Raw genomic sequence first — 72,089 nt, 5'->3', positions numbered from 1 at the left:
AACCCCTTCACTGCTAGCCATAATACACGTGTGATGCGCAGCGGCATTTAGCGGCCTTCTAAATACCAAAAAGCAACGCCAAAGCCATATATGTCTGCTATTTCTGAACAAAGGGGATCCCAGAGAAGCATTTACAACCATTTGTGCCATAACTGCACAAGCTGTTTGTAAATGATTTCAGTGAGAAACCTAAAATTGTGAAATATTTTACGTTTTTTTTAATTTGATCGCATTTGGCGGTGAAATGGTGGCATGAAATATACCAAAATGGGCCTAGATCAATACTTGGGGTTGTCTACTACAATACACTAAAGCTAAAATTAACCCTACAAGCTCCCTACATGCTCCCTAATTAACCCCTTCACTGCTGGGCATAATACACGTGTGGTGCGCAGTGGCATTTAGTGGCATTCTAATTACCAAAAAGCAACACCAAAGCCATATAAGTCTGCTATTTCTGAACAAAGGGGATCACAGAGAAGAATTTACAACCATTTGTGCCATAATTGCACAAACTATTTGTAAATAATTTCAGTGAGAAACCTAAAGTTTGTGAAAAAAATTGTGAAAAAGTGAACGATTTTTTTTATTTGATCGCATTTGGCGGTGAAATGGTGGCATGAAATATACCAAAATTGGCCTAGATCAATACTTTGGGTTGTCTACTAAAAAAAAATATATACATGTCAATGGATATTCAGGGATTCCTGAAAGATATCAGTGTTCCAATGTAACTAGCGCTAATTTTGAAAAAAAAGTGGTTTGCAAATAGCAAAGTGCTACTTGTATTTATGGCCCTATAACTTACAAAAAAAGCAAAGAAGATGTAAACATTGGGTATTTCTAAACTCAGGACAAAATTTAGAAACTATTTAGCATAGGTGTTTTTTGGTGGTTGTAGATATGTAACAGATTTTGGGGGTCAAAGTTAAAAAAAGTGTTTTTTTTTTAAATTTTTCCTCATATTTTATAATTTTTTTATAGTAAATTATAAGATATGATGAAAATAATGGTATCTTTTGAAAGTCCATTTAATGGCGAGAAAAACGGTATATAATATGTGTGGGTACAGTAAATGAGTAAGAGGAAAATTACAGCTAAACACAAAGACCGCAAAAATGTAAAAATAGCCTTGGTCCCAAACGGACAGAAAATGGAAAAGTGCTGCGGTCATTAAGGGGTTAATGTATGAGGGTAATGTTATTACATGTTTTTGAAGGTATTGGTCCACATAATATGACAAATTGTATGTGAGGTTGCCTATTCCAGCAATAATCGGACGCCCTGGTGGATTATTTTTATTCTTGTGTATTTTTGGTAAATGGTAATAATGAGCTATACTGGGATTTTGTGTTTTCAAAAAATCTTTTTCATTTTTGTTTAATATCTTTAAAGAGAAACCTTTATCTATAAGTTTGGTATATGCTTGTAAGTATGTATTTGTTGGATCTTGGTGTAAAATCTTGTAGTAATTGTTATCCCCCAATATCCTATTCGCCTCTCTGAGATAGTCTTCTATATTTTGAATGATTATTCCGCCGCCTTTATCGGCATCGCGGATGATGATGTTGGGATTATTCTGTAGACTTTGAATAGCTTTTTTGTGGCTCAAGAAGGAATAATTTTTCTTTTGTTTTTTGGAGTGTAATATTTTATCGAAATCTTCCAAAACCATATTCTGGAAGAGTTCGATATAATCTTTTTTTACATTGATGGGATTAAAATTTGATTTATTTTTAACATCGGTATGTATGTATTCGTCAAATAGATGGGTAGTAAGTTCCTCGGTTTGTGAATAAATGCAAGTTATGTTATTGTTGGATGGCATAGATTCAGTTAATATGACTTGTATATTAGGGTTGGCTATTTTGCTGGATTTTAATTTTTTATTTGCAAAATATTTTTGCAACGTCAATTTTCGTGTGAAATGATTGAGGTCTACAAAAATATCAAACATTTTGGGTGTATTAGGTGGACAGAACGATAGGCCTTGTTTTAAAACTCTTTTTTCAGGAATGGATAATTCGTAGGATGATAAATTAAAGATCCCTTGATCTAGTCTGGATAATTTCTTTTCCTTGGTGGCAAGGGCTCTACCTCTAGAGCCTCGCTTTCTGTGATGTGGGGTCTTTTGCCTGCTCTTATTATTGGGCTCTCGTTTCTTATATTGGGACCTATTCCTAAAAAATGGGCAGAGTTATTGCTGGTACTGGGAGTTTCAGAATCTGTAGCTGGAACTCTGGGTTCTGATGACAGAATACTGAACCTATTTGGATGTTCATAGTATTCTTGTTGTCCATTTGAATGTATTTTAGAATGTTGTGTGTTAGAGTTATTAACCCTCGGTCCCATATGATGGGATTTCTGATAATTATAACTGGGTGAATTTTGGTCTGCTAGAGGGTATCGATCAGCAATATAGTTAGATGATTCAAATGTTCGATTTTTAGGATTGTAATGTGTTCTTTCTGATTGATGTACATGCTGAGGCTCTTGTTGGTGGTGTCGTTGAGTTTGATAGGATTGATACGATGGGAAAGAGGAGAAAGATGAGTGTGAACTATGTGGTCTATTGGGATAATAGTTGGGGCGTGATTGATATTGTGGTGAACCGTGCTGTGGTGCATGTTGTCTATATTGGTTAGGTGTATTGTTATATCCTCTATTGTTTGTCCAAGAATTTCTATTATTGTAACCATTGTGTGGTGTTCTAGAGTGGTGTGAGAAATTTTTGTTGTCTGAATGATAGGAAAAATTGGAGTAATTGTCTGAGTGGTTCTGGTAGTAATTGTTTTGTATGGTTTTTGGCTTTTTCCCTTTTCCATATTGGACAGTTTTCCATTCATTCTGGGTGTTATTGGAATTACTCTTATTTTCTTGTGTGTCATTCTGACGATTAAAAGAATACACACAGTTATTAACATAATCTTCGTGATCTCTCTGTAGTTTTTTATTTTTGATATTAACTATGTTCTCCTGATATCTGTCTGTTCTCTCATTGATGTCTTTATTAATTTTGGTATAATCTGGATTTTGTTGATATACCTTGAGATCAGTTTGAATTTTCTCTATATTATTGCTACTCTGACTATATAGTTTTCTTCTGTGGTCTATTAGAATTTTGATTAGGTTCATGGAGCATTCGTTTAAAGCTTCATACCATCTTTTTAGAATTTCTGGGTCCTCTTTGAATGAGCAATGTTTTAATAATCTTAGGCCCCTTGGTATATATTTGATTTCTAAATATTTCTCTAAAGTTGTTAAATCCCACCAATGTCTATGTTCTCTGTTAATCTCTTCCTCCAATAAATAAAAAAGATCTCTCATAGGTTTTATATCATGTGTGTCAGATAATACTTCTGCAACTGAAATGTCTTTTGACAAGTTAAACCCCATGCGCTTGGAGCTTCTTTCTTCCTTGGATTGCATGTTTTTTAATGCTAATGAAATGTAATCCGTATGTAGGGGTGTGACTAATCTGTAAAGTGACTCAGTAGTGATATGTGTGAGTGTGTGTGTTAAAGTGAGGGAATGTTTGTGAGAATGTAGGTGAGAGTGGATTTGTGAGAATATATGTGAACTAGTGTGTGTTTATTATATTTCAAATTGAGCGTGTCCAACAAAGCGTGTCCAACAAAGAATTGTATCTATTCCTGAAAAAAGAGTTTTAAAACAAGGCCTATCGTTCTGTCCACCTAATACACCCAAAATGTTTGATATTTTTGTAGACCTCAATCATTTCACACGAAAATTGACGTTGCAAAAATATTTTGCAAATAAAAAATTAAAATCCAGCAAAATAGCCAACCCTAATATACAAGTCATATTAACTGAATCTATGCCATCCAACAATAACATAACTTGCATTTATTCACAAACCGAGGAACTTACTACCCATCTATTTGACGAATACATACATACCGATGTTAAAAATAAATCAAATTTTAATCCCATCAATGTAAAAAAAGATTATATCGAACTCTTCCAGAATATGGTTTTGGAAGATTTCGATAAAATATTACACTCCAAAAAACAAAAGAAAAATTATTCCTTCTTGAGCCACAAAAAAGCTATTCAAAGTCTACAGAATAATCCCAACATCATCATCCGCGATGCCGATAAAGGCGGCGGAATAATCATTCAAAATATAGAAGACTATCTCAGAGAGGCGAATAGGATATTGGGGGATAACAGTTACTACAAGATTTTACACCAAGATCCAACAAATACATACTTACAAGCATATACCAAACTTATAGATAAAGGTTTCTCTTTAAAGATATTAAACAAAAATGAAAAAGATTTTTTGAAAACACAAAATCCCAGTATAGCTCATTATTACCATTTACCAAAAATACACAAGAATAAAAATAATCCACCAGGGCGTCCGATTATTGCTGGAATAGGCAACCTCACATACAATTTGTCATATTATGTGGACCAATACCTTCAAAAACATGTAATAACATTACCCTCATACATTAAGGACAGCTCTCATTTGTTACAGCTTCTGAACAACATCAGTATAGAAGACAAAAATCTATTGTGGATAACATGCGACGTTAGTTCGCTGTATTCTAACATCTCACACACATTAGGTTTACAAGCCATTAAACATTTTCTCAAAAAAGACATTTATTTACCAGACCAACAATGTGAATTTATTTTAGAAAGCATTTTATTTATACTTCAACACAATTATTTTATTTACCAAGACACTTTTTATTTACAGACTAAAGGTACGGCCATGGGGACCAGGTTTGCCCCTAGTTTTGCCAACCTATTCATGGGACTATTTGAAGAAAAATATATATACTCGGCAGACTTGGGGGCAAGCCTGGTCTTCTATGGCCGCTATATAGATGACCTGATTTTTCTTTGGGGGGGGGATAACACTACAGCATTGAATTTCATAGATTACCTCAATCAAAATGACATGGGGATCGAATTCACTGCCAACATTCAAACATCCAATATTGAATATTTGGATCTGTATTTAAGCATTGATGATAATCAAATCAAGTCAAAAACATATTTCAAAGACGTTGACAGTAACAGCTTTCTCAACTATAACAGTAACCACCACAAAAAGTGGTTACGCAATATCCCCTATAGCCAATTCCAAAGAATCATACGCAATTGCACAGACCATAACACTTTTTTGGAACAAATTAAAATCCTATACAACAGGTTTTAAGAAAAAGAATACCCCCGATATCTACTCGATAGGGCTTTAGAAAGAGCATCATTAATAAACAGAGATGACATTCTTACTAATACAAAAGACAATAGCAAATCACATAACACAATGATGAGAGAGACTCTTTTTATAACACAATTCAATTCTGATTTTCAACAACTAGAACATATATTATATAAACATTGGCATATCATCCAAAGAGATCCTATACTAAAACATCTGGTAAAAGACAAACCGAAAATAGTCTATAGGAGAGCTCCCACATTAAGAAGCAAACTAGCTCCAAGCAAAAAAGTCAAACATATTCAGAGGGCAAACAAAAATCACACTCAAACACGAAATAAAGGTTTATTTGGCTTATGTGGGTTGTATAAATGTGGTAAATCGGGTTGTGGGACATGTAAAATTATCAAATCTGGTATAAAGAATTTCAAATCTACAGTTACAGGAGAAAATTTTCAGATTCCCATTTTTTTTCAACTGTGAATCCTCTTATACAGTATACCTCATGGAGTGCATATGTGGCCTCCAGTATGTAGGTCGCACCTCAAGAACACTATGTACGAGATGGGGGGAACATCATCGAAATTGCAAGAATTGTAAGAAAAAGAACATCAAACATAGCATACCCCATCATTGCCTGACAAAACACAATGGAAATCCTTACATTTATAAATACATTCCGATAGATTTTGTTCCAAAAAACAACGATTACAATAGATTACTTAAATTAAGACAACGGGAAACATTCTGGATATACCGGTTAAGAACATTATATCCATTGGGATTGAATGCCAATTTAGATCTGGCAGCCTTTAATTGACCTTTTTTTACTGCCACAGCAAACCAGCCTTCCCCTTAACTTTCAAGCATTTACACCTTTTTTTAATGCAGCATACAATCTATTAACATATCCTTATTTATTTTTCTGTTCATGTCCACTCATTGTCATTTTTTGTTCAACGGACCAATACATTCACATGTCATTACAGATACACTCTTTACTATTTTGCACACATCGTCATTCCTTTGAACCAGAGACCAATACATTCACTTGCCTGTCATTACAGATACAATTCTTAACCCTCTTGTGCACTCATCCATTATGGACAAACTAATATCAGTTCATTCATACATACCACACATACACCATGACCATTCCTATACACAATACATACTATTATCATTATAGTTTACATACATTCACTAAGATAAGATATAGGTCTAAAACTCTTTTTGAGAGACACATATCTTTCATCAACATTTGCATACACATCATTTGTTCCCACAACATCAAGGCTCAGTCATTATCTATGTCAACCACATACCAAATATATTCCCAACATCACCTTTTTAATTTAATCACAAAAAATTAGAAATCTACACAAATAATCCGAGATGTGCTTTAATAATTTTGATATTGCACTGGAATACTACCATAAATCAAATATAATTAAAAAAGAACGACCATAATCATAAATATTTCCGTTCAACCATGTAAATTTCACTTCACATGTTTAGGTCATAACTGACAATACACCAAATTCATAGATTAGACCAAAAGGTATTTCACTAACACCTAATATAGTCTAAAGCAACATGACACGCAAGAATACATCAAATTCATAGATTAGACCAAAAGGTATTTCACTAACACCTAATATAGTCTAAAGCAACATGACACGCAAGAATACATCAAATTCATAGATTAGACCAAAAGGTATTTCACTAACACCTAATATAGTCTAAAGCAACATGACACGCAAGAATACATCACAGTTTCCTCCATAACAGATAGTTTACAAAAATAGACAAGTTTTAGATTTATGTATAACAACAAATAGGAATCAACAAAAGATGTTCATGGGGCACATCGTTCAGCATCTATTGAAAGATGCCTATGGGTTACTTTGTTAACCTCTTTTTCGTATCAATTTAACACACAAATTTTAGTTAGATTAGTTCTTACATATTTGCATTATTTATATATAAGTTTACATTTCAACATTATCATCCTGAACATCTATTGAAAGATGTCTATGGGTTACTTTGTTAACCTCTTCCTCGTATCAATTAACACACAAATTTTAGTTAGATTAGTTCTTACATATTTGCATTATTCATATACAAGTTTACATTTCAACCTTATCATCCTAAACTTAAGTTTATAAAGCGTTGATATACACCTTATGTATTGCTTGTTGCAAATTTTTTAATATGCAACACAGAATTTAAGTTTATTCTTATTACAATACTATCATCCTGAATTCAAGTTCATAAAGTGCTGACACATGTCTTCTACATTGCATGTTGCGAATGTCCCTTTAATATGTAACACAGCATCTAGGCTTACCACCTTTTTTCACTATTCACTATACAATGACATCTATATTATATATATTGTGTGCAATTTTTTGGTATATTACATTTCATGTCTATTGCAATTATTTCAAATCGAAACCTTCAAATTGTGATTATATAAAAAACGCTGACATACACCTTATGCACTGTTTGTTGCAAATGATCCTCTAATATGCAACATAGCATTTAAGCTTCTCTTTTTTTATAACACTATTATCCTGAATCCAAGTTTATACTGCATGTTGCAAATGTCTCTTTGCAACATGCAGTATAAAACAGAGCATTTAGGTTTACTATTTCTTAATTTATTATACTATGGCATCAACATTATATATATTTTTTTGGTATATTGTTTTTCATGGCATTTTGTGTCAACTGTAACTATTTCAAATCGAAACCTTGAAACTATGAATGTACTTTTTTCTTTTTAAACATGTGGTGTTGTTAAATCGAAGGCCTCTCTCTTTTTTAGCTAAAGTTTACAGCTGTTTTTATTCCAAAATAATCATGACCTTTCCATGCTGTTCATATTCACACTAATTGTAACACCTGTCAAGCCCTTTATCCGGCTTGCTCAGTTGAATCATGCAATGTTTTTCATTGGTTTGCAACTTTTGTGACAACTTCCTTTTTAATCAAACAAATGTGTATAAATTGTACAAACTTGTAACATTTTTTATTCGCTTTGATATCTGAAGAAACGACCCTTGGCGGTTGAGAAACGCGTTATAATAAAGCCTTTTAAAGATTTCTTTTAAAACCTGGAAGTTGTACATTTCTTATGAGTTACAAACCCAATTGAATAATACAGGGAAGCAGCTGAACAAAGAAACGCTCACAGCACGATTCCCTGACCCAAGGATTAGCTCCGGGAAGGATCGTATCCAACAGTGTACTAGCCACTGACTAAAGTGCTAGCAGGCGAGATAGTACTGGTCACAGCACAGTACCACAGTTATTGGTAAGCACATTACCTCTCTGTCTTGTGTTATCCTTTTCTTTTTTCGAAACAATATCACGCTATGTGGCGCCCTCTTTATCTTCATTTCTAAATAGTTATACCCTTGCTCTCTGGGAACAAGAGGAGCTGCCTACACAGAAACACAGAAGATTACCGTACACATACGGACTGCCATTCATATTTGTTCAAAACAGTGGACTGAGCGAGAGCACTCGACGAAGACTAAGACCGAGTGGCTAATCGTGAGAACATTATACACTCTGGGATCACAGATCCAATTTCTATGTTTGTCTTATTTGTTTTTAAAAATAGCGCGCCTTCCTATCTCCTTGTGAGATACTATACCAATCTTTTTTACATTTGCTTTATATTCATTATATAGTAAAGAAAAAAACTTTGTTTGGCGTAATTTTTAAAATTACAATTTTCATTGTGCTCTTTTGTAGTGTGGGACTCTCCTTCTCATATAAAAAAATGCAGTATTCGCCCCTTAACAAGACACCCTGTTTTTAGGGTAAAAAGTGACGTTTGATAATTCCACCAGGGAAATTGAATTACTGGCAAGCATTCTTAAATTATATCGACAGCCCAGAGACTTTCAGATAATCGGGCCCTTCGTTTGCATATCACATGAGTAGTAGATTTATTTTTTTCTCACAAAGTTAGTTTTATTTTCCTTCCCACTGCATCATGTGACAGTCATAAGCCAATCACAAAATGAATATACATATATTCTGTGAATTTTGCACATGCTCAGTAGGAACTGGAACCTAAGGAAGTGAGAATATAAAAATATTTTGCATATTTAGAAAATGGATGTGGAATGGAAAGTTGTTAAGAAATATGCGTTTTATATGAATCATGAAGTTTTATTGTTTTACTTTTTCTTTAATAGGCAATGTGAGGTCAATCAAGATCAATAGTAATATAAGTGTTCAGTTATATTTATTTGTAGAGGCAAAAACTAAATAAAGCAAGTAAGAGAAATATTTAATACTATGGGGCCGAATTATTAAAGTCTGGCGGACATAGGCCTCAATTTATCAAGGTCTGTCGGACCTGATCCGACAGTGCGGATCAGGTCCGACAGACCTTGCTGAATACAGCAAGCAATATGCCGTATTCAGCATTGCACCAGCAGCTCACAAGAGCTGCTGTTGCAAGCCACACCCTGCAGACTCGCGGCAAATAGGCCGCCAGCAGGGGGTGTCAATCAACCCGATCGTACTGCTCAGAGCAGGCGGACAGATTATGGAGAAGCGGTCTTTGTGACCACTGCTTCACAACTGCTGTTTCTGGTGAGCCTGCAGGCTCGCCAGAAACACGGGGCATCAAGCTCCATTCGGAGCTTGATAAATATGCCCCATAATACGCTGTACCGTATCATGTCTGCTGGACATCGCTGAATGCGGACAGCATACGCTGTCAGCATTCAGCATTGCACAAGCAGTTCTAGTGAACTGCTTGTTCAATGTCGCCACACTACAGATTTGGGGGGCAATCGACCGCTAGCCGGGGGTGTCAATAAACCCGATCGTATGTGATCTAGTTGATTGCTGTACACCGATCAAGGGCGGTGGATCCAATTAACTCCTGTTTCCGGCAAGCCTGAAGGCTCACAGGGAAGCAGGGCGAGTTGGCCCCATTCGGGGCATAGTAAACCAGCCCCTTTGTGTTGTAAACTTACATTTTACCTTTGACATTTACATTTAACTAGCAAGTTTAAAGGGAGATTAAAAACTGTTGTGCACAGCTGCAAAAGAATAGTAACTACTTACTATGTTATTGCATTTCATCTTGTTCCTGCAGCTCTTTACGAACCAGTTCTCCTGTCCTAATAGCTTAAAGTGCCAGATACTGAAGCTCCGCCTCTTTGTACTGGGGGCTGCCATATTGGAGCTCAGGTATTCTCACAGCCTGTGACAGAAGCTGTGCACACTCACAGATCTGTAATATTATCTATTTTTTTACAGCTGTATAATGTGCTTCAGGTTAGTGTGTATGATAATTCATGTAAGCTTTACATTTTTGCATTTTTTACACAATTTTACAGTTGCATAACACATATTTAAAAAAATTAAGCTGCAGGCACAGCAAAAATATACAGCTCCAGCTTTGTATCATACACCCTAACCTGAAGCTCAATATACAGCCTTAGAAAAGGCAATATTACTGATCTGTGAGTGTGCACAGCTTTTGTCAAAGGCTGTGAGAATACCTGAGCTTCAAAATGGCAGCCCCCAGTATAAAGAGGCGGAGCTTCAGTATCTGGCACCTTTAAGCTATTAAAATAGGAGAAAGGAATTTAAAAAGAGCTGCAGGAAAAGGATACAATTCAATAAAATAGTGAGTATTAACAATTCTAGGGTAGCTGTGCCTGGCAGTTTAATGTCCCTTTAAGTTTAAGACATCTTGTAGAATTACCAAAATGAATTTAGTAAAAAAACAGAGAATAAAATGTATATATATATTTATGGATATGCTCACTGTAACATACAAGCAGGGACAAGTCATGTAGATCTATGTCTCCTGCAGGCACATCTTCTCTAACTGCCTAGACTTTAAGCATAAACTATATGAGCTGTTCCATTTGCAAATCCTTTTTGTGACTGGTACATTTTGCAGCCAGCCATGGCTAAAGCAACGTAAAGACAAACACCATGAAGCCTCATCAGGAAGCTTTAGGGATTTAACTAGAGAACTGTTGCAGTCATAGATCATTACTCACTTGAGAAGAGTTGACAAAGATGGAGTGAGACAACAAAATGTAATAAAAATCAATTGCCATTTCCCTGAGAAAGAATTAATTATCAGAGACTTTAAAATGTGTTTTTGTCAAATGCTTACATTAATGCTAATAAAGCATGGACTAATAGAAAGCAACTCTAAAAATATAAAAAAAAAACATAAAAACAGAAATAGGAAATATGATTCTAAAGGTTTTCTTGTTAATTGTTTGAAAGCGGTTCACTCACTCATGTAAGAAATCTAAGAGTTCAGCATAACTTTCTGCCTTATGATTCTGCTTGTTACAATACAGAGTATCTTGGGACATCTAAGACATGATTTTCAACTGTCCTTGAAAGTGGGGGAGGCACTCTCCTGTCTTTTGATGCATATCTGTAGCGATTTACAGTATATATATATATATATATATATATATATATATATATATATATATATATTTAATGTTTCAGTTACAGTGTTTGTAAAATATCTAATTACTATATATATATATTTTTATATATATATATATATATATATATATATGTATATATATATATATATATATATATATATATATATATATATATATAAATATATATTCATGTTAGATAACATTCAAGTGCTAAGCAGATGTAGCGCAAACATTCTCTTCAAGTAGTGGAGTTTTGGTTGTTTTTTGCTATACACCTGCAATATTTTTTAATGCACAACAGAAAGCAAAAACAAATACGGCTAGATTTAGAGTTTTGTCGGTAAGGACCCGCGTAGCTAACGCCGGCTTTTTTCTGGCTGCACATAAAGGCTGCGTTAGGCTCCAAAAAAGGAGCGTAGAGCATATTTAACGCAGCTTCAACTCTCGATACCAGAGTTGCTTACGCAAGCAGCCAGCCTCAAAAACGTGCTCGTGCACGATTCCCCCATAGGAAACAATGGGGCTGTTTGAGCTGAAAAAAACCTAACACCTGCAAAAAAGCCGCGTTCAGCTCCTAACGCAGCCCCATTGTTTGCTATGCGTAAACACTTCCTACGTCTGCACCTAACACTCTAACATGTACCCCGAGTCTAAACACCCCTAACCTTACACTTATTAACCCCTATTCTGCCGCCCCCGCTATCGCTGACCCCTGCATATTATTATTAACCCCTAATCTACCGCTCCGGACACCGTCGCTACTTACATTATCCCTATGTACCCCTAATCTGCTGCCCTAACATCGCCGACCCCTATATTATATTTATTAACCCCTAATCTGCCCCCCACAACGTCGCCTCCACCTGCCTACACTTAATAACCCCTAATCTGCGACCGGACCGCACCGCTATTATAATAAAGTTATTAACCCCTAATCCGCCTCACTAACCCTATAATAAATAGTATTAACCCCTAATCTGCCCTCCCTAACATCGCCGACACCTAACTTCAATTATTAACCCCTAATCTGCCGACCAGAGCTCACCGCTATTCTAATAAATGTATTAACCACTAAAGCTAAGTCTAACCCTAACACTAACACCCCCCTAAGTTAAATATAATTTACATCTAACGAAATTAATTAACTCTTATTAAATAAATTATTCCTATTTAAAGCTAAATACTTACCTGTAAAATAAATCCTAATATAGCTACAATATAAATTATAATTACATTGTAGCTATTTTAGGATTAATATTTATTTTACAGGCAACTTTGTAATTATTTTAACCAGGTACAATAGCTATTAAATAGTTAAGAACTCTTTAATAGTTACCTAGTTAAAATAATTACAAAATTACCTGTCAAATAAATCCTAACCTAAGTTACAATTAAACCTAACACTATACAATCATTAAATTAATTAAATAAAATACCTACAATTACACCTAACACTACACTATCAATACATTTATTAAATACAATATCTACAAATAACTACAATGAAATAAACTAACTAAAGTACAAAAAATAGAAAAGAACTAAGTTACAAAAAATAAAAAAAATCTACAAACATAAGAAAAATATTACAACAATTTTAAACTAATTACACCTACTCTAAGCCCCCTAATAAAACAACAAAGCCCCCCAAAATAAAAAATGCCCTACCCTATTCTAAATTACTAAAGTTAAAAGCTATTTTACCTTACCAGCCCTGAACAGGGCCCTTTGCGGGGCATGCCCCAAGAAGTTCAGCTCTTTTGCCTGTAAAAAAAACATACAATACCCCCCCCAACATTACAACCCACCACCTACATACCCCTAATCTAACCCAAACCCCCCTTAAATAAACCTAACACTAAGCCCCTGAAGATCTTCCTACCTTGTCTTCACCATACCAGGTTCACCGATCGGTCCTGAAGAGCTCCTCCGATGTCCTGATCCAAGCCCAAGCGGGGGGCTGAAGATGTCCATGATCCGGTAGAAGTCTTCATCCAAGCGGGGCAGAAGAGGTCTTCCATCCGATTGAAGTCTTCATCCAGGCGGCATCTTCTATCGACATCCATCTGGAACGGAGCGGCAGCATCCTGAAGACCTCCGACGCGGAACATCCATCCTGGCCAACGACTGAACGATGAATGACGGTTCCTTTAAATGAAGTCATCCAAGATGGCGTCCCTTGAATTCCGATTGGCTGATAGGATTCTATCAGCCAATCGGAATTAAGGTAGGAATATTCTGATTGGCTGATGGAATCAGCCAATCAGAATCAAGTTCAATCCGATTGGCTGATCCAATCAGCCAATCAGATTGAGCTTGCATTCTATTGGCTGTTCCGATCAGCCAATAGAATGCGAGCTAAATCTGATTGGCTGATTCCATCAGCCAATCAGAATATTCCTACCTTAATTCCGATTGGCTGATAGAATCCTATCAGCCAATCGGAATTCGAGGGATGCCATCTTGGATGACGTCATTTAAAGGAACCGTCATTCGTCATTCAGTCGTCGGCCAGGATGGATGTTCCGCGTCGGAGGTCTTCAGGATGCTGCCGCTCCGTTCCAGATGGATGTCGATAGAAGATGCCGCCTGGATGAAGACTTCAATCGGATGGAAGACCTCTTCTGCCCCACTTAGATGAAGACTTCAATCGGATGGAAGACCTCTTCTGCCCCGCTTGGATGAAGACTTCTACCGGATCATGGACATCTTCAGCCCCCCGCTTGGGCTTGGATCAGGACATCGGAGGAGCTCTTCAGGACCGATCGGTGAACCAGGTATGGTGAAGACAAGGTAGGAAGATCTTCAGGGGCTTAGTGTTAGGTTTATTTAAGGGGGGTTTGGGTTAGATTAGGGGTATGTGGGTTGTAATGTTGGGGGGGGGGTATTGTATGTTTTTTTTACAGGCAAAAGAGCTGAACTTCTTGGGGCATGCCCCGCAAAGGGCCCTGTTCAGGGCTGGTAAGGTAAAAGAGCTTTTAACTTTAGTAATTTAGAATAGGGTAGGGCATTTTTTTATTTTGGGGGGCTTTGTTGTTTTATTAGGGGGCTTAGAGTAGGTGTAATTAGTTTAAAATTGTTGTAATATTTTTCTTATGTTTGTAGATATTTTTTTATTGTTTGTAACTTAGTTCTTTTTTATTTTTTGTACTTTAGTTAGTTTATTTCATTGTAGTTATTTGTAGGTTTTGTATTTAATGAATTTATTGATAGTGTAGTGTTAGGTTTAATTGTAGGTAATTGTAGGTATTGAATTTAATTAATTTATTGATAGTGTAGTGTTAGGTTTAATTGTAGGTAATTGTAGGTATTTTATTTAATTAATTTAATGATAGTATAGTGTTAGGTTTAATTGTAACTTAGGTTATGATTTATTTGACAGGTAATTTTGTAATTATTTTAACTAGGTAACTATTAAATAGTTCTTAGCTATTTAATAGCTATTGTACCTGGTTAAAATAATTACAAAGTTGCCTGTAAAATAAATATTAATCCTAAAATAGCTACAATGTAATTATAATTTATATTGTAGCTATATTAGGATTTATTTTACAGGTAAGTATTTAGCTTTAAATAGGAATAATTTATTTAATAAGAGTTAATTAATTTTGTTAGATGTAAATTATATTTAACTTAGGGGGGTGTTAGTGTTAGGGTTAGACTTAGCTTTAGGGGTTAATACATTTATTAGAATAGCGGTGAGCTCCGGTCGGCAGATTAGGGGTTAATAATTGAAATTAGGTGTCGGCGATGTTAGGGAGGGCAGATTAGGGGTTAATACTATTTATTATAGGGTTAGTGAGGCGGATTAGGGGTTAATAACTTTATTATAGTAGCGCTCAGGTCCACTCGGCAGATTAGGGGTTAATAAGTGTAGGCAGGTGGAGGCGACGTTGTGGGGGGCAGATTAGGGGTTAATAAATATAATATAGGGGTCGGCGGATTTAGGGGCAGCAGATTAGGGGTACATAAGGATAACGTAGGTGGCGGCGCTTTGCGGTCGGCAGATTAGGGGTTAATAAGTGTAGGTAGCTGGCGGCAACGTTGTGGGGGGCAGGTTAGGGGTTACTAAACATAATATAGGGGTCGGCGGTGTTAGGGGCAGCAGATTAGGGGTACATAAGGATAACGTAGTTAGCGGTCGGCAGATTAGGGGTTAAAAAAATTTAATCGAGTGTCGGCGATGTGGGGGGACCTCGGTTTAGGGGTACATAGGTAGTTTATGGGTGTTAGTGTACTTTAGAGTACAGTAGTTAAGAGCTTTATGAACCGGCGTTAGCCCAGAAAGCTCTTAACTACTGACTTTTTTCCTGCGGCTGGAGTTTTGTCGTTAGAGTTCTAACGCTCACTTCAGCCACGACTCTAAATACCGGAGTTAGAAAAATCCCATTGAAAAGATAGGATACGCAATTTACGTAAGGGGATCTGCGGTATGGAAAAGTCGCGGCTGAAAAGTGAGCGTTAGACCCTTTTTTGAGTGACTCCAAATACCATAGTTAGCCTAAAACCAGCGTTAGGAGCCTCTAATGCTGGTTTTCACGGCTAACGCCAAACTCCAAATCTAGGCCATAATGTTTTATCTTTAAACAAGCTAAATGTAAAAGCTGTATTTCTGATTGTGTTCAAGCACAACCAATGGCTTCTAATATGAGTGCAATGAGTGTGCTACTACTGCTTCCCATTGAAAGTAAATGGCACTCTGTTCAACAAATAATTTCATTTTGTATTCCTAAATCAGTGGCTTTTTATGCACCTTTAGATTGTTTCAGTATAATTGCCTTAAAGTTTACCCTTATTTACCCTCAGCTTATTTGAAGAGAACTGTTTTAATAATTAAAGTCTGTAAGCAGACCTGATTAGCCATTATATGCTGCCAATTTCTGTTGTTTCTGTATCAACCAATAACACAGGCAATTTTTAGACATTTGTATTCCTATTTTCAGATTTCTCATTAATATTTATCCAAATTTTTCTCCTCACCTTCTTATTTATTATAATATCTTCCACGATTGCTAAGAGAAAGCAATCAAAACTAGACAAGCCATCTAAAATTGTCTCCTCAAAATCATTGTCAATAAGCAACTTTTTTAAAATGTCAACTCCAGCATTGAAGATGAAAGTTAAAATCAATTGTGTCCCCACTTCACTTCAAGGTATTGCAGAAGACACACTGGAAACTGCCTCAAATTTGCTTACCAAAGCTAACTTATTAACTTTACCTACTAAAGACGACATGGAGGAAATGATATCCAGAGTGGTTCAAGGCCTCAAATAGGAATTTGCAGATCTTAAACAATAATCAAGACGTTATAGCATGTTTCTTAAAGAAACACTAAATACAGTAGAATTTGGATAACTGACAAATACACAATAAAAGGACATTGCAATAGTATTTACTAGGATTATGAAATGAGCAGAAGAATAGTTCTGGCAAATTTCAAAGTTAATACTATTTCCCTCCCCTATATCATGTGACAGCCATTAGTGATTTACAATATATATATATATATATATATATATATTCAAAGGTGGATACAGCGCCTATATGTCCAATATACTGATGTGGTATGTGAGGAATAAAGGATGGGAAAAAGCAAATAAGAACATAGAAAATAAAAGAAAAAATAAAAGAAAAATATATATATATTAAAATAAAATAACAATAAAAGGTCCAGCTAAAAATAGCATATAAAATATATAAACTCTGAAACGATGTTCATATGAGTCCTAGAAGTAATATAAATCGTAGTGAATCTCCAGATGTAGTGGTTGTATAGATATAGTTGGTATATAATACCCTTACCAGATATTACCTCAATCGAATGAGGTAAGTATGCCGCACTGGGGGTATATATAGATGATTGGGTTTCCTCCTTGTATCCTGCTTGTGGTGTTCGTTGACCTCTTGGAGTATGCAGGGATATGCCTCTGATGATGAATAGATCCCTTATACTTCCTATGGATTCGTGGTTGGCCTCTTGGAGTGCTCTTTCTGCTCTGGTATTAACTTTCTCCGGCGTGAGGATACCCAGGGAGACACAAAGGAAATATATAGTGTAATACCGTTTATTTTCTTAAAAAAGCATAAAGATACAGTTTATATCGCACTCACATTTGACATCCTCAAACAGTATGAGGTATGTATATGGCACATATAATTTAGAGGAATCCTTTCCACAGGTTAGAATGGGATACAAAATCCCCAGTCACAATTACAGACCTCGCAAAGAATTTGCATACAGCTGTGGTGTATTTCAAAGTAAGCAAAGCAGTGCAGCATAAATGGCACATAAAGCACCGCTAGTGAGACTAGCTGCAAGGAGGAGCACAATCTTATCAAAAGACAACAAAATGGAACATGAATTAAAATGTGTATACAAACAAGTCAATTCCCTAACGCGTTTCAAAGGTTTGAATCCTTCTTCTTCAGAGGGTTAGATGGAAAGCTGGGCCGTTATCGGTTGTTTTGTACGCTTCGGGCGGCGGCACGCCCTCAGCGTATAATTGGTCATATGGGCCCGCGTTACGTGACGTTAGTTTCACGTTTGTTTGAGTATGGTGAGTATACTGCTTTTGTGTATTGGTTGGTTACACATCAGTACACGTGATTGGGCAAAAACGTATCCTGATAGGTCCAATACAGCAAAGATTTATGGGATATGTAGTTTTCAGGATACTTAATATTTTCAATTGTCATTTTTGAAGACATTCTTATCGATATATTCATATAGTGTGATCGGTATTTTTGTATGATTATTATTTTATGATACATACATATTGCTTGTTTATTTAAAAGCTCGTATATGGTTAGGTTTTGCTTTATAGGGTATTTATTGTACGCTCCATTACGTTTTGGAATACAGTATATATAAGGGACATTTCGGTATAATAAGTTTCTTATGATTATTAAATTATATGTAGCCCCTTTGAGTAGTTATTATTTCGTCTATAGTAAGAATATATCTTTAGTGTATATTTGAGTCCTGTTCTTATGTATATGATATAAGCTATAACTTGATACATCGTGATTCTGGAGTCCAGGGCTTAGACTGATCTCATAGGCTAGTTAGTATCTGCATATTTATAGTTCCTGTTTTATATATTACTCAGATCATTTGGTCACAAAGTAGTTAGTGTGTCATAATAAATACGTATCTATGTAACACATTATATTTTTGTTGGTATTAGTTATGGAATAAATGATACTATAATGTATGTTATTAGTTCTTAATCTTGTAAAAAATGAATTGATATGAGTGCCACATACATGTTGTTACAAGAGTTACTGCATACTCTGTAATTTTAGAATTATATGACTCACTGGATAAGGAAAGCTGCTATATCTATGTCTTTATTGAGGCCTTTGGGGGTCATGGAATCTAGTTTGTGTATCCATTGTGTTTCCCTTCGTCTTAGATGGAGTTCTCTACTTATACCCTCCGGGGGATCCCTGATGTGTTCAAGTATAGTGCCTCTCAGACATGCTGGATTAGAATTGTGTATTAAACGAAAATGGTTTGATACACTATGTTTTTTGAAGCTACTTTCTATATTTCTAATGTGTTCCAGAAGTCTGGTCTTGTAGGGTCTAATAGTGCGCCCTACGTATTGTAGCCCACAGTTACATTCGATTAGATACACTACATAATCTGTTTTACAGTTAGTAATTGAATCCAATTCCCAGCTTTTATGGTTTGAGAATGAAGTAATTTTTTTGGTGGGTTTATTATTATTGTAGTGATGTTTGCAAGCCTCACAATTGAGACGGTTGCATTTAAAGAAGCCTTTTGTCTTGTTTTGCAGCCAGTTGGTAGTTTTTATAGTTTTGTTTGTTGATTTTAATTTACTTGGTGCTATGGTTGCTCTGATATTTTTGCCCTTTCTAAAGACTAGTTTAGGGTTATTTTTAGTTATTTCATTCAAAAGGGTATCCTTTTTCAATATATGCCAGTGTTTGTTTAAGATGGTTTTAATGGCATTAGCACCTTCATTGTATGTTGTGATCATTAGTGGTATGTCTTTTCGTTTTTTGGTATTTTTATTAAGATTTGTTAGTAGTGTATTTCTATCCATTTTATTTACCTTATTAAATGCCTTGTGTATGTTATCAGCTTTATATCCTTTGTTTAATAATTTATTAGTTAAAATATTTGATTCATGTAGGAAGTCTGTCTGTCTGGAACAATTTCTTTTTATGCGTTGAAATTGACCATATGGTATGCTTTGTATCCAGGCCGGATGATGGCAGCTGGTAGCTGTTAAATAACTGTTACTATCAGTAGCTTTGCTGTATAATTTTGTTTGGATGGAATTTTCTTCATGATAAAGTATGAGGTCAAGGAATTCAATTTCTTTTGAATTAGTTTTATCTGTAAATGTTAAATTAAAATCATTGATATTGATGTGGTTTACAAAGTCTTGGATTGTGTTGTTATTGTCCTTGTGTTCCCATATTATTATGATATCATCAATAAAACGAAAATATGTTTTGATGTTATCTATAAAGGGATTATTGTCCCAAATATATTTGTCCTCCCACATGCCCATATATAGGTTGGCATAGCTGGGGGCGAATTTCGTCCCCATAGCTGTGCCACCTATTTGGAGGAAATATTCATTATTGAAAGTAAAGTAGTTTTTTTGTAGGATGAACTTAGCAGAATCTTTTATGAATTCGATTTTATTTGTTTCTAAATTGGATAATTTATTAAGCCAATAGTCTAGTGCTTCTATGCCTTTGTTGTGAGGGATATTTGTATATAGGGAGCTGACGTCCAACGTGAGCCAGCAAAAGTTATCTTTCCATTTGATATTAGATAGTTTGCTTATGGTGTCAGGTGTATCTCTAATGTGTGATAAGAGTTTAGGTACCAGAGGTTGAAGATATGAGTCTATGTATTCTGACAATTTGGTCGTGAGTGACCCTATTCCAGAAATAATAGGTCTTCCAGGGGGATTAGTGTTTGATTTATGTATTTTGGGTGTATGGTAAAAGGTGGCTACTTTCGGATTAGTGATAGATAGAAAAAGAAATTCATAATTATTAATTATGTTTTCATGTTTAGCGGTATCTAGAAGATTTTTATATTCTCGTAGATAACAATCTGTTGGGTCAGTTTTAAGGGATCTATATGTTTCATTATCACCCAGTAATCTCATAGCTTCCTTGATGTAATCTGCTCTGTCCTGTATGATAATCCCTCCTCCCTTATCCGCTTCCCTTATTACTATTTCATTGTCTTCTTTTAGTTGCTTTAAAGTAATCTTTTCTTTTCTAGTGAGATTATCTTTTTTTATTTTGTATGTTTCGCACATTTGTAGCAGGTCTTCTTGAACTAACTTTTCAAATACCGGAATGTAATTCCCTTTAGAGTGTGTAGGGAAAAAGGTAGAGATAGGTTTAAAATTAGAATAAGAGGGAAAGTTTACAGTTGCTGTACTAGAGCTAGATACAAGATCATTGGCCATAGGATTATCATTGTCATTTAGTAGTGCTTCTAGATCTATTAGAGCGTTTAGATCTTTGTCATCTAGTTGTGATGGAACTATAGTGTCCATATTTGTTGATTTGTCTTTTTGTATTTTTTGGAAGTGCCTGTTTAGCGTTAACTTCCTGATATATTTATGTAGGTCTATGAAGAGGTCAAAGGGATTCGGTCCCTTAGTGGGAGCAAATGCTAGACCTTTCTTTAGGAGGTTTAGTTCCTGCAGTGAAAAGGTTTTATGTGTTGATAGGTTAAATATTTTAACTTCTGAATATGAATCAGAGGGACTATATTTTACATTTTGGTTGATCTTATTCTTTTTTGATTGCATTCGTTTTCCTGCTCTACAGCCTCTTCTTCTGACTCGTCTCTTCTTCTCTTTTGGTGATGTGGTTTTATTCTCCAGTGTGGAATGTTGATGTTCTGTTCTTGTTGAAGTGGTGTGTGTGGGTGTGAGTCTCTGGGTGTTGTGTTCTGATTGTTCAGTTTGTGATACCTGTTGTATGGTTGATAGGGTTGTTGATATGGGGGGGGATGATAAGGATATTGTGGAGGCTGTGGATGATTGGTGTATGCCTGTCTTCTGTAATTGGGGGAGTGTTTGTATGACTGTCTGATATGGGTGTTGGGAGGATACTGGGGAGGTGGGCGTGGTCCTAAAAAATGAGGGTTATAGTGACTATTATTACGATTAGTATGTTGATATGTTTCTTTAAGATTTCTATTGCGAGCTATGTGGGGTATGTGTTTGGGGAGCGTAGTATTGTGTATACTTTTGTTTCCTCTATTGTGTTGTTCTTTGGGATCTAAATAGTGTAATGAAAAACCTGGTGAATATATTTCCTCATAATTGTCCTCATTTATTTTATCATGAGATTCAGCTTCTACTCCTGTATTGTGGTTTTCGTAGCTGAAACCTAGGTTGTGTGAGATATTATTATCTTCTCTTATTCTTTCTTTATGTAGGTTTAAATCTTTCATGAATTTATCTCTTTTTCGATTTTCTACTATTTTTTCATACCTCAAAATTTTATTTTTGTTCTCATTATCGAGCTCATTGTAATATACGTCTCCTTTGAAGTTGTTTAATCTTTGTCTTATGTCAGTGATCTGTTCTGTTAGGGTGTCTACTTTTTTATCCCTGTATTTGATTAGAATTTTCATAAATGTAATGGAGCATTGGTGTAGGGCTGTATCCCATTCTGTTAGTAGCTCAATTTCTGTATCCTCAAATATAGGTGTTTTAGTGAGTTGTAGACCCTGAGGTACAATATTGTATTTGATGTATCTTTCTAGAGTTAAGCTGTCATACCAGTTTTGCAGTTGCTTCTTACTTAGTTTTTCTAGCTTTTCGAATAGTTTTTTTGGATTTGTGATTTCCAAATTGGTTTCTAGGGTAAATTGTTCCTCATTTATTGATAAATTTCTGCTTTTGTTTTTCGGATCAAAGTATGCCCCGTATTCCAGATCCATGATCTAGATACTAATCTAGGGTATCTGTATATATATATCAAAATGCAGTTAGATCTATCAATTGCAATGTATGAAATAATCTAAGAAGTTACTGTTGGTAGTTTGAGTTAGTGGTGTCTATGACCTACAGCCTAGAGTAACAATTGAACCTAAGTAAGGAACTAAAAATATGTAGAAATAAGTAAAATGTGTCTCCTCAGTGTACTGAGTTGACACAAGTGATACTCTGTTGTGGGCGCTGGTCAGAAGGTGTATAGGAAATAGTGGCAGCTGTATAGGACATATACTGGGAGGGTTGTGAAGCCCTAGACAGTAAAAGAGAATATATATTCAAAGGTGGATACAGCGCCTATATGTCCAATATACTGATGTGGTATGTGAGGAATAAAGGATGGGAAAAAGCAAATAAGAACATAGAAAATAAAAGAAAAAATAAAAGAAAAATATATATATATTAAAATAAAATAACAATAAAAGGTCCAGCTAAAAATAGCATATAAAATATATAAACTCTGAAACGATGTTCATATGAGTCCTAGAAGTAATATAAATCGTAGTGAATCTCCAGATGTAGTGGTTGTATAGATATAGTTGGTATATAATACCCTTACCAGATATTACCTCAATCGAATGAGGTAAGTATGCCGCACTGGGGGTATATATAGATGATTGGGTTTCCTCCTTGTATCCTGCTTGTGGTGTTCGTTGACCTCTTGGAGTATGCAGGGATATGCCTCTGATGATGAATAGATCCCTTATACTTCCTATGGATTCGTGGTTGGCCTCTTGGAGTGCTCTTTCTGCTCTGGTATTAACTTTCTCCGGCGTGAGGATACCCAGGGAGACACAAAGGAAATATATAGTGTAATACCGTTTATTTTCTTAAAAAAGCATAAAGATACAGTTTATATCGCACTCACATTTGACATCCTCAAACAGTATGAGGTATGTATATGGCACATATAATTTAGAGGAATCCTTTCCACAGGTTAGAATGGGATACAAAATCCCCAGTCACAATTACAGACCTCGCAAAGAATTTGCATACAGCTGTGGTGTATTTCAAAGTAAGCAAAGCAGTGCAGCATAAATGGCACATAAAGCACCGCTAGTGAGACTAGCTGCAAGGAGGAGCACAATCTTATCAAAAGACAACAAAATGGAACATGAATTAAAATGTGTATACAAACAAGTCAATTCCCTAACGCGTTTCAAAGGTTTGAATCCTTCTTCTTCAGAGGGTTAGATGGAAAGCTGGGCCGTTATCGGTTGTTTTGTACGCTTCGGGCGGCGGCACGCCCTCAGCGTATAATTGGTCATATGGGCCCGCGTTACGTGACGTTAGTTTCACGTTTGTTTGAGTATGGTGAGTATACTGCTTTTGTGTATTGGTTGGTTACACATCAGTACACGTGATTGGGCAAAAACGTATCCTGATAGGTCCAATACAGCAAAGATTTATGGGATATGTAGTTTTCAGGATACTTAATATTTTCAATTGTCATTTTTGAAGACATTCTTATCGATATATTCATATAGTGTGATCGGTATTTTTGTATGATTATTATTTTATGATACATACATATTGCTTGTTTATTTAAAAGCTCGTATATGGTTAGGTTTTTCTTATGATTATTAAATTATATGTAGCCCCATACATATAATTTAATAATCATAAGAAACTTATTATACCGAAATGTCCCTTATATATACTGTATTCCAAAACGTAATGGAGCGTACAATAAATACCCTATAAAGCAAAACCTAACCATATACGAGCTTTTAAATAAACAAGCAATATGTATGTATCATAAAATAATAATCATACAAAAATACCGATCACACTATATGAATATATCGATAAGAATGTCTTCAAAAATGACAATTGAAAATATTAAGTATCCTGAAAACTACATATCCCATAAATCTTTGCTGTATTGGACCTATCAGGATACGTTTTTGCCCAATCACGTGTACTGATGTGTAACCAACCAATACACAAAAGCAGTATACTCACCATACTCAAACAAACGTGAAACTAACGTCACGTAACGCGGGCCCATATGACCAATTATACGCTGAGGGCGTGCCGCCGCCCGAAGCGTACAAAACAACCGATAACGGCCCAGCTTTCCATCTAACCCTCTGAAGAAGAAGGATTCAAACCTTTGAAACGCGTTAGGGAATTGACTTGTTTGTATACACATTTTAATTCATGTTCCATTTTGTTGTCTTTTGATAAGATTGTGCTCCTCCTTGCAGCTAGTCTCACTAGCGGTGCTTTATGTGCCATTTATGCTGCACTGCTTTGCTTACTTTGAAATACACCACAGCTGTATGCAAATTCTTTGCGAGGTCTGTAATTGTGACTGGGGATTTTGTATCCCATTCTAACCTGTGGAAAGGATTCCTCTAAATTATATGTGCCATATACATACCTCATACTGTTTGAGGATGTCAAATGTGAGTGCGATATAAACTGTATCTTTATGCTTTTTTAAGAAAATAAACGGTATTACACTATATATTTCCTTTGTGTCTCCCTGGGTATCCTCACGCCGGAGAAAGTTAATACCAGAGCAGAAAGAGCACTCCAAGAGGCCAACCACGAATCCATAGGAAGTATAAGGGATCTATTCATCATCAGAGGCATATCCCTGCATACTCCAAGAGGTCAACGAACACCACAAGCAGGATACAAGGAGGAAACCCAATCATCTATATATACCCCCAGTGCGGCATACTTACCTCATTCGATTGAGGTAATATCTGGTAAGGGTATTATATACCAACTATATCTATACAACCACTACATCTGGAGATTCACTACGATTTATATTACTTCTAGGACTCATATGAACATCGTTTCAGAGTTTATATATTTTATATGCTATTTTTAGCTGGACCTTTTATTGTTATTTTATTTTAATATATATATATTTTTCTTTTATTTTTTCTTTTATTTTCTATGTTCTTATTTGCTTTTTCCCATCCTTTATTCCTCACATACCACATCAGTATATTGGACATATAGGCGCTGTATCCACCTTTGAATATATATTCTCTTTTACTGTCTAGGGCTTCACAACCCTCCCAGTATATGTCCTATACAGCTGCCACTATTTCCTATACACCTTCTGACCAGCGCCCACAACAGAGTATCACTTGTGTCAACTCAGTACACTGAGGAGACACATTTTACTTATTTCTACATATATATATATATATATATATATATATATATATATATATATATATATATATATATATATATATATAATTTTGATTTTAGTGGCCCTTTAAGCTTTTCTAAAAGAAAATCTACTGGGGAAAAGACTTATGTGCACTGCAAATCTCCAAAGAAAATATCCACATTCTGCACAAAGATGAGATTTTATTTACTGGAAGCAACTTCCACACAGACCTTCACTCATTTGAAACATCTGCCTCCTCTGATGCAACAGTTGCAGGGTCAAAAACTCTAAGGTCTTCTCTTGCTAAGCCCCAAAAACCCTTTGGAGCAAAGTTGCTAAAAAAATGGCCAAATAAAAAGACCTTATCTGCAAGCACTACAAAATCATCTTCAGTCACCTGAAGACATTTGGTTTGCTGAGCTAGTCTATTGTTCTTCTGGCGCCACACCCATCTTTTGTTTTTTCTGTGTAGTCCAATTGTTGCACCTTTTTGAGAAGAGCAACTAGTGGGGTAGACTGTTGCTGTTTAAACAGGACCAGTTCATAGACTATTGTTTTTTGTTGAAAATTGTAGCTACTTTTCTTCTCACATTTCTGACACTTCTAATGGATTTTGGTAAAGCTATTTAAATAGCTTTACCAATGCAGCAACCAGAAATCTATCTCCTACTGATGAGTTCCAAAAAGAACGAAACAGGCTTGTCTAGTGAGTGATTTCTGGTTTGCTGTAATAATCCTGTTAAAAGGATCGCTGTGTCAAAACAGTATTTTGAAGCAAAAAAAACTGAGAATTTGCATATCTAATTTGCATATCTTACCCACAATTCTCTTGTGCATTGGTAACATTGTATATTAAGAATTTCTGGGGAAAAGCAAGCAGGGATACTTGCCTAGATGTGCTAATTTCCTATGCAAATATTTACATTGATTTAATTTTGAGACATGGAGGATTTTAATTTCAGTTTTTTATCTCCCCCCATAATTTTAATGAGAATATTAAAGGATAGAATAACAGAACATCGTAATGATATCTCTAATGCAAAAGAGGGAACTATAAATAGTAACATAGCTTTACATTTTAAATTATGCCATTACTGCTCTACAGACGACCTTAAAGTAATATGGATTGAAAGATGCTCCCTGTATGGTAGTATTGGCGACATTGATAACCTGCTACTTAGAAAGGAGGTAGCATGGATTTATAGGTTAAAAACTTTGTCACCAAAGGGATTAAATGAAAAATTTGATTTTGCCCCTTTTTTGTGAAACTGATGTTTTGACACTATTGGGTTATCTATAACTGATGTATTATCATTTTAATTATGTCTCTCTTTCTGACTCTAAAAGCTCATGATTGCGCCCAATGGTCTAATGATGTATTTGAAAAAGCATTTGTGCAAATTATTTCTGCTTTAATGCTAAACAAGCAAAAGTGGCTAAACATATAATTGCTTGGCAATCTGGTTTACTATATTGTCACTGCAACTGTTATTATTTTTAAGTAATGCAACGTATATACAATATATTGATACAAAAAAAGTTTCTTTATGATTGCCAGTATAAATCACACTAACTGTATTTCACCAATCCAAAACACGGGCTGTGTTTAAAAGGACCACATATGGAGATCTATGGTATAAGCCCTGAGGAAGCCCCTATGACGTTTGGTCACGTGGGGGGATGAAACGGCCGTTGGCGTGTGACGTCATTTCTCACAGCTGAGAACCGGATCCTTGGTTTACTCGATGCATGCTGCAAACAAAGCTAACAGCCACGGAAGAAAAACAAGTCTTGTTTCCGGATAAAACTGCTCCTAAGGATCTTAAAGGAGGAGGACTTCTAATACTAACAAGTCTTTGTAATGTATAAACGGACTTACGAGTTCATGCATTCTATAATGAAATGTACTTTCTAAGGAAAACGAGTGGTAAAGAACACTATGCACTGCAGTTCTAATAGTGCTGGATTGGAACTGAAACGTCGTTTAAAACTGCATAAGCAATACATCTGAAATGATCTATTTGTTTGCTATGACAATGTGTGTTCTTATATATGGCTGTTACTACGCACTTATTGTAATTTGAACCTATATGTTTCCATGGTAGTGTATACCTTTTTGGGAAATTGGTGCTACCCTCTGGTTGGGGAGTTGTTCATTATATTTAGTGCGTACAAGTGTTAAGCATGTATTATCTTTTTAATATTGCTTTAAAATACAGTGTTATGAAGTAATTGGCATAGATCCTCAGGTGATTTTTTAACTCATGATAACAGATTTCCAATTTTTATTGGGTTATCCTCTGAGAGACGTGTTGCCATTTAACTTATTACTGTGTGATGCATTATTTTGCATAGATCCCCAATATTATCCATGGTAGCAGATTCCTGTGGGCTACAGGGCTACCCTCTGGTAGGGGTGTTGCAATTAAGCATATAAAATATAGACAGTGCTTGTATCGAGTTAACTTTAAGTGAGCTGGCCAGCTTTTATATTCATTTAATACATTTTATTTAAGATGTATCAAAGTATTTGCACAAAATAAATTAATTGGAACTTGATGTGTGTGTGTGGTTTCGCTTAGGGGACCCAGCTGTTGTATACTCTACACCGGAGCAGGGTTTACCTGACTATAATAAATTCTAAAAACTTTTTTCAAAATGTGTCATTGACTAAGTTATTTTGCATTATATTTGAGTGCTGAAATCGCTGGCTTTTGTAGGGGGCAGGATAGTGGCCTCCTTTGTTTCTTTCTGTTTTTAAAGTTTATATATATATATGCACACACATATATATATAAAATTTATTAGATATGCATTAAAAGTTCACACAGAAACTGAGTACATATACACTCACTCACGGATTACTGATAGACAAAAAGGTGATGTCATCTGACGCGTTTCACGCCGAAAGGCGCTTTCTCAAAGATAGTTTAGGGAGTGTTCTAAGTGAGACTAAGTAGCCATCACTCGATACAGTCACACCCACAAACTAATTGACGTATTGTTACCGTTGTACAAGATACGGTAATGCCAGGTTGACAATTGTTATTCATCAGATCAAACTTGAACCGTTATATTAACATAGCCTAAAGCTAAACAAGTTTTGAGGCATAACTGCAGGCAACAACTGAAACTAGAAAATAAAAAGGAGACACACTAAGCTAACTCTTATATCGTACATGTCTTACTTGCACTTAGACTGGGGCAGCATTATAATTTAAAGTCACAAACATATGTGTAAACATATTCCTATATATATGCTGGAGTGAGATATACACAATGAAATTGGGAGCGTAGATATTCTGACTCAGATAGTTGTAATAATGATCTATCCCTTGCTGAGACCTCTATGCCTGGCCTGTATAAGAAGATACAATCACTGCAGACAATCTTTGTCAGATAGCTGAACTCACCAATACCTTGTCAATCCACAAAGTTGCTTTATTCTGAATATCAGGTTACAGCAGATAATGAATACAGCAGATAAATGAATGGTTAAAGTATTTTGCGGTCAAAAGAAGATACTGATCGTAGCTTGCAATGTATTAACATGAGTGCTTGTTACATGAGGCTGTTAGCTGCAGCCATGACACAGGAAAAACATCATAAAACTACAAGGGCGGAGTAATACACAAAAAGGAAATGCATAATAAGGTCAGAGGTAAGACATACAGAAACAGGAGCATTACCAAAAAGTGTCTCTAGATGGCAGTACAGAACAAACACAGGGAAACCTTGAGAACAATAGCATAAAAATATATGATTTCTATAACAACATGAACATAATAGAGGCTATGTAATATTCTATGCCTCATTGAGGCAGCACACTCCCCGTCTGGCATAATAAATGTCACTATTTAAAACATAACGGAAGTTATGCATAACAGTGTAATTTGCAGAGATGTCTTGAAGACCTGAAAGATATAAAAAGAACATACATATAATGCAACAACAACAATAGTATAAACTTCAATTGTGTCAATTAAAGTTCAAGATACTTCCTTCTTGAAGTCACAGGAAGAATCCAACAGCATACATAAGTAAGTTCAGTCTCCAAAGGGCAAGAGCAAGATAAGTTCCGTGATCGGTCTGATGAAAGTTTTTATAGTCCCTTGTCTTGCAACTTTCACCTCCACCTTACGCACCTTTCCATCATCACTAGGAATGCTCTTTACAATCAGTCCCATGGGCCATTCGATTCTTTCAGCTTGCTGGTCCTTGAGGAGAACAAGATCTCCAACCTTGATGTTAGGGTTCAGACGTTGCTATTTCCTGCGTCCTTGCAGAGTAGAGAGATACTCCATCTTCCAACGATTCCAGAAGCAGTTGGCAAGGTGTTGTACTCGCTTCCACTGATTGTAGCACAGATTTCCTGTTTTAAAGTCTCCAGGGGGAACAGGAACAGACCCAAGCTTCTGGGTAAGAAGAGTAGCTGGAGAAAGGAGAGTTGGGGCCTCTGGATCTACAGAAACTGAAACAAGTGGTCTTGAATTGATTATGGCAGATGCTTCTGTCAGGAAGGTGGTTAGAATCTCATGGGTGAGTCTTGTGGATTTCAAGTCCATAAGCATGGAGTCCAGTATTTTACGGGTGATGCCTATCATTCTCTCCCAGGAGCCACCCATATGGGAAGAATGAGGAGGATTGAAAATCCATGTACAGCCCTTTTCAGCTAAAAGGTCATGAATTGGCCTAGAGTTGAGATGTAGCTCTCGACAGGCTCCAACGAAATTAGTTCCACAGTCAGATCTTAATGTTTTGACTGGTCCTCTGATGGCAAGAAATCGCCTTAGAGCATTTATGAAGCTTGAGGCATCCATATTTTCTATTACTTCAATGTGTACTGCACACACACTCATGCAAGTGAACAGCACTGCCCATCGTTTGCTATTTGCTTGGCCACCGGAGTCGAACACTACCCTGATTTGTTTTGGCTTATGTGGATGATACACTCCGAAGAAAGGCAGGTACTAGCACTCTTGGAGTTTTTGAAGTGGTGGAGCTGGCTCGGAATGATCATTGTCAAAGAATGGGTTCAGGTTAGCTATAGGACTGTTTTTTGGAATGCCCCTCTTGTCACGGATACATTTACTTTCTGAGCCAAAGACAACCTGTTGTACACTGCGTATTATGAACAGTTCACTTTCAGCAATATCCTTTGCAGAAAGAAACCTTTGGCACACGTGCCAATCTTGACAGTGAGCATCTGTGGGCTTTGTGTGAAAGTCGTGTGCAATGTGGACTAACCTTGCAATGGTATGTACAAGCCTTGTCCACTTGGAGAAATGTTCAAAGCGTTGACAGCCCAAGACGAGTCTTTGTTCAGTTCTGGTGACAAGGGTTTTTACTTCAGGACAAATCTCTGGATCGTTGTCAGGTTCTAGAAGACTGAAGACATCAGCTGTGGTTTCTTCTGGATGATCCAGCAGGAATTCAGGGCCTGTTAACCAAGAATAATTTGCAAAGACACTTGCAGACACTGGCCTGGTGGCATGATCTGCAAGATTAATTTCAGATGGAACATAATGCCATTGTTTGGGCTTAGATGATTTCCTGTCTTCAACTGACAAGGCTATTTTGTTGTCATCACTTGTAGTACAAAACACTGTGGTACCCAGATTGTCATCACAAAGGATAGGAGTAACATCAGGTATTTGGATGATGTCAGGAGGCTTCTCCCTTACTTCATGATGGCGAGAGCACTGTTTGAAGTGGGATGCACGTCCATTTTCTGATATGTAAGTTTTGAAGGAGTGGATCTCAGATGACGTACGCATACTATTCAAGCATACATCGCCCACTATCACCCAGCCTAGATCAAGTCTTTGTGCATAAGGGGCATTGTCAGGTCCATTGCACTGCTCGCGTACTTTATGTACTCGGAGAATGTCTCTTCCTAGCAGGACCAAGATTTCAGCATTCATGTCCATTACCGGAATCTCATCAACAAGGTGCCTTAAGTGAGGATGGTGATAGGCAGCCTCTGGAGTAGGAATCTCTTCCATTTCGCCTGGTATCTGGTCACACTCGACTAATGTTGGTAGGGGTATGCCTTCATTTCCTTTGATATGAGAGACCATGAATCCATTGGCCCTTCTGCCATAGGCCTCTACACGACCAGAACAGGTTCTGAGAGTATACGGTGTTGCATTACCCTCTATGCCGAAGATCTCAAAGAATTTGAAAAGCATACATTCTAGCAACTTTCTCAGGTTGATCCTGTGGGTAAATCTTGACTAGACATACCTTGGCACAGCATTTGTAGTCTAAGCCTTCTCCACAGACTTCTGTACATGCAGAGGAAACACTCGCTGTGACTGGAGCACGACTTTGTTGCTCCCCGCCATGAATTGAGACAGGGGTGGAGTCAGTTAGCTGCTGTGGGTTGTCTGGAAGTGGAGTAGGATGCATAGCTGTAACGTGTCTGTCGCTACTGCATTCTGTGCACTTTATAACATCTTTACAGTCTTTAGCAAAGTGACCATAAGAAGCACAACACCTATAGCATACTCCAAGTTTCTGGAGAATCTCCCTGCGCTCTTGTAAAGTCTTTGCCCTAAGCCCACGATATTTCTTAAGAGTGTGAGGCTTCCTGTGAATAGGGCACTGACGATTAGGGTCTTTATCTCTCTCGCCTGAGTCACTCTGGTTTGCAGGAGAGGATACGGGTGATGAGATGTCTGTCCTTTTAACATATATTGCTATATTAAAGTCTCTACATTTAGCTGCCGTGTTATCATACCTTGATGATGATGTTGGTAAGGATGATGAAGCAGGCAAGTTGGGTTCACAGAAGCTGAAGCTGGGATCATTTCTCATCCAGGCTTGATCGCTAATGTACCTGCAAAAGTATGAAAATGGAGGAAAGGATACGTTATATTCTCTTTTGTATCTTGAGCCCTGTTGTGCCCATTTCTCTTGCAGGTTATATGGCAGTTTAGACACCACAGGATTGACACCATGAGCAGTGTCCAGAAAGCTTAATCCAGATAGACGTGGGTCTGTCTTTGCCAACTCTAGCTCCATGAGGAGGTCACTTAATTCTTGGAGCTTGCGATAGTCTTTGTTTTCTATTTTTGGGAAGTTTTGCAGTCTCTTGAACAGAGCACTTTATATGGCTTCAGAGCTACCATAGGCTTGCTCAAGTCTTGCCCATGCAGCAACAAGGCCTGCATCTGGGTGGTCAACATGTACTGTTCTCAGTCTTTTAACACGATCTGCAGATTCCGGCCCCAGCCACTTTATGAGCAAATAAAGTTCCTCCTTGATTGTAAGCTCGAGATCAGCGGTAGCAGCCTTGAAGGTTGATCTCCAGGCCCTGTAGCTCTCTGGACAGTCGTCAAACCTTGAGAGGCTTGTGTTAATGAGCTCACGGCGTATCATGTATCTGGCAAAGTCAGTCAAGTCTGATCTCTCACTCTTTGGTGCCAAAGTAACTTGAGGAACCCCTTGGGTGTGAAAGTTCTTTGGTGAAGAAGGGTGAAGTTTACCAGGATAAAATGATGTTGCAAGAGCATTCAACTGTGGTGTAGTCTCTAAGGCTTCTCCTAGCTATGGCTTGAGCTTCGGCTTGTCACTGGAAGTCACCTTATTGTCAGCGGGAGGTTATGCGGTTTGCTGCTTAGATGCAATTGTGTTGTGGATTTGAAGAGGCTCAGGCATTTGGTGCTGAGAGGTCTCTGTGTTGAAATTGAGAACGATGGTGTTAGTAGTAGGAACAGGAGATGACTCTGTATCGTTGCAAATATTATGCTTTAGCACGTATTTACTAGTGCGTTCAACTGGGTCTTCCAGATCTGCTGGGATATGGTAATCTGAATTAGCACTTTCTCCCATTGCTTGTTCAAGGACTTTCAGCCTTGCTAGGGCTGCTGCTTCTTTCTTTTCCATTTGCAAAACCTTTATTTGGGAATCCACCTCTGCTTGCTGGGCAGCCATTTGTGCTTCCTGGGCAGCCCTTTGTGCTTTCTGGGCAGCCCTTTGTGCTTTGCTTTGGGCTTCCATTTCTGCTTGCTGGGCAGCCATTTGTGCTTCTTGGGCAGCCATTTGTGCTTCCTGGGCAGCCCTGTGTGCTTTGCTTTGGGCTTCCATTTCTGCTTCCCTTCTGATAAAGGAGCTTTGCACTTTTTTTGATTCCGCATCAGCACGGGCCTCTATTAGCTTGTCGCTTAACTTCTGGAGCGAGAGGATCTAGAAGAACGTGCAGTAAGCTTAGTTGATGTGGATCTATGAGATCTGGTTTCCTGCAGTTGAGCAATGCCTTTTTTTTAGCCGTTTGCACTAAGAGATCTCTATGTTGGTCCAGTGCATCAGTCCTAGTCAGTTCTGCTGAAGAGTCCTCTATATTAAAGTCCTGTAAGAAGGCTGTGTATTTTGCAGACAGCCGCTGGTAGCGTTCATACGCAGCAGATAGGTGATCTATAGAGTCTCTCAATTTGGCTGGTTGATCATTAAAGTGTGACAAAACTGACATGCATTGTGAAGTTCTGTCCTATAGGTCTGACAGATTGCTGGAGAACTCATCTCTAGTGCATTCATAGTTTTCTCTGAGTTTATGTGTTGGTTTTATTGTACGTTTGGGTCTTACACTCTGTTCAGCAATATCTGCAGGATCTGCTCCCTGTATGTCTGTGGGTTCAGAGGCATGATGTATCTGCGTAGGTTCGGCTATAAAAGAGTGCTCAGAGCCTTGTCTAGACATTTTTTAAAGTTTTGCAAAAAATGGTACTGTCTCTTTAAGAAGGCAAACAGCAGCTTAGACAGGTGGGGTAACAGTTCAATACAGAGAAACAGTTTTCAACATTCAGATGAAGTGCAGTAAACTTGTGCGACATGTGCTTTCACAAGATGGCGGATGACCCTGAGCTTGATTGCAGATTAAACACACACATATACATAGCAGGCTGTAGGAATTCTATGCATCTTTTGACTATTCTGACTCAGATAGTTGTAATAATGATCTATCCCTTGCTGAGACCTCTATGCCTGGCCTGTATAAGAAGATACAATCACTGCAGACAATCTTTGTCAGATAGCTGAACTCACCAATACCTTGTCAATCCACAAAGTTGCTTTATTCTGAATATCAGGTTACAGCAGATAATGAATACAGCAGATAAATGAATGGTTAAAGTATTTTGCGGTCAAAAGAAGATACTGATCGTAGCTTGCAATGTATTAACATGAGTGCTTGTTACATGAGGCTGTTAGCTGCAGCCATGACACAGGAAAAACATCATAAAACTACAAGGGCGGAGTAATACACAAAAAGGAAATGCATAATAAGGTCAGAGGTAAGACATACAGAAACAGGAGCATTACCAAAAAGTGTCTCTAGATGGCAGTACAGAACAAACACAGGGAAACCTTGAGAACAATAGCATAAAAATATATGATTTCTATAACAACATGAACATAATAGAGGCTATGTAATATTCTATGCCTCATTGAGGCAGCACACTCCCCGTCTGGCATAATAAATGTCACTATTTAAAACATAACGGAAGTTATGCATAACAGTGTAATTTGCAGAGATGTCTTGAAGACCTGAAAGATATAAAAAGAACATACATATAATGCAACAACAACAATAGTATAAACTTCAATTGTGTCAATTAAAGTTCAAGATACTTCCTTCTTGAAGTCACAGGAAGAATCCAACAGCATACATAAGTAAGTTCAGTCTCCAAAGGGCAAGAGCAAGATAAGTTCCGTGATCGGTCTGATGAAAGTTTTTATAGTCCCTTGTCTTGCAACTTTCACCTCCACCTTACGCACCTTTCCATCATCACTAGGAATGCTCTTTACAATCAGTCCCATGGGCCATTCGATTCTTTCAGCTTGCTGGTCCTTGAGGAGAACAAGATCTCCAACCTTGATGTTAGGGTTCAGACGTTGCTATTTCCTGCGTCCTTGCAGAGTAGAGAGATACTCCATCTTCCAACGATTCCAGAAGCAGTTGGCAAGGTGTTGTACTCGCTTCCACTGATTGTAGCACAGATTTCCTGTTTTAAAGTCTCCAGGGGGAACAGGAACAGACCCAAGCTTCTGGGTAAGAAGAGTAGCTGGAGAAAGGAGAGTTGGGGCCTCTGGATCTACAGAAACTGAAACAAGTGGTCTTGAATTGATTATGGCAGATGCTTCTGTCAGGAAGGTGGTTAGAATCTCATGGGTGAGTCTTGTGGATTTCAAGTCCATAAGCATGGAGTCCAGTATTTTACGGGTGATGCCTATCATTCTCTCCCAGGAGCCACCCATATGGGAAGAATGAGGAGGATTGAAAATCCATGTACAGCCCTTTTCAGCTAAAAGGTCATGAATTGGCCTAGAGTTGAGATGTAGCTCTCGACAGGCTCCAACGAAATTAGTTCCACAGTCAGATCTTAATGTTTTGACTGGTCCTCTGATGGCAAGAAATCGCCTTAGAGCATTTATGAAGCTTGAGGCATCCATATTTTCTATTACTTCAATGTGTACTGCACACACACTCATGCAAGTGAACAGCACTGCCCATCGTTTGCTATTTGCTTGGCCACCGGAGTCGAACACTACCCTGATTTGTTTTGGCTTATGTGGATGATACACTCCGAAGAAAGGCAGGTACTAGCACTCTTGGAGTTTTTGAAGTGGTGGAGCTGGCTCGGAATGATCATTGTCAAAGAATGGGTTCAGGTTAGCTATAGGACTGTTTTTTGGAATGCCCCTCTTGTCACGGATACATTTACTTTCTGAGCCAAAGACAACCTGTTGTACACTGCGTATTATGAACAGTTCACTTTCAGCAATATCCTTTGCAGAAAGAAACCTTTGGCACACGTGCCAATCTTGACAGTGAGCATCTGTGGGCTTTGTGTGAAAGTCGTGTGCAATGTGGACTAACCTTGCAATGGTATGTACAAGCCTTGTCCACTTGGAGAAATGTTCAAAGCGTTGACAGCCCAAGACGAGTCTTTGTTCAGTTCTGGTGACAAGGGTTTTTACTTCAGGACAAATCTCTGGATCGTTGTCAGGTTCTAGAAGACTGAAGACATCAGCTGTGGTTTCTTCTGGATGATCCAGCAGGAATTCAGGGCCTGTTAACCAAGAATAATTTGCAAAGACACTTGCAGACACTGGCCTGGTGGCATGATCTGCAAGATTAATTTCAGATGGAACATAATGCCATTGTTTGGGCTTAGATGATTTCCTGTCTTCAACTGACAAGGCTATTTTGTTGTCATCACTTGTAGTACAAAACACTGTGGTACCCAGATTGTCATCACAAAGGATAGGAGTAACATCAGGTATTTGGATGATGTCAGGAGGCTTCTCCCTTACTTCATGATGGCGAGAGCACTGTTTGAAGTGGGATGCACGTCCATTTTCTGATATGTAAGTTTTGAAGGAGTGGATCTCAGATGACGTACGCATACTATTCAAGCATACATCGCCCACTATCACCCAGCCTAGATCAAGTCTTTGTGCATAAGGGGCATTGTCAGGTCCATTGCACTGCTCGCGTACTTTATGTACTCGGAGAATGTCTCTTCCTAGCAGGACCAAGATTTCAGCATTCATGTCCATTACCGGAATCTCATCAACAAGGTGCCTTAAGTGAGGATGGTGATAGGCAGCCTCTGGAGTAGGAATCTCTTCCATTTCGCCTGGTATCTGGTCACACTCGACTAATGTTGGTAGGGGTATGCCTTCATTTCCTTTGATATGAGAGACCATGAATCCATTGGCCCTTCTGCCATAGGCCTCTACACGACCAGAACAGGTTCTGAGAGTATACGGTGTTGCATTACCCTCTATGCCGAAGATCTCAAAGAATTTGAAAAGCATACATTCTAGCAACTTTCTCAGGTTGATCCTGTGGGTAAATCTTGACTAGACATACCTTGGCACAGCATTTGTAGTCTAAGCCTTCTCCACAGACTTCTGTACATGCAGAGGAAACACTCGCTGTGACTGGAGCACGACTTTGTTGCTCCCCGCCATGAATTGAGACAGGGGTGGAGTCAGTTAGCTGCTGTGGGTTGTCTGGAAGTGGAGTAGGATGCATAGCTGTAACGTGTCTGTCGCTACTGCATTCTGTGCACTTTATAACATCTTTACAGTCTTTAGCAAAGTGACCATAAGAAGCACAACACCTATAGCATACTCCAAGTTTCTGGAGAATCTCCCTGCGCTCTTGTAAAGTCTTTGCCCTAAGCCCACGATATTTCTTAAGAGTGTGAGGCTTCCTGTGAATAGGGCACTGACGATTAGGGTCTTTATCTCTCTCGCCTGAGTCACTCTGGTTTGCAGGAGAGGATACGGGTGATGAGATGTCTGTCCTTTTAACATATATTGCTATATTAAAGTCTCTACATTTAGCTGCCGTGTTATCATACCTTGATGATGATGTTGGTAAGGATGATGAAGCAGGCAAGTTGGGTTCACAGAAGCTGAAGCTGGGATCATTTCTCATCCAGGCTTGATCGCTAATGTACCTGCAAAAGTATGAAAATGGAGGAAAGGATACGTTATATTCTCTTTTGTATCTTGAGCCCTGTTGTGCCCATTTCTCTTGCAGGTTATATGGCAGTTTAGACACCACAGGATTGACACCATGAGCAGTGTCCAGAAAGCTTAATCCAGATAGACGTGGGTCTGTCTTTGCCAACTCTAGCTCCATGAGGAGGTCACTTAATTCTTGGAGCTTGCGATAGTCTTTGTTTTCTATTTTTGGGAAGTTTTGCAGTCTCTTGAACAGAGCACTTTATATGGCTTCAGAGCTACCATAGGCTTGCTCAAGTCTTGCCCATGCAGCAACAAGGCCTGCATCTGGGTGGTCAACATGTACTGTTCTCAGTCTTTTAACACGATCTGCAGATTCCGGCCCCAGCCACTTTATGAGCAAATAAAGTTCCTCCTTGATTGTAAGCTCGAGATCAGCGGTAGCAGCCTTGAAGGTTGATCTCCAGGCCCTGTAGCTCTCTGGACAGTCGTCAAACCTTGAGAGGCTTGTGTTAATGAGCTCACGGCGTATCATGTATCTGGCAAAGTCAGTCAAGTCTGATCTCTCACTCTTTGGTGCCAAAGTAACTTGAGGAACCCCTTGGGTGTGAAAGTTCTTTGGTGAAGAAGGGTGAAGTTTACCAGGATAAAATGATGTTGCAAGAGCATTCAACTGTGGTGTAGTCTCTAAGGCTTCTCCTAGCTATGGCTTGAGCTTCGGCTTGTCACTGGAAGTCACCTTATTGTCAGCGGGAGGTTATGCGGTTTGCTGCTTAGATGCAATTGTGTTGTGGATTTGAAGAGGCTCAGGCATTTGGTGCTGAGAGGTCTCTGTGTTGAAATTGAGAACGATGGTGTTAGTAGTAGGAACAGGAGATGACTCTGTATCGTTGCAAATATTATGCTTTAGCACGTATTTACTAGTGCGTTCAACTGGGTCTTCCAGATCTGCTGGGATATGGTAATCTGAATTAGCACTTTCTCCCATTGCTTGTTCAAGGACTTTCAGCCTTGCTAGGGCTGCTGCTTCTTTCTTTTCCATTTGCAAAACCTTTATTTGGGAATCCACCTCTGCTTGCTGGGCAGCCATTTGTGCTTCCTGGGCAGCCCTTTGTGCTTTCTGGGCAGCCCTTTGTGCTTTGCTTTGGGCTTCCATTTCTGCTTGCTGGGCAGCCATTTGTGCTTCTTGGGCAGCCATTTGTGCTTCCTGGGCAGCCCTGTGTGCTTTGCTTTGGGCTTCCATTTCTGCTTCCCTTCTGATAAAGGAGCTTTGCACTTTTTTTGATTCCGCATCAGCACGGGCCTCTATTAGCTTGTCGCTTAACTTCTGGAGCGAGAGGATCTAGAAGAACGTGCAGTAAGCTTAGTTGATGTGGATCTATGAGATCTGGTTTCCTGCAGTTGAGCAATGCCTTTTTTTTAGCCGTTTGCACTAAGAGATCTCTATGTTGGTCCAGTGCATCAGTCCTAGTCAGTTCTGCTGAAGAGTCCTCTATATTAAAGTCCTGTAAGAAGGCTGTGTATTTTGCAGACAGCCGCTGGTAGCGTTCATACGCAGCAGATAGGTGATCTATAGAGTCTCTCAATTTGGCTGGTTGATCATTAAAGTGTGACAAAACTGACATGCATTGTGAAGTTCTGTCCTATAGGTCTGACAGATTGCTGGAGAACTCATCTCTAGTGCATTCATAGTTTTCTCTGAGTTTATGTGTTGGTTTTATTGTACGTTTGGGTCTTACACTCTGTTCAGCAATATCTGCAGGATCTGCTCCCTGTATGTCTGTGGGTTCAGAGGCATGATTTATCTGCGTAGGTTCGGCTATAAAAGAGTGCTCAGAGCCTTGTCTAGACATTTTTTAAAGTTTTGCAAAAAATGGTACTGTCTCTTTAAGAAGGCAAACAGCAGCTTAGACAGGTGGGGTAACAGTTCAATACAGAGAAACAGTTTTCAACATTCAGATGAAGTGCAGTAAACTTGTGCGACATGTGCTTTCACAAGATGGCGGATGACCCTGAGCTTGATTGCAGATTAAACACACACATATACATAGCAGGCTGTAGGAATTCTATGCATCTTTTGACTATTCTGACTCAGATAGTTGTAATAATGATCTATCCCTTGCTGAGACCTCTATGCCTGGCCTGTATAAGAAGATACAATCACTGCAGACAATCTTTGTCAGATAGCTGAACTCACCAATACCTTGTCAATCCACAAAGTTGCTTTATTCTGAATATCAGGTTACAGCAGATAATGAATACAGCAGATAAATGAATGGTTAAAGTATTTTGCGGTCAAAAGATGATACTGATCGTAGCTTGCAATGTATTAACATGAGTGCTTGTTACATGAGGCTGTTAGCTGCAGCCATGACACAGGAAAAACATCATAAAACTACAAGGGCGGAGTAATACACAAAAAGGAAATGCATAATAAGGTCAGAGGTAAGACATACAGAAACAGGAGCATTACCAAAAAGTGTCGCTAGATGGCAGTACAGAACAAACACAGGGAAACCTTGAGAACAATAGCATAAAAATATATGATTTCTTAACTATAACAACATGAACATAACAGAGGCTATGTATTATTCTATGCCTCATTGAGGCAGCACAGTAGATATTACCTACATCCTCTTTTAGGTCATTTCACAGCATCATATATTCCAAAAGGTTCTTTTGTCATTTGCAAGGAACATTAATATTAACCCAGTTATAAGGGCTTATTGTTATTGCATACATTATTTGCTTCCAAAAAGACTAACGCTTTAATCACATTCCATGAAGACATGGTGGTATCAGAGAGTAGCTCTAAAGGACTATTGTAACATCTACAGTCAACAAATAAAATGTTAGCAAATACAAATTTAACAAAAAAGAAAAAAAGGAAAAAAAAGAAAAAGAAAAACAACACATATAAATGAGGAGAGACTTATGTCAAAAAAACATATTCATTACATCTATATGAGAGAACATTTGTTATGTTTCAAACATGGCTCTGTTTGTTATAAACAAAACCAGAGAATTTGTACACTTATTCTGATTTCTATTGTATGCCTATACATCAGTAAACAGAGGTGCTATTTTATTGCAACCTGTATATAGCTAAATTGCCTTTTTCTTAAACAGAAGTATAAAATACTACTTCAAAAATGGAGCTATTTGACTACAAATCTTACTCAGTTTGTATGTAAATAACACAACAAAGGGAGAAATAAACATTGTATACTATATCATGAGGCGATAAAAATTGTCACTGATGTTTCTATGGGAAACCTTAAAGGTAAGTATAATATTATGAGTTGTCATTATTTATAATCCCTGATAGAGATCTAAGTCCCATCTCAGATTGATACCCTTTGGTTCCTTAGTTTCTAAGATCCACTGTACTTCAACATCCAACAGTTTTTTGTATCTATTACCACCTATTTTATTTAAAGGAATATAGTCAATGGCTTGAAAACTTAAAGCTTTTTTATTTTCTGTGTGTAAAATAAAATGTTTGGCTACTGGAGTTTTGGGGGGGGGGGTCCCTTTCGAAAGACATAAGATGTTCACGTATCCTATCTTTCAAATTTCTACTAGTAGAGCCTGTGTATTGCTTTCCACAGACCTCACATGTAATTACATAGATAACATACTTGGAGCAGCAGTCCAATCTATATTTTATATTATGTGTAAAATTATTTGCTGTCGATACAATGGTCTCCCCTGTTTTGCAATGCACACATATGTTACAGTGTCTACCACAGCGAAAGAATCCTTTCCTAGCTAACCATGTCTCTTTAGTTTTGGATTCAGAATTATAGACATAGTTAATCAGGCGACTGCCAATAGTGGATGCTTTTTTTGGAATAAACTTGATGCCCTTGTCTAAAAAGGCCTTACAATCTTGATTGAGTCAAAATTTCAAGATTTCTATTTATTATGCTCTTGATGTTACCAAATTGATTACTGAACTGTGTAATAAATTTCATGTCATCTGTCGATATTGACTTATCATTTCTTTTGTTCTTTTGATTTCGTAAAAGTTTATTTTTATCCATATCTCTAACTTTTTGTCTAAGTTGGTACAGAATTTCTTTTTTATAGCATCTTTCTTCTAGTCTATTAATTAGATCCAGAGAATGTTTATCATAATTTTGTATGTCACTGCATATTCTCCTTATTCTAATTAGCTGTCCCTTAGGGATGCCTATATTTAGATGTTTAGAGTGACAAGAGTCTGCTCTTAAGATTGTATTCCCTGCAATTTTTTTCCTGTACAGTTCTGTGGATATCTTTCTTTCTTCCCCTTTTAGCTGAATATCAAGGTACTCTATAGAGTGTTTATTAAAGGGACACTATACCCAAACATTTTCTTTCATGATTAAGGTAGAGAATACAATTTTAACCCCTTAGTGACCAGAGCACTTTTCCATTTGTTGACCGTTTGGGACCAAGGCTATTTTTACATTTCTGCAGTGTTTGTGTTTAGCTGTAATTGTCCTCTTACTCATTTACTGTACCCACACATATTATATACCGTTTTTCTCGCCATTAAATGGACTTTCTAAGGATACCATTATTTTCATCATATCTTATAATTTACTATTAAAAAAATTATAAAATAAGAGGAAAAAATGGAAAAAAAAACATTTTTTTCAAACTTTGACCCCCAAAATCTGTTGCACATCTACAACCACCAAAAAACACCCATGCTAAATAGTTTCTACATTTTGTCCTGAGTTTAGAAATACCCAATGTTTACATGTTCTTTGCTTTTTTTGCAAGTTATAGGGCACTAAATAAAAGTAGCACTTTGCTATTTCCAAACCACTTTTTTTAAAAATTTGCGGTAGTTACATTGGGACACTGATATCTTTCAGGAATCCCTGAATATCCCTTGACATGTATATATATATTTTTAGAAGACATCCCAAAGTATTGATCTAGGCCCATTTTGGTATAAGTCATGCCACCATTTCACCGCCAAATGCGATCAAATAAAAAAAAATGTTCACTTTTTCACAAATTTTTTCACAAACTTTAGGTTTCTCACTGAAATTATTTACAAACAGCTTGTGCAATTATTGCACAAATGGTTTTAAATGCTTCTCTGGGATCCCCTTTGTTCAGAAATAGCAGACATATATGGCTTTTACGTTGCTTTTTGGTAATTCGAAGGCTGCTAAATGCCACTGCGCACCACACGTGTATTATGCGCAGCAGTGAAGGGGTTAATTAGGGAGCATGTAGGGAGCTTGTAGGGTTAATTTTAGCTTTAGTGTAGTGTAGTAAACAACCCCAAGTATTGATCTAGGCCCATTTTGGTATATTTCATGCCACCATTTCACCGCCATCTGCGATCAAATTAAAAAAAACTTTAAATATTTCACAATTTTAGATTTCTCACTGAAATTATTTATAAACAGCTTGTGCAATTATGGCACAAATTGTTGTAAATGCTTCTCTGGGATCACCTTTGTTCAGAAATAGCAGACATATATGTCTTTGGCGTTGCTTTTTGGTAGTTAGAAGGTCGCTAAATGCCGCTGCGCATCACACGCATATTATGTCTAGCAGTGAAGGAGTTAATTAGGTAGCTTGTAGGGAGCTTTCAGGGTTGATTTTAGCTTTAGTGTAGAGATCAGCCTCCCACCTGAAACATCCCACCCCCTGATCCCTCCCAAACAGCTCCCTTCCCTCCCCCACCCGACAATTGTCCCCGCCATCTTAAGTACTGGCAGAAAGTCTGCCAGTACTAAAATAAAAGTTTTTTGGGGGGGTTTAGGTTTTAAAAAAAAAAAAAAATGTGTCTGCTGTGTAGGACCCCCCTTAGCCCCCAACCTCCCTGATCCCCCCCCAAACAGCTCTTTAACCCCCCCTCTGCCTTTATTGTGCAGCATATTGGGTACTGGCAGCTATCTGCCAGTACCCAGTTTGAAAAATAATATTGCATTTTAATTTTTTTATTTTATTAAAAATGTTCTTTATTTCTGTAGTGTAGCTGCCCCCCCCTCAACATCCAACCCCCCACCCTCTCCCAGATGCATTGATTTTCAAATCCCACCCTCCCCAGTCCTCTCTCCCACCCTCCAGATCTACAGCATATTGATGCTGAAACAGATCTCTCGTGCGCACCCGCATAAGATCCCTCCCCCCTCCTCCACCAATGACTGCCCACCCGCCTCCCTGGATGAGCTCCCACCCACCAACGATAACGGCCATCGATAGCCGATGCAGAGAGGGCCACAGAATGGCTCTCTCTGCATCAGATGGCTAAAAACAGTTATTGCAGGATGCCTCAATATTGAGGCATCACTGAAATAACATGAAAGCAGCTGGAAGCTATCAGGATCGCTTCCACTGCTTTCAAAGACCAACGACGTATGGGGTACGTCCTTGGTCATTGACTGCATTTTTTTGCAGGACGTACCCCATACGTCGTTGGTCGTTAAGGGGTTAAACAACATTCCAATTTACTTCCATTACCTAATTTGCTTCATTCTTTAGATATACTTTAATGAAGAAATAGCAATGCACACGTTGAACCAATCACAGGAGGCATCTATGTGCAGCTACCAATCAGCAGCTACTAAGCATATCTAGATATGCTTTTCAGCAAATAATATCAAGAAAATGAAGCAAAATAGATAATAGAAGTAAATTAGAAAGTTATTTATAATGTTATGCTCTTTCTAAATCATGAAAGAAAAAAATTTGGTTTTCATGCCCCTTTAAGCTGATAGGTAAACTTTAGATTAATTTTGTTTGTTTTCTAAACAATAACACTTCTAATCTAAAGTTTACCTATCGGCTTAATAAACATTCTATAGAGTACCTTGATATTCAGCTAAAAGGGAAGCTAAAAGGTTAATATTAATGTTCCTTGCAAATGACAAAAGAACCTTTTGGAATATATGATGTTGTGAAATGACCTAAAGGAGGATGTAGGTAATATATACGCTCCCAATTTCATTGTGTATATCTCACTCCAGCATATATATAGGAATATGTTTACACATATGTTTGTGACTTTAAATTATAATGCTGCCCCAGTCTAAGTGCAAGTAAGACATGTACGATATAAGAGTTAGCTTAGTGTGTCTCCTTTTTATTTTCTAGTTTCAGTTGTTGCCTGCAGTTATGCCTCAAAACTTGTTTAGCTTTAGGCTACGTTAATATGACGGTTCAAGTTTGATCTGATGAATAACAATTGTGAACCTGACATTACCGCATCTTGCACAACTGTAACAATACGTCAATTAGTTTGTGGGTGTAACTGTATCGAGTGATGGCTACTTAGTCTCACTTAGAACACTCCCTAAACTATCTTTGAGAAAGCGTCTATCGGCGTGAAACGCGTCAGATGACATCACCTTTTTGTCTATCAGTAATCGGGTGAGTGAGTGTATACGTACTCAGTTTCTGTGTGAACTTTTAATGCATATCTAATAAATTTTCAACAAGTGTTTTACTAAAGTGCTTTGTGCATAGTATCTTAAATTAGCCTGCATCAATTGCTACGTGCTGCTACTCAAGAATACTGTAATTTATACTTATGCTTTGTGGGAGTCCTTCCTCCTTTGATATATTTATTCACAGTGTACTGCCTGAGCTGGCCTCCCCCACGCTGAGTATCGGATCCCTGGATGAGCAGTCTGCTCCATGCTGTGCGGACGGCGGCGTCTAGGCTCCCAAGCTAAGTAATTAGATATAGCCGTACCTTACCTTAAGTGCCTTTGTTATATATTTATATATATATATATATATATATATATATATATACACACACACATGTATACATGCACATATCCAAATATATAGGCAGCACAACACCTTGTTATACACCATATCCCTATTTAACTCTTTTAAAACTTTGTTTTTTAAAACATTTTTCTCTGGTAAATCTGTTTTACTGTGGCCCATGCTATTTACATACTTTGATGCCTTCCCAGTCTAATACCTTGCAAACTCAGTTTTAAACACTGAGCCATTGTGTTTGAATTTGTTTAGACTATCTTTTTTATATATTTATATCATGTGCTACTTTTCTTGAACATCATTTTGGTTTTCTTTTTCTTTTACAAACAAGCCTTATACAATATATAGTTGGATCTAAAATAGAGTTTTTAAAATATTCCCACTGTTGTTGCACTGTAACCTGTGCCATCCCTTTTAGAGAAGCATTTAGGTATTTCTCCATGTAAGAAAAAAACAACTTTTCTAAAACTTAAAAACTTTAAACTTTAAACCTTTTTTTATTATTATTATGGTTTCACTGTTCCTTTCCCTGAATATTAAACCATACAGACTGATGATCACTAGACTCTAAGTTCTCACTCACAGACACTTCCGTTATCCTGTACGTGTTGTTAAACCATACAAATTAATTTCTGTATGACAATATCTAGAGTTTAAAATTACTATTTTTATTCAAGAAAAATATTTTGCAAATGATTTTCAATTAATATACTTCAAGAAAAATTGTAAAAAGTCTCTGATATATAACTTCAAATGTATTTTTCAGCTTCTGCATAATGGAACTAATCTGGTTTATTGAATTGTTAAGTAGGAATACATTTTGTGGTTTGTCATATATTTCAAATACAAGTGCATTTGTCAGATTGTAGCCTTGGGCTGTTCAACTTCATATATGCTAAAATGATTCCGAATAAAAAGAGTTCTGCATGATAAAATAAAACAAGAATACATTACCAAAGTACTGAAACTGGAAACTAACCTAAATTAGATTATACAACAATCCTCAATGTTTTGACAGACTTGACAAACCAATGACTAAGGAATCATGGGTAAAAATCACAAACAACTTTGAGCTGAATATAATTGTTCAAAACTCAGTTAAGTATAATACTGTACTCTTCGAGGTTTACATTTTTATTTTGTTTTCATTATTTAGAAACATTAATATTAGTGAATAAACTGTTCTATCTAGACATGGAACAAGTCTTATAAAAAAATGAATTAGTTAAAAGATAAAATAAAAATATTACTTCCCTCCTCACACCCAGTACTTATGTATAAGCTCATCATATGAGCTTCAGGCTTAGTGCATACAAATGCACACAGATACATCCTGATACAAAAATATACAGTACTTTCCTATAACTATTAAAATCCATCACTGACATTTATATGAATAGTTCACTGAAATATTTATGTATTTATTTAGATTGATTCTTTTATATACATACATAATAAATCCTCTGAGTTTATGCCTGATATACCAGTGCATTCTAATAGTAAAGTATTTATTCAAAGGGACAGTAAACACCAGAATTTTTGTTGTTTAAAAAGGTAGATAATCCCTTTACTACCCATTCCCCAATTTTGCATAACCAACACAATTATAATAATATACTTTTTACCTCTGTGATTACCTTGTATCTATGCCTCTGCAAACTGCCCCCTTATTTCAGTTGTTTTGACAGACTTGCATTTTTAGCCAATCAATGCTGACTCCTAGGAGCTTCACGTGCCTGAGCTCAATGTTATCTATATGAAACACTTGAACTAACACCCTCTAGGGGTGAAAAACTGTTAAAACTCTTTCAGATTTGAAGCACTCTTCAGGGTCTAAGAAATTAAAACATGAACCTCCTAGATTTAGCTTTCAATTAAGAATACCAAGAGAACAAAGCAAAATTGGAAAGTTGTTTAAAATGACATGCTCTATTTAAATCACAAAATATTTTTTTTTTTACTTTACTGTCCCTTTAATGAGTTTACACTACATTTCTATCCACTGGGTCATTTTCCAATCATATTCTGATTAGCTGTTTTCAGATTCAGAGCAATCAAAATCAAATACAATTTTTAAAGACCTCAATAAGCATTAAAGCATCAGATACTTCACACTGATTCTAAGAAACAGCTCTTATTCCAATGGATGGAAAGCTTTAATAGATAATTTAGAGAGTTTGTTAACCTATTTTTATCAACACATCAATCCTCTTAAGAACACAGGCCTAGATTTAGAGTTTGGCGGTAGCCGTCAAAACCAGCGTTAGAGGCTCCTAACGCTGGTTTTTACCGCCCACTGGTATTTGGAGTCAGTCAGGAAAGGGTCTAACGCTCACTTTGCAGCCGTGACTTTTCCATACCGCAGATCCCCCTACGCCATTTGCGTATCCTATCTTTTCAATGGGATCTTTCTAACGCTGGTATTTAGAGTTGTGGCTGAAGTGAGCGTTAGAAATCTAACGACAAAACTCCAGCCGCAGAAAAAAGTCAGGAGTTAAGAGCTTTCTGGGCTAACGCCGGTTCATAAAGCTCTTAACTACTGTGCTCTAAAGTACACTAACACCCATAAACTACCTATGTACCCCTAAACTAAGGCCCCCCCCCCCCACATCGCCGCCACTCTATTAAAAAAATGTAACCCCTAATCTGCCGCTCCGTACACCGCCGCCACCTACGTTATCCCTATGTACTCCTAATCTGCTGCCCCTAATACCGCTGACACCTACATAATATTTATTAACCCCTAATCTGCCGACCCCAACATCGCCGCCACCTACCTACACTTATTAACCCCTAATCTGCCGACCAGACCGCCCCGCTACTATAATAAATGTATTAATCCCTAATCAGCCTCACTCCCGCCTCAATAACCCTATCATAAATAGTATTAACCCCTCATCTGCCCTCCCTAACATCGCCGACACCTAACTTCAAGCATTAACCCCTAATCTGCCGACTCACCGCTACTCTAATAAATGATCGGAACAGCTAATAGAATGCGAGCTCAATCTGATTGGCTGATTGGATTAGCCAATCGGATTGAACTTGAATCTGATTGGCTGATTCCATCAGCCAATCAGAATTTTCCTACCTTAATTCCGATTGGCTGATAGAATCCTATCAACCAATCGGAATTCGAGGGATGCCATCTTGGATGACGTCCCTTAAAGGAACCGTCATTCGTCGGGAAGTCGTCGGTGAAGATGGATGGATCCGCGCTGGAGGTCTTGAAGATCAGCCGGTCGTCATCGGATTGAAGAACATAGAAGATGCGGCTTGGATGAAGATGTTTGCCCGTCCGGATGTCCTCTTCTGCCCGCTTGGATCAAGACTTCACCCGGAGGATGGACGTCACTCTTCAGCCCCCGCTTGGGCTTGGATCAAGACTTCAGAGGCTTGGATCAATACTTCGGTGGACGGATCGGTGAACCCGGCGTGGTGAAGACAAGGTAGGGAGATCTTCAGGGGCTTAGTGTTAGGTTTATTTAAGGGGGTTTGGGTTAGATTAGGGGTATGTGGGTGGTGGGTTGTAATGTTGGGGGGGGGTATTGTATGTTTTTTTTCCAGGCAAAAGAGCTGAATTCTTCGGGGCATGCCCCGCAAAGGGCCCTTTTAAGGGCTGGTAAGGTAAAAGAGCTTTTCTATTTTAATTTTAGAATAGGGTAGGGCATTTTTTTTATTTTGGGGGTCTTTGTTATTTTATTAGGGGGCTTAGAGTAGGTGTAATTAGTTTAAAATTGTTGTAATATTTTTCTAATGTTTGTAAATATTTTTTTATTTTTTGTGACGTAGTTCTTTTTTATTTTTTGTACTTTAGTTAGTTTATTTAATTTTATTTATTTGTAGGTATTTTATTTAATTAATTTATTGCTAGTGTAGTGTTAGGTTTAATTGTAACTTAGGTTAGGATTTATTTTACAGGTAATTTTGTAATTATTTTAACTAGGTAACTATTAAATAGTTCTTAACTATTTAATAGCTATTGTACCTGGTTAAAATAATTACAAAGTTACCTGTAAAATAAATATTAATCCTAAAATAGCTACAATATAATTATAATTTATGTTGTAGCTATATTAGGGTTTATTTTACAGGCAAGTATTTAGCTTTAAATAGGATTAATTTATTATAAAAATAAAAAAAATATAAAAAGTATATTTAACTTAGGGGGGTGTTAGGTTTAGGGTTAGAATTAGCTTTAGGGGTTAATACATTTATTAGAGTAGCGGTGAGATCCGGTCGGCAGATTAGGGGTTAATTATTGTAGGTATAGGTGGAGGCAACGTAGGGGGCGGCAGATTAGGGGTTAATAAATATAATATAGGGGTCGGCTGTGTTAGGGGCAGCAGATTAGGTGTACATAGGTATAATGTAGGTTGCGGCGGTGTACGGAGCAGGGGTCAGCGATAGCGGGGGCGGCAGATTAGGGGTTAATAAGTATAAGGTTAGGGGTGTTTAGACTCGGGGAACATGTTAGGGTGTTAGGTGCAGACTTAGGAAGTGTTTCCCTATAGGAAACAATGGGGCTACGTTAGGAGCTGAACGCTGCTTTTTTGCAGGTGTTAGGTTTTTTTTTCAGGTCAAACTGCCCCATTGTTTTCTATGGGGAATCGTGCACGAGCACGTTTTTGAAGCTGGCCGCGTCCGTAAGCAACGCTGGTATTTAGAGTTGCAGTGGTGGTAAATATGCTCTACGCTCCCTTTATTGGAGCCTAACGCAGCCATTCTGTGAACTCTAAATACCAGCGGTATTTAAAAGGTGCGGGGGAAAAAAGCATGCATAGGTAACGCACCCCTTTGGCCGCAGAACTCTAAATCTAGGCCTAATTTTCTTCTTTGTCATTCAGTTTCAAACACTGTCTACATCTCAATCTGAATATGATGTTTTTAGCATGTGCAATATGTGAGTAAATCCCCTTCCTTTACTCAAGCTTTCTCCTCACACACGATTCACGCATGTTTGCTATCATTTATAAAATATTCACCTTCTCACTTCAATCTCACAAAGCAGGTCTAGAAACTCAAGCAAATCAGACAAAATCACATATCAATAGATTTCAATGTTATTTAATACATTACACACATATATTATAAAATTATTATTTTTTGTACATGTGTGGCCTCCACATCCTATTAGATCTCTAGTATCTAGAATCTAGTATAACGTAAGTACTGAGATTTAAATACTAGTGTTCCCCAGCACATGCTTTCTCTATGGAGGAAAATAATTGTACATTTTTGTTATTATAAATTATAGACTATTACATTTTAAAGTCATATATTTTCTTTTTTAAAATTAAATAAATTGTCATTGTTGCTCAATTAACTCATTAAGAATACGACAACTTAATTGTTTGTCTGATTGAATCCAAATATTTTCTCAAAATTTTCTATCAAACAAAATGTTCTCAAATTAAATGAGTTAAAGGGACACTGTAACCAAAATTTTTCTTTCGTGATTCAGATTGAGCATGAAATTTTAAGCAACTTTCTAATTTACTCCTATTTTCAATTTTTCTTTGTTCTCTTGCTATCATTATTTGAAAAAGAAGGCATCTAAGCTTTTTTTTTGTTTCAGGACTCTGGACAGCACTTTTTTATTGGTGGATGAATTTATCCACCAATCAGCAAGGACAACCCAGGTTGTTCACTAAAAATGGGCCGGCATCTAAACTTACATTCTTGCATTTCAAATAAAGATACCAAGAGAATGAAGAAAATTTAATAATAGGAGTAAATTAGAAGGTTGCTTAAAATTTCATGCTCAATCTGAATCACAAAAGAAAAATTTTGGTTACAGTGTCCCTTTAATGAGTTTATGTTACCAAAAAGTATATGTTTGTACTGTGTCATAACATTGTTAAAAAAAATAACAAAAAGAAATTAGCTGAAAGTGATATTAAACATAGTTTACTGTAATGCTTTTAAGGCTCTATGGTATTGAATTGCCTAAGGGCCTCAAGAATCACAGTAGTAGGTATATTATCTAAGGTTGGCAGCAGGAAGCATAGCCAATAAGATGCAGCAATGACTGATTCTAAACTGTAATAGGAGCATGCCCAGCTATAAACACATAAATCAGATTGCAATTTTCTGCTCATCTCTGTCTGACTTTGCAGCCAGGAACATGCTCCCATTACATCAATAAGACAGAGGATAAGGCATCTGATTATCTGTTTCACTTATTCTCTGGAAGGATGTCTGGTGGCTTAGCCTGTAAGCAAGCACCAAGGAAAGAGGATAAAAATATATCTTCTACAATGACTCATAGTCAAGTCCTGTACTCAGGGTAATGCTATATTGCACTATCACTTTAAATATACATTATAGCAATATGACTTCATCATCATCTCAGTTCTGATTGGATGGGAAATGTTTTTATAATACATATTAGTTCCATACAATAATAAACAATTACTTTATTTGTACAGAAATAAATGTAGATTGAGAATAGAATAACAATGATTCACACACACTGTCTCCAATAATTAGCTATGTAAAAATTAATAGTGCATTTGCCCTTGACCAACATGTTAGAGCAAATGCAAAAAATAATTTAATATGCTGTACTATCACTTTGTATACATGCAGCCAAAAAACTTGGGAAACAAAAAGAATAATTGTGTCTAGTTGTGGGAAACGGATGAAGCTCTACAGTGCAAAACTTACTGTTTACAATGAACCAGTTTACTATGGACCATACAGTGACATATTTAGTCACTTGTGTAATGTAGAGAGCTGGGAATGTTTGAGTGGTGAATGTAATAATATGTAAAAACATAAAAAATTTGGGAGAATTATTGTTATATGCATTATTAAAAAAGTTTTGAATAAAGTGTAAAATAAAGGGAGGGTGAAATCTCATACAAGCAGGATGGTTTTGGGGCAGAGGAACCCACTCCCTTTTTCCTGGTCGCAATTTTAAACATCAACACAGTCACCCAAAGCTATCATTGCACATTATGAAACCTACAGTATATAATTTACAGACTAAAGTTTGATACTTAAAGGGACAGTCTACCATAGAATTGTTATTGTTTTAAAAGATAGACAATCCCTTTATTACCCATTCCCCAGTTTTGCATAACCAACACAGTTATATTAATACACTTTTTACCTCTGTGATTACCTTGTATGTAGGAACCTTCTTCCAGCCCCCGATCACATGACTGTGACTGTTTCTTATTTATTGTCTTGCAGTTAGCATTGTTTTGTGCTAAATCTTAAATAACCCCCTGTGCCTGAGCACAGTGTTATCTATATGGCCCACGTGTACTTTCTGTCTCTTTGTGTTGAAAAGAGATTTAAAAAGCATGTGATAAGAGGCAGCACTCAAAGGGTTAGAAATCAGCATATTAGCCTACCTAGGTTTAGTTTAAACTAAGAATACCAAGAGAAAAAAACAAATTTGATGATAAAAGTAAATTGGAAAGTTGATTAAAATTAAAAGTCCTATCTGAATAATGAAAGTTTAATTAATACTAGACTGTCCCTTTAAAGAGACATAAAAACAAAACATTTCACGATTTAGATAAAGCATGCTTTACTTCTATTATCAAATTTGCTCAATTCTCTCGGTATTCTTTGCTGAAAGAGTAGCAATGCACTACTGGGAGCAAGCTAAACACTTCCAGTTAGCCAATGATAAGAAGCCATCAATCAGCAGAAAACTCCCAGTAGTGCATTGTTGCTCCTGATCCTACCTAAATATGCTTTAAAACAAAGGATACCAAGCGAACAAAGCAAATTAGATAATAGAAGTAAATTGGAAAGTTGTTTAAAATGGCATGCAATATCTCAATCATAAAGTTTTTAACTTGAGTATAATGTAACTTTAAAGGGACCCATCAACAAATCTGATCTTCCTGTATTCACATTGCCACTCATGCCTTATATATACATACTGACTACTACTAAAAGATGTGTCTCACCACACAAAAGATACACAATATTTTAACATCTTTTATTTTAAAATATGCTTGGATAAGCATAAGTCTATATCTGCCATCAAAATTTAGTTTTTAAGTTTGTGTCTGTGTGTGCACGTGTATCTAGGTTGTAAGAAGGGTGGATAAAAATGTAGATACTTGATGATTGTATCAATAAAGAATGTATGTGAATATATTTGTATTGCTTTTTCCTATTTTCTAGCTTTAACCCCTAATGACATATATACGTTGTGCGGTACTTTGCTTTTTGTATAACATATATATATATGTCAGAGCTGCAGGAAGCTCATGCGGTCTTGGCTGTTAAAGGGACACTGAACCCAATTTTTTTTTCTATTGTGATTCAGATAGAGCATTCAATTTTAAGCAACTTTCTAATTTACTCTTATTATCAAATTCTTTTCATTCTCTTGATATCTTTATTTGAAATGCAAGACTGTAAGTTTAGATGCCGGCCCATTTTTGGTGAACACACTGTGTTGTTTTTGCTGATTGGTTGGTAAATTCACCTACCAATAAACAAGTGCTTTCCATGGTCTGAACCAAAAAATAGCTTAGATGCCTTCTTTTTCAAATAAAGAAAGGAAGAGAACGAAGAAAAATTAATAATAGGAGTAAATTAGAAAGTTGTTTAAAATTGCATGTTCTATCTGAATCACAAAAGAAAAAATTTGGGTTCAGTGTCCTTTTAAGTCACAGCCGAGAGCTGGAGTTCCTGAGCTCCAGGCATCTGCCTGCATATGGAACCAGAGCACAATTGGTGCTCCAATTTCATATGAAGGCAGATGTCAGATCATTACAGACATTACAAACTGTGGCCTAGATTTAGAGTTGGGCGGTAGCCGTCAAAACCAGTGTTAGAGGCTCCTAACGCTGGTTTTTACCGCCCTCTGGTATTTGGAGCCAGTCATTAAAGGGTCTGACGCTCACTTTACAGCCGCGACTTTTCCATACCGCAGATCCCCTTACGTCAATTGCGTATCCTATCTTTTCCATGGGATCTTTCTAACCCCCGTATTTAGAGTTGTGGCTGAAGTGAGCGTTAGAAATCTAACTACAAAACTCCAGCCGCAGAAAAAAGTCAGTAGTTAAGAGCTTTCTGGGCTAACGCCGGTTTATAAAGCTCTTAACTACTGTGCTCTAAAGTACACTAACACCCATAAACTACCTATGTACCCCTAAACCGAGGCACCCCTAAACCGAGGCCCCCCACATCGCCGCCACTCTATAAAAAATTTTTAACCCCTAATCTGCCGCTCCGTACACTGCCGCCAACTACGTTATCCCAATGTACCCCTAATCTGCTGCCCCTAACACCGCCGACCCCTATATTATATTTATTAACCCCTAATCTGCCCCCCACAACGTTGCCTCCACCTGCCTACACTTATTAACCCCTAATCTGCCGTCCGCATGCTGCCGCCAGCTACATTATAGCTATGTACCCCTAATCTGCTGCCCCTAACACCGCCGACCCCTATATTATATTTATTAACCCCTAATCTGCCCCCACAACGTCGCCTCCACCTGCCTACACTTATTAACCCCTAATCTGCCGAGCGGACCGCACCGCTATTATAATAAAGTTATTAACCCCTAATCCGCCTCACTCCCGCCTCAATAACCCTATAATAAATAGTATTAACACCTAATCTGCCCTCCCTAACATCCCGACACCTAACTTCAAGTATTAACCCCTAATCTGCCGATTGGAGCTCACCAATACTCTAATACATTTTTTAACCCCTAAAGCTAATTTTAACCCTAACCCTAACACCCCCCCTAAGTTAAATATAATTTTATTCTAACAAAATAAATTAACTCTTATTAAATAAATTATTCCTATTTAAATCTAAATACTTACCTGTAAAATAAACCGTAATATAGCTACAATATAAATTATAATTATATTATAGCTATTTTAGGATTAATATTTATTTTACAGGCAACTTTGTATTTATTTTAACCAGGTACAATAGCTATTAAATAGTTAAGAACTATTTAATAGCTAAAATAGTTGAAATAATTACAAAATTACCTGTAAAATAAATCCTAACCTAAGTTACAATTAAACCTAACACTACACTATCAATAAATTAATTAAATACAATATCTACAATTATCTACAATTAAACCTAACACTACACTATCAATAAATTATTTAAATACAATTTCTATAATTATCTACAATTAAACCTAACACTACACTATCAATAAATTATTTAAATAAAATATCTACAAATAAATACAATGAAATAAACTAACTAAAGTACAAAAAATAAAAAAGAACTAAGTTACAAAAAATAAAAAAATATTTACAAACATTAGAAAAATATTACAACAATTTTAAACTAATTACACCTACTCTAAGCCCCCTAATAAAATAACAAAGCCCCCCCAAAATAAAAAAAATGCCCTACCCTATTCTAAATTAAAAAAGTTCAAAGCTCTTTTACCTTACCAGCCCTGAACAGGGCCCTTTGTGGGGCATGCCCCAAAGAATTCAGCTCTTTTGCCTGTAAAAAAAAACATACAATACCCCCCCCCCCCAACATTACAACCCACCACCCACATACCCCTAAACTAACCCAAACCCCCCTTAAATAAACCTAACACTAAGCACCTGAAGATCTTCCTACCTTATCTTCACCTCACTGGGTCCCGATCTGTCCAGAAGAGCCTCCGATGTCTTGATCCAAGCCCAAGCGGGGGGCTGAAGAGTGACGTCCATCCTCGGGCTGAAGTCTGGATCCAAGCGGCGACTGAAGAAATCCATCATCGGGCTGAAGTCGGAAGTCCATCATTGGGATGAAGTCTTCTATCAAGCCGCATCTTCAATCTTCTTTCTTCTGGAGCGGAGCCATCTTCTTCCAAGCCGACACGAAACATCCTCTGTTCCGATCAGCCAATAGAATGCGAGCTCAATCTGATTGGCTGATTGGATCAGCCAATCGGATTGAACTTGATTCTGATTGGCTGATTCCATCAGCCAATCAGAATATTCCTACCTTAATTCCGATTGGCTGATAGAATCCTATCAGCCAATCGGAATTCGAGGGACGCCATCTTGGATGATGTCATTTAAAGGAACCGTCATTCGGCGAGTAGGCGTCGGTTGAAGAAGATGTTCCGCGTCAGCTTGGAAGAAGATGGCTCCGCTCCACTCCAGAAGAAAGAAGATTGAAGATGCGGCTTGATAGAAGACTTCATCCCGATGATCGACTTCCGACTTCAGCCCGATGATAGATTTCTTCAGCCGCCGCTTGGATCCAGACTTCAGCCCGAGGATGGACGTCACTCTTCAGCCCCCCGCTTGGGCTTGGATCAACACTTCCGAGGCTTGGATCAAGACTTCCGAGGACCGATCGGTGAACCTGGTATGGTGAAGATAAGGTAGGAAGATCTTCAGGGGCTTAGTGTTAGGTTTATTTAAGGGGGGTTTGGGTTAGATTAGGGGTATGTGGGTGGTGGAATGTAATGTTGGGGGGGGTATTGTATATGTTTTTTTACAGGCAAAAGAGCTGAATTCTTTGGGGCATGCCCCGCAAAGGGCCCTGTTCAGGGCTGGTAAGGTAAAAGAGCTTTGAACTTTTTTAATTTAGAATAGGGTAGGGCATTTTTTTATTTTGGGGGGCTTTGTTATTTTATTAGGGGGCTTAGAGTAGGTGTAATTAGTTTAAAATTGTTGTAATATTTTTCTAATGTTTGTAAATATTTTTTTATTTTTTGTAACTTAGTTCTTTTTTATTTTTTCTTACTTTAGTTAGTTTATTTAATTGTAGTTATTTGTAGGTATTTTATTTAATTAATTTATTGATAGTGTAGTGTTAGGTTTAATTGTAGATAATTGTAGGCATTTTATTTAATTTATTTATTGATAGTGTAGTGTTAGGTTTAATTGTAACTTAGGTTAGGATTTATTTTACAGGTAATTTTGTAATTATTTTAACTATTTTAGCTATTAAATATTTCTTAACTATTTAATAGCTATTGTACCTGGTTAAAATAAATACAAAGTTACCTGTAAAATAAATATAAATCCTAAAATAGCTATAATATAATTATAATTTATATTGTAGCTATATTAGGATTTATTTTACAGGTAAGTATTTAGCTTTAAATAGGAATAATTTATTTAATAAGAGTTAATTTATTTCGTTAGATTTAAATTATATTTAATTTAGGGGGGTGTAAGTGTTAGGGTTAGACTTAGCTTTAGGAGTTAATACATTTATTAGAATAGTGGTGAGCTCCAGTCGGCAGATTAGGGGTTAATGTTTGAAGTTAGGTGTCGGCGATGTTAGGGAGGGCAGATTAGGGGTTAATACTATTTATTATAGGGTTATTGAGGCGGGAGTGAGGCGGATTAGGGGTTAATAACTTTATTATAATAGCGGTGCGGTCTGCTCGGCAGATTAGGGGTTAATAAGTGTAGGCAGGTGGAGGCGACATTGTGAGGGGCAAATTAGGGGTTAATAAATATAATATAGGGGTCGGCGGTGTTAGGGGCAGCAGATTAGGGGTACATGTATAATGTAAGTAGCGGCGGTTTACGGAGCGGCAGATTAGGGGTTAAAAAAAATATGCAGATGTCAGCGATAGCGGGGGCGGCAGAATAGGGGTTAATAAGTGTAAGGTTAGGGGTGTTTAGACTCGGGGTACATGTTAGAGTGTTAGGTGCAGACGTAGGAAGTGTTTCCCCATAGAAAACAATGGGGCTGCGTTAGGAGCTGAACGTGGCTTTTTTTGCAGGTGTTAGGTTTTTTTTTCAGCTCAAACAGCCCCATTGTTTTCTATGGGGATATCTATGGGGAAGCTGGCCGCGTCCGTAAGCACCGCTGGTATCTAGAGTTGCAGTGGCGTTAAATTATGCTCTACGCTCCCTTTTTGGAGCCTAACGCACTGAAAAGCCAGCCCTTCTGTGAACTCTAAATACCAGCGGTATTTAAAAGGTGCGGGGGAAAAAAAGCATGCGTAGCTAACGCACCCCTTTGGCCGCAGAACTCTAAATCTAGGCGTGTGTGTTTTTTACCATCTGTAATGATCATCTGCTGATGCCATCAGGAGGTGTGGGATGGAATCTGGGAGGCGGGTGGGAGGTCCTGCAGGGGAGGGGGAGGGGGAGGGAGGGAGAGGATGTGGGAGGAAGTAGTGAAGTCCTGATTGCACAAGCTGTTTGTAAACAAATATTCAGTGAGAACCTAAGTTTATGAAAAAATTAAAAAAAATGTTTATATGATCGCATTTGGTGGTGAAATGGTGCCATGAAATGTACCATGAATGTTAATACATTCTAGTAAAAAATCACATTTGTCTTCTTTTCTCCTACTGTGCTAGGTTCCTCTGACGTTCAAGGGACAGAGAGAAATTACGTTGAATATTTGGATATTTAAAGTTAGGATTCTAGTCTTCATGGCAACCTCTGAGATAGAAATAGATGTCAATGTATTAAGTAGGTTTACAACTTTTTTTAATTAATATTGAAACTGGATGCTCTGGAAACTTTCCAGAATTGTGGCCTTGCATTTTATGATACATAATTAACTGATATATGTAGTGTCAACAAAAGTCTCTTGACTCTATAAAGCATTAATACAGACAAAAAAGAAAAGGAATACCGGAGCCAAAGTGCCAATGCAGTCGGGGATTTATTTAGTAAGGAGACAACAGGTATAGCTCCAACTATCTGACACGTTTCGCGCATGCGTACATGCGCTTCATCAGAGGTTCTATAAAGAATTAATAGCCTGATTGTACACCAGCCATAAAGGAATGGTAAATCTTTCAAAAAAAATTACCGAAATCACATTAAAAAAGTTACAGGAAATGTTTCAAATTTCCCTGAACAAAGTGGCTTTCAGTTGAATTCTTGACACGAGGGGTGGGGGTGGGGGGTTACAGAGAATTCTGCAACTCTTGTTGTGTTAAATAAAAATGTAAATGCACATTAATATATTCTGGTTAATTTATCCTTTCATAGATGCAAACTAGATATATAAAACTTTTTATAAATACACAGACTTACAGGTATATATACAAGCATGCATCTTGGATCCCTTCCCAGTCTCACCCATTGTCATATACCATATCCTTTAATTCCACCACAAAACCCTTTTTTCATTAATACACATTTATTTCATAAGTTTTAAATTAAATTGAAAACTTCAATCCCTTATTTCTATAGCATTTTTATTTATTTTGTTATGCAAACTATATATTTCAAAAAGCTCTACATGTTAAAGTATTATGTTAGATTGCACTTGTGTGAAGCAATTAACTCACCACTTGTAATATGATTGCAATGAGTGTACTAACAGCACACCCTGTGCTATCCATTAAAAGTATAGGGAATGCTAAAACAAGGTTGCCCGTGATAAGAGGGTTTGGTTAAAATATGAAACCATCCACTTATATTTTTATTGATATTAAAATTAGTAACAACTATCAGATTGTACAACACTATATGCTTACATTTCAGGTTCCAGTTTATGCATAGTCTGCCTAATGTTATCAAGCATACTTGATGAAATGTACACACTCTGTATGGTTATTTTTGACTTGTAGCATCCACTTATGGAAACTTGTGTATATCTATGATAACTAGCTTTTTTATGCTCACTAGTGTCATAGGATTAAGCCTTTAGATTTTCTGGGTTAGTGTAGGATTAATGTAAATGTGTCAATTTTATAAGCAGGATGTAAATCCCTTGCTAGCAATTGTGTCATTATTTGGAATATTATTATAGATACATTGACCCGCACTTTAGATCGTCATCAATACACTAAATAATCCTTCATAGGAGAATTGAGTAAATTCATGTTAACCATATTCCATATTCCATAGGCCCATTAGACACATAGGATCAAACCCTTGGATTGGGAAATGAAAGTGTATTAATTTACAAAGCAGGATGCATGAGATTTGCAACTGGTTATGTTTTTATTTGAGCCAGTATTGGAGTTACAATTAATCCCCCAATCCCTACTCACAATTCACATAAAAGATTCATAGGTGGCCCACCTAAGCCAAAGTAAATTCCTTTATTTACAGGTTAAATATAATATATGGTAGCAGGTTAAGCAAATTTACTAAGAAGTATTAGGTTTAACAGGCAACTAAGAGTTAAACCAATTAGTGCCCTTCAGCCAATCCAATGTTTTTAAACCCTTTATTAGGCTCATCAGTAGGAAAGGATTTTGAGAGCTATGAATACGGCAACCAAGCCGAAATGCGTAAGCTTATCAACTTACTGAAGGGCATGACTCTTCTATTGCTACTACACCTGTTTTATGCCTAAATAAAGTGAATCATCGTTTTACCTGCGGTTCCAGACTTTTCTTTCTTTATATTTGTATACTATATTTATATGTTATGTTGATTAAATATATATTTATCTGACAGTGCTTTTAACATTGGTTTTAACTTATGTATATATTTTTGTTGCCATGACAATAAAAAAAAACCTAGCCTTGCCCTAAAGAAATCAGCTCTTTTACCTGTAAAAAAATACAAAGACCCCCCAACAGTAAAAACACACCACCCAACAAACCCCCCAAAATAAAAACCTAACTCTAACAAAAACCTAAAAAAACCCCCCAAAAAAGTAAAAAAAACCCCTAACACTAACCCCCGATGATCCACTTAAATTTTCTGAAGTCCGGACATCCAAACGGCGAGAAGTCTTCCTCCAGGTGGCGAGGTCTTCATCCATCCAGGCGGCGTCTTCTATTTTTATCCAGATAGCATCTTCTATCTTCATCCTGGCGGAGTGGAGTGGGTCCATCCTTGAAGACATCCAACGCAGAGCGTCCTCTTCATATGGTCACCGCCGTACACTGAATATTCAGTGCAAGGGAGCCTTTTTAAAATGGTATCCCTTGCATTCCTATTGGCTGATTTGAGTTTTTAAATTCAAATCAGCCAATAGCATGAGAGCTACTGAAATTCTATTGGCTGATTTGAATAGCCAATATAATTTCAGCAGCTCTCATCCTATTGGCTGATTTTAACAGCCAATAGGATTTCAGTAGCTGTCATCCTATTGGCTGATTTGAAATTCAAATATCAAATCAGCCAATAGGAATGCAAGGGACGCCATTTTGAAAAGGCTCCCTTGCATTGAAGATTCAGTGTATGGTGGTGACCGTATGAAGAAGACGCCGGATGTCTTCAAGGATGGACTTGCTCCGCACTGCCAGGATGAAGACAGAAGAAGCCGCCGGGATGAAGATAGAAGATGCCGCTTGGATAGAGATAGAAGATGCCGCCTGGATAGAGATAGAAGATGCCGTCTGGATGGATGAAGACCTCGTCGCCTGGTTGAAGACTTCTCGCCACTTGGATGTCCGGACTTCAGAAACTGTAAGTGGATCGTCGGGGGTTAGTGGGTTTTTTTTAGATTAGGGTTAGGGCTTTTTTAAAAGAGCTGAATTCCGTTTTCTGGGCAATGCACAATCACAAGACCAGGCACAAACATCGTGAGAGGTATATCACTTTAAAAAAAAATCTAATGTCATATATATTTTTATCTACCACAGAAAATTTTTGGTACTGTCCATATGTACACAATAGACACAATGTCCACATGCAAAACTTCCTTTTATCCCTTTGTTATTTCTTAACCAATCAGAATTGGATGGTCCTCTAAAAAATTGGCTTTTCACCAGTTTGTCCCTTAGGCTCGGTGCCTTTCTTGCTACCATTAGTGGCCCTTCGCCTACCACTTTTTTAACTCTGTCATCCAAAGTAAAAATCTGCCAGTTCTTTTTCATTGCAAGTCTTATATTATCCCATTGATTATTAAAATTAGAGATAAATCTGATCTGACCCTTATCCACCTTCACTTTGTCTTTGTATAAGACATCTCCCTTCCGTATATATAATTTAAAAAAAATATATATATTATTCTTTATTTATAAAGCACCAACAGATTCTGCAGCGCTGCCCATGGGTACAAGGATAAAAGTACAACTGAGAAACAATACAATAAAAGACAAAATTTTACAGACAGATACAGGGGGAATTGAGGGCCCTATTCCCGTGGGAACTTACAATCTAGATAGGTAGGAGGATGGGAAACAGGAGATGGGGCCTGCAAAAGTGGGAATGATATTAGTGGGGAGATGAAGGCTAATGTTGGGTTAGTGAAGTTAATTTTTTAATGAGTTGGGTGATAAGCTTCCCTGAACAAAAAGATCTTTAGGGAATGTTTAAAAGAGGAGAGGTTAGGGGAGAGACTGATGCCTAGAGGAAGTGCGTTCCAGAGGGTTGGTGCCACACGAGAGAAGTCCTGTAGTCTAGCATGAGAGGAGGTGATGGTAGAGGATGCAAGCAGCAGGTCATTGTTGGATCTTAGGGGGCGGGCTGGGGTATATTTGTTGATTAGTGAGGACAGGTAGGGTGGGGCAGCATTGGTGAGGGCTTTGTAGGTCAGGGTGATAATTTTAAATTTAATTCTGCTGTGAATGGGGAGCCAGAGAAGGTACTCACAGAGAGGCACAGCAGAAACAGAGCGTTGAGAGAGGTGAAATAGCCTGGCACATGCATTTAGGATGGATTGAAGGGGAGATATTTGGGAGAGAGGGAGGCCAGTAAGCAAGTTATTGCAGTAGTCAAGTCGGGAAATTACCAGGGACTGGATAAGCAACTTAGTAGTTTCATCACTCAGAAACAGACACATTTTGGAGATATTGCTTAGGTAGTTGCGGCAGGATGAAGAGAGCAGTTGGATGTGGGGAATGAAAAACAGATTTGAGTCAAGTGTGACTCTGAGGCAGCGGACTTGGGGTGATGGGGAGATAGTGGTGCTTCCAAAGGTGATGGAAAAATTAGAAACTGTAGTAGAGTTAGGGGGGGGATTAGAAGTAGTTCAGTTTTGGCCATGTTTATTTTTAGGTGGTGAGAGGCCATTCAGGAGGAAATGCCAGCAAAGCAGTCGCTGATGTGAAAATTGACAGAGGGAGAGAGTGCAGGGGTGGAAAGGTAGATCTGGGTATCATCAGCATAGAGGTGGTAGTTGAAGCCATAGCTGTTGATACGTTTACCCAGTGAAGAAGTGTAAATAGAGAAGAGTAGAGGACCAAGGACAGAGCCTTGAGGTACTCCAACACACAGAGGCAATGGAGAGGAGGAGCCACCAGCAAAAGAGACGGAGAAGGATCTGTTAGAGAGATAAGAGTGAATCCAGGAGAGGGCAGTGTCACAGAGCCCAAAAGAGCTGAGAGTCCATAAGGGGATTGTCAACAGTGTCAAAGGCAGCAGAGAGGTAAGATGAGTATAGAGTAGTAGCCTTTGTTTTTAGCAGAAAGGAGATCGTTAGTAACCTTGGTGAGGGCAGTCTCAGTTGAGTGTTGGGGACGGAAGCCAGATTGCAGGGGGTCGAGCAGTGAGTTGGAGGACAGAAAGTGGGTTAGGCGATTGAAAACTAGTTTTTTAAGGATTTTTGAAGATAGCGGGAGCAATGATATGGGGCGGTAGTTTGCAGGAGAGTTAGGGTCAAGGGAGGGTTTTTTGAGGATGGGGTGACTTTTGCATGTTTGAAGGAGGCAGGGAATGAGCTGGTAGAAAGGTATAGGTTGAATATGTGGGTAAGAGCCGGAGAGAGGGTGGGAGACAGAGAAGGTGGGTCAAGAGGTGTGAGGATGACAATAGGGAAGCTACTTCACTCTCAGTGGTTGGGAGAAGGAGGCAGAGAACGGAAGAGGGGGTGACTGCGAGCGAAGTTGTGAGATTGCAGGCTTGTGTTGGGATGTTTCTTCAGATGGTAAGTGATTTAATCAAAAAGTAGTCAGCCAGGTCTTGAGCACTGAACGCAGATGAGGGGGTGGTGCAGGTGGGTAGAGATGAGAGTTGAAAATGGAGAAGAGTCTTTTAGGGATTGAGGAGTGAGTGGATATAAGAGAAGAGAAGTAGGTTTGCTTAGCTAAGTAAAGGGCAGAGGTGTAAGAGTAAAGGATTAACTTATAGTGCATAAAATCAGGTTCAGAGCGGGATTTTCTCCAGGCACGTTCAGCAGTGCGGGAACATTTTTGTAGGTGGCGTGTTTCCTGGGGGTGCCAGGGCTGGAGCTGACGACGTGGGGCTTTGCGAAGTTGGGGCGGAGCGAGAATGTCAAGTGCAGAGGAGAGAGTATTGTTGTAGTGGGTTGTGGCAAGTTCAGGGCAGGATATTGTGGAAGTGTGGGGGAGGCGTATTTGAATAAAGTTGGAGAGTTGGGGAGGGTCTACACTGTGTAGATTTCTACAGGTGCGGGGGCGAGAGGGGGAAGTAGGTTTAGCCTGTATATTAAGATTAAAGGTGAGCAGATGGTGGTCTGAGATGAGAAATGGATTACAGGCAACATCTGGGAGAGAGCAGAGATAGGAGAATACCAGATCAATAGAGTGTCCATCGTGGTGAGAAGGGAATAGGGTGGATTGTATTGGATACTTGTAATGCGCCGCTAATCACCCATAAGGGTCTCAAGGCACTGCTCAATTTATCGACCTCTGAAGCATGAAAGGCTGGAGATCGAACCTGCAACCCTTGGATTGCTACAGAGCCACAGTGCCTTAGCATGTTGAGCTATCTGTCCGGAGGAGTTAGTGAGTGAGAGAAGTTTAGAGGCAGCAGGGGCAGATGGGTTGTCAATGGGGATGTTGAAGTCCCCCAGAATTAGAGTAGGTGTATTTGTAGAGAGAAAGTAAGGAAGCCAGGCAGCAAAGTTGTCAAGGAATTGGGAGTTTGGTCCAGGGGGTGATAGATAACTGCCACTCTGAGAGAGAGGGGGGAGAACAGGCGAATGCAGTGGACTTCAAAGGAAGAAAAGGAGAGAGATGGAAATAGAGATATTTACTGATAGGAGCAGGAGGAGGAGAGTAAGATGCCAACAACACCACCGTGTCTCTCACCTGGCCTAGGTGTGTGGCTAAAGTGAAGACCACCATGTGTGAGAGCAGCAATGGAAACAGTGTCAGAAGAAGATAGCCAGGTTTCAGTAATTGCTAAAAGGTTGAAAGCACTGGAAACAAACAGGTCGTGGACAGCTGTAAGTTTGTTACAGACAGAGTGAGCATTCCAGAGGGCACAAGAAAAGGGAGGGAATAGGCTCTGTGGGTTAATGGAGATGAGATTGTTGGTATTGCGTGACCTAGGGTTTTTGCAGTGGGAGACATAGCGAGAGTGTAAAAGTGTGGTGATTGCTGCAGGGCCAAGGTTAGGAGAGACATCACCAGCAGCAAGCAGTAGTAGCGGTGAGAGTGACAGAAGGTAAGAGTGAGACTTGTAGTAGCAGGTATGACTAGACAAAGGAGAGTTATAGGGGGAAGTATTTCTAAGGAAAAAAGAGTAGTTCATGAGAGGACAGCATAGGGGATGAGAGAAGGGAGGGTGAGATATGGATAGTAAGGGGGTTGTTGTTATAGGGACATGCAGTGAGTTTTAGGAGAAGGGCAGACAGAGAGAGCAGAAAATACATAGAGAGCATTGTGTAGGTGTATAGTTAGTAAGTTTACCTGTTAGTGGGACTGCAGTTTCTAACTCCAGTGAGTAACTCTGCCACTTTTAACAGAGCCACGTAGAATCAGAGAGCCAAGGCTCAGATGAGCCTTAGGCCTGCTATATGTAGCAGTGAGAGTAATTAACCTATTCTAGGCAGCTATTACAAGCAGTCTATCTAGCCAGGAGTTACACACTTGCAAATTAGAGGGGGGGAGGCAGGATGCATTAGTTATACAGAGATGATTACAGGTAGACAAAATGGAGACAGAGGAAATGCATACCAGAGATATTTAGCAGGAATTAAAGGGATGTTTTAAGTGGAGCCAGGAGACACAAGCAGGAACACATACCAGAGATATTTAGCAGGAATTAAAGGATCATTTAAAGAGGAACCAGGAGACACAAGCAGGGACACATACCAGAGATATTTAGCATGAATTAAAGGGATGTTTTAAGAGGAGCCAGAAGACACAAGCAGGGACACATACCAGAGATATTTAGCAGGAGTTAAAGGGACGTTTTAAGAGGAGCCAGGAGACACAAGCAGGGACATATTCCTGTAGAGAGATGAGATGAAATAAGATTAGAAGCAGTCTGGATGTAGACCCAGTGAGTAACTCTGCCACTTTTAACAGAGCCACTTAGAATCAGAAAGCCAAGGCTCAGATGAGCCTTAGGCCTGCTATATGTAGCAGTGAGAGTAATGAACATATATATATATATATATATATATATATATATATATATATATATATATATATATATATATATATATGAACTTAAAAAAAGAGCGATGTCCAAGGCGAAGTTAAAACAAAATTCTTTTATTTGTTTACACTTGTGGTAAAAGCAAACATGGGAGTACCATAAGCCTAATGCTTTCGTGTGTGTAACTTTTATGTGCTTATGGTACTCCCATGTTTGCTTTTACCCCAAGTGGAAACGAATAAAAGACTTTTGTTTAAACTTCGCTTTGGACATCACTCTTTTTTCAAGTTTGTGTATTATCCAGGACATCCAAGAGTGAAGGGAAGCTTGCATACTCTGCACTCCAAACCTTTTGCATTGGTAAATACAGCCCCGTAATGGAACTGCCCGGTTGATACTGAGACGGGCGTTGATTAGCCTGGGGAGATCACGTGAGGAGACACACCTCCCAGCGCTATGGTGGACACGCCGCAACTGAGCGTACAACAAGCCAGGAGATCCCTGTTCGATTGAGTCGCTGGAGACATGAGAGGTAGCGGTGAGTGGGCGCAGCAAATTGCTGTGTTGGGCACAGGCTGCTCTAAAAGGTCCCACTTTTTGAACCGCCAGTATCAAACAGCTTGAGACCGGTGATAGGTGACTGTTTGCTTTGTGAATTGTGGGGAATGCAGAGGGGAGAGACTGTCATACAGAGTTTTGCTTAACCAAAACAATACTACAATATATTGTGCAGTTCAATGACTCTTTTCTTTTTTTTTGGCTATATGTATATATATATATGTATATATATATATATATATATATATATATATATATATATATATATATATATATATATATATATATATATATATATATAGAGTGAGTGCAGAATTATTAGGCAAGTTGTATTTTTGAGGATTAATTTTATTATTGAACAACAACCATGTTCTCAATGAACCCAAAAAACTCATTAATATCAAAGCTGAATAGTTTTGGAAGTAGTTTTTAGTTTGTTTTTAGTTATAGCTATTTTAGGGGGATATCTGTGTGTGCAGGTGACTATTACTGTGCATAATTATTAGGCAACTTAACAAAAAACAAATATATACCCATTTCAATTATTTATTTTTACCAGTGAAACCAATATAACATCTCAACATTCACAAATATACATTTCTGACATTCAAAAACAAAACAAAAACAATTCAGTGACCAATATAGCCACCTTTCTTTGCAAGGACACTCAAAAGCCTGCCATCCATGGATTCTGTCAGTGTTTTGATCTGTTCACCATCAACATTGTGTGCAGCAGCAACCACAGCCTCCCAGACACTGTTCAGAGAGGTGTACTGTTTTCCCTCCTTGTAAATCTCACATTTGATGATGGACCACAGGTTCTCAATGGGGTTCAGATCAGGTGAACAAGGAGGCCATGTCATTAGATTTTCTTCTTTTATACCCTTTCTTGCCAGCCACGCTGTGGAGTACTTGGACGCATGTGATGGAGCATTGTCCTGCATAAAAATCATGTTTTTCTTGAAGGATGCAGACTTCTTCCTGTACCACTGCTTGAAGAAGGTGTCTTCCAGAAACTGGCAGTAGGACTGGGAGTTGAGCTTGACTCCATCCTCAACCCTAAAGGGCCCACAAGCTCATCTTTGATGATACCAGCCCAAACCAGTACTCCACCTCCACCTTGCTGGCGTCTGAGTCGGACTGGAGCTCTCTGCCCTTTACCAATCCAGCCACGGGCCCATCCATCTGGCCCATCAAGACTCACTCTCATTTCATCAGTCCATAAAACCTTAGAAAATTCAGTCTTGAGATATTTCTTGGCCCAGTCTTGACGTTTCAGCTTGTGTGTCTTGTTCAGTGGTGGTCGTCTTTCAGCCTTTCTTACCTTGGCCATGTCTCTGAGTATTGCACACCTTGTGCTTTTGGGCACTCCAGTGATGTTGCAGCTCTGAAATATGGCCAAACTGGTGGCAAGTGGCATCTTGGCAGCTGCACGCTTGACTTTTCTCAATTCATGGGCAGTTATTTTGCGCCTTGGTTTTTCCACACGCTTCTTGCGACCCTGTTGACTATTTTGAATGAAACGCTTGATTGTTCGATGATCACGCTTCAGAAGCTTTGCAATTTTAAGAGTGCTGCATCCCTCTGCAAGATATCTCACTATTGTTGACTTTTCTGAGCCTGTCAAGTCCTTCTTTTGACCCATTTTGCCAAAGGAAAGGAAGTTGCCTAATAATTATGCACACCTGATATAGGGTGTTGATGTCATTAGACCACACCCCTTCTCATTACAGAGATGCATATCACCTAATATGCTTAATTGGTAGTAGGCTTTCAAGCCTATACAGCTTGGAGTAAGACAACATGCATAAAGAGGATGATGTGGTCAAAATACTCATTTGCCTAATAATTCTGCACTCCCTGTATATATATATATATATATATATTTATATATATATATATATATATATATATATATATATATATATATATATATATATATATATATATATATATATGTTAAAGCCCTTTGCATGCCTTTTTTTAAACACCTGCGACCTCATATATTTGTGCCCTTTAACACCTAGATTTAGAGTTCTGCGGCCAAAGGGGTGCGTTAGCTATGCATGCTTTTATCCCCCCGCACCTTTTAAATACCGCTGGTATTTAGAGTTCACATAAGGGCTGCGTTAGGCTCCATAAAGGGAGCCTAGAGCATAATTTACCGCCACTGCAACTCTAAATACCAGTGGTGCTTACGGACGCGGCCAGCTTCAAAAACGTGCTTGCGCATGATTCCCCCATAGGAAACAATGGGGCCGTTTGAGCTGGCAAAAAAGCAGCGTTCAGCTCCTAACGCAGCCCCATTGTTTCCTATGGGGAAACACTTCCTAAGTCTCCACCTAACACCCTAACATGTTCCCCAAGTCTAAACACCCCTAACCTTACACTTATTAACCTCTAATCTGCCACCCCCGCTATCTCTGACCCCTGCATTATACTATTAACCCCTAATCTGCTGCTCCGTACACCACCGCAACCTACGTTATCCCTATGTACCCCTAATCTGCTGCCCCTAGCACCGTCGACCCTTATATTATATTTATTAACCCCTAATCTGCAGCCCCCAACGTCGCCGCCACCTACCTACAATTATTAACCCCTAATCTGCCAACCGGACCAAACCGCTACTATAATAAAGTTATTAACCCCTAATCCGCCTCACTCCCACCTCAAAAACCCTATAATACATAGTATTAACCCCTAATCTGCCCTCCCTAACATCGCCAACACCTAACTTCAAGTATTAACCCCTAATCTGCCGACCGGACCTCACAGCTACTCTAATAAATGTATTAACCCCTAAAGCTAAGTCTAACCCTAACACTAACACCCCCCTAAATTAAATATAATTTTTATCTAATGAAATAAATTATTTCTTATTAAATAAATGATTCCTATTTAAAGCTAAATACTTACCTGTAAAATAAACCCTAATATAGCTACAATATAAATTATAATTATATTGTAGCTATTTTAGGATTAATGTATTTATTTTAACCAGGTACAATAGCTAATAAATAGTTAATAACTATTTAATAGCTACCTAGTTAAAATAATTACAAAATTACCTGTAAAATAAATCCTAACCTAAGCTACAATTAAACCTAACACTACACTATCAATAAATTAATTAAATAAAATACCTACAATTATCTACAATTAAACCTAACACTACACTATCAATAAATTAATTACATACAAATACCTACAAATAAATACAATTAAATAAACTAACTAAAGTACAAAAAATAAATAAAGAACTAAGTTACAAAAAATAAAAAAATAATTTACAAACATTATAAAAATATTACAACAATTTTAAGATAATTACACCTACTCTAAGCCCCCTAATAAAATAACAAAGCCCCCCAAAATAAAAAAATGCCCTACCCTATTCTAAAATAAAAATTGAAAAGCTCTTTTACCTTACCAGCCCTTAAAAGGGCCTTTTGCGGGGCACGCCCCAAATAATTCTGCTCTTTTGACTGTAAAAAAAAACATACAATACCCCCCCCCAACATTACAACCCACCACCCACATACCCCTAATCTAACCCAAACCCCCCTTAAATAAACCTAACACTAAGCCCCTGAAGATCTCCCTACCTTATCTTCACCACGCCGGGTATCACAGATCCATCCAGAAGAGGCTCCGAAGTCTTCATCCAAGCCCAAGTGGGGGCTGAAGAGGTCTATCATTGGGCTGAAGAGGTCCATCATCTGGCTGAAGTCTTGATCCAAGCGGGGGCTGAAGAGGTCCATCATCCGGCTGAAGTCTTCTATCAAGCGGCATCTTCAATCTTCTTTCTTTCGGCTCCATCTTCATCCCGCCGATGCGGAACATCCATCTTGGCTGACGACTTCCCGACGAATGATGGTTCCTTTAAGGGACATCATCGAAGATGGCGTCCCTCAAATTCCGATTGGCTGATAGGATTCTATCAGCCAATCGGAATTAAGGTAGGAAAATTCTGATTGGCTGATGGAATCAGCCAATCAGATTGAAGTTCAATCCGATTGGCTGATCCAATCATCCAATCAGATTGAGCTCGTATTCTATTGGCTGATCAGAACAGCCAATAGAATGCGAGCTCAATCTGATTGGCTGATTGGATCAGCCAATCGGATTGAACTTGAATCTGATTGGCTGATTCCATCAGCCAATCAGAATTTTCCTACCTTAATTCCGATTGGCTGATAGAATCCTATCAGCTAATCGGAATTAGAGGGACGCCATCTTGGATGACGTCCCTCAAAGGAACTGTCATTCGTCGGGAAGCCGTCTGCCAGGATGGATGTTCCGCGTCGGCGGGATGAAGATGGAGCCGGAAGAAAGAAGATTGAAGATGCCACTT

This window comes from Bombina bombina, chromosome 1 (genome assembly GCF_027579735.1).
Source record: "Bombina bombina isolate aBomBom1 chromosome 1, aBomBom1.pri, whole genome shotgun sequence".
Classification (NCBI taxonomy): Eukaryota; Metazoa; Chordata; class Amphibia; order Anura; family Bombinatoridae; genus Bombina; species Bombina bombina.
This window is presented reverse-complemented; position numbering follows the sequence as displayed.